The sequence below is a fragment of the Saccopteryx bilineata genome, chromosome 4, assembly GCF_036850765.1.
Source record: "Saccopteryx bilineata isolate mSacBil1 chromosome 4, mSacBil1_pri_phased_curated, whole genome shotgun sequence".
Lineage (NCBI taxonomy): Eukaryota > Metazoa > Chordata > Mammalia > Chiroptera > Emballonuridae > Saccopteryx > Saccopteryx bilineata.
This window is the reverse complement of record NC_089493.1, coordinates 299,333,838-299,404,175: the sequence shown is the minus strand read 5'-3', so window position 1 is coordinate 299,404,175 and position 70,338 is coordinate 299,333,838. Positions and strand designations below refer to the sequence as shown.

The following is a 70,338-nucleotide window of genomic DNA, read 5'->3' as shown; positions in this document are numbered from 1 at the left end:
TGGCGTGCAGGAGTCCCGGGTTCAATTCCCGGCCAGGGCACACAGGAGAAGCGCCCATCTGCTTCTCCATCACCCCCTCCCCCTCTCCTTCCTCTCTGTCTCTCTCTTCCCCTCCCGCAGCCGAGGCTCCATTGGAGCAAAGTTGGCCCGGGCGCTGACGATGGCTCCATGGCCTCTGCCCCAGGCGCTAGAGTGGCTCTGGTTCCAACAGAGCGACGCCCCAGATGGGCGGAGCATCGCCCCCTGGTGGGCGTGCCAGGTGGATCCCGGTCGGGCACATGCGGGAGTCTGTCTGACTGCCTCCCCGTTTCCAACTTCAGAAAAATACAAAAAAAAATCAAGAATTGAAAACCAGTGTTCAAGGACACCCTTGTGCACGCATATTCGAGGAAACACCGCTCAGAACAGCCAAACCGCGGAAACAACCCAAGTGTCCACAGCTACAAAGCCCCGTGCCACCTCGTTGACTGACGAGGTTTCTGTCTTCTCTCCCATTCTAGGTCTGGAGGCAGCGTTGTTTACAGACACAAGAGGGGGAGAAGGAGAATTTGGGTCTTTTTCCCTCTGTCTCTGACTTCTTTTCCCGGAGAACTCCTGCTTTCTCAGGGGGGAATCTTCGTCTTTTTTTTTTTTCTCTGAGGTCCGTCGACTGATTGGACAGGGCCCACCCACAGGGCCCACCCACCCCATGGAGGACAATCTGCTTAAAATCCAAGTCGGCCCGCGTCCGTGCCCATCTCAGTTAAATACGACTTCACATCGGCCTCTGAACGGGCGTCTGACCGAAGAACGTGTCCGCCAGCCACGGTGAGACAGAAGACAGCACCGTGTCACCGGATACCCCCCAGGAAAACGTGCTCAGAGCTGAGGACGGGGGTTCTCTACTGTTTCCTTCCCGGTTGCCGGGCCCCCCGGTTAGACAAGCGGTGGCCAACATCTCACGGCATCCGGGTGCCCGTGTGGGGAACGGCCGCAAAGCCCCTGCAGCGGTGGGAAATGAACAATTCTCCCTCTGATATTACAAAGATCACACACCCGCCCTCCAGCGATGCCCGCAACAGACCCACACGTCCCAACAGCGGCTTCAGACACGTCACACACACGCACGGCTCAACGGGCGTCTCAAGCACCCGCCTCGGCTGGGGACCACAGATCAGGCGGAGGGCACGATGCTCACGGCCCTCGTGAGCAGCCATCTCCATCAATTACTTTATTTCTGTTCTTGGAAGCTTTTCGCATTGCCCATGACAATGTCAGCTGCTCCAAGGGGCCCCGTTCACGAGTGTGGTGGGTGCGTATGGGCGGCGATGGGGGGGATAGAGGGGGAAGAGGGGAGACACAGTGGATGTTTCCCCGCCCGCCCCTACGCCGGCAAGCTGATGCTGCTCACGCGCGAAGGAAGTCGTAAAAGCAACGCCTGCCTCCTTCCCCGGCGCTCACCATATTCTGATGCTGACACGTTGGTGGCGGGTCCTGACGGATGGCCACCCTGTCAGCACGGTGACAGCCCTGTCACTCACAGCTGACGTCACACCCCCCTCCCGCGGCGGCTTCTCGGGCTGGGCCACGGCCGCCTCCGGTTCCGGCTGCGGAACCACGTGGACAGAGGTCCCCCCCACGCCGCGCCTCTGCCTTCTCCCTGTTGGTTCCTCCTGCTGACATCTCTTCCGATCGCTTCGCGGGGTTTGCCATAAAATTCTGGGCCGCCGGCTCGTCTCACATCTGATTTTGGGGTACGTGGAGGTGACAGAGGGGTGAAGCGGACAGGTTCCCAAGGGGACGTCCGTGTGGCCGGAAGAGCACCATCCTCCCGAGAGAGAGAGCTCACCTCCTCGCCCCACGTGACCTCTCCCCCCACATAGCCCAGTGTCTAGGCCAGGGGTCCCCAAACTTTTTACACAGGGGGCCAGTTCACTGTCCCTCAGACCGTTGGAGGGCCGGACTATAAAAAAAAACTATGAACAAATCCCTATGCACACTGCACAGATCTTATTTTAAAGTAAAAAAACAAAAAGGGAACAATTACAATATTTAAAATAAAGAACAAGTAAATTTAAATCAACAAACTGACCAATATTTCAATGGGAACTATGCTCCTCTCACTGACCACCAATGAAAGAGGTGCCCCTTCCAGAAGTGCGGCAGGGGGCCGGATAAATGGCCTTAGGGGGCCGCATGTTGCCCGTGGGCTGTAGTTTGGGGACCCCTGGTCTAGGCTGTACCTTTACTGCGATAGTTAACCAAGAAGGCACCAGGCTGTGCACACACGGAAGGCTCCCTCTCCAGCTTCCAGCCCCTCCCCTCATGCTCCTGGCCCCCAGCTTGTCTGTGCTCATCCATTCACTCGTCTGACAGGCTGGCACGGAGCGTCCGACAGCGGGAGTCACTTACTGATTAATTCATTTATTCACTCACTCACCAGTCCCCTCGTCGGGCAGCGGCTGAGGGTCCGATGGACACAGACGCTCTCGGAGGCCAGGGGAGTCAGTTTCACTGTCCTCTGTGACCACTGGTGTCCCCACCCCAGTTTCTTCTGAGCGACGGGCTCTCCCCCGGAAAGTGAGGAGGGCTGTTGGAGTCTCAAGGCCCCTATCAAAGAGGTCGTTGCAGAAGAGCCACCCCAGACGGCCTCCACGCTGGACAGTGGCGCCTGCCTGCATCCTTGTCACACACACACACTTCTGTACGGTGTCTCCCGTGCTGCTGGTCAGCCCGAGGGTGCACGCGGGCCTGCAATACCCTGCGTCCCCGTGACTTCCACCTGCTGGCCACCACGCGGGGGGAAGACGGAGGTGGGCATTTTGAATCATCACCATCACCTTCCTTGTCCACCTCCCGGGTCGTGGTGTCCGGACATACAGCCACAGCTGCCCTGCTCCCGGACAACACTCCACCCCGTTAGCAAGTGTGGAAGAAGCCGTTCTTCTGCGTTCACAGGTACGTGGGTCACAAGGACAGGGCTTGTCATCATTGCAGGACGGGGAGACTCATGTCTCTCTTTCTCTTTCTGCGTCTCTATAGCTGCTGGTGCTGCATGCGGTCTCAGGGGGCTCCGCCCGACCGCGGAGCCACTCGGGGACCCAGGACCTGCCGCACAATTTTCCGCTGGGGAGAGCGTGTGGAGAAGGCTTTGCCTTAGAGCGTGTCCATACAACGGACGTCTGTGTCTGCCCCTCTGTCTCTGACCCTCCGTAAATCAGTGACACGGAGTTCGAGTCCTGGTGCCCAGGACTCAGACTGGCGCCCCCGGCCGGACCGAAAGTGCGTCGCACGACCTGGCCCCATCTCGTCCTCAGGCACAAGGAGGAGGTGGATTTCGGCAAAACGACCCTCGCCTCTGCCACGGGACCAAACGGCCCCGACCGCTGAACCCCCGCCGCCTTCGGAAAAAGAAGAAAGCACGTTACTTCTATCACACGCAGGCTGGCGGGCCAAGTGGCAATGATCAGCTTGATCTTCATCAACAGCCGTCTGCAGAGGAGACACGTGCCCTCCCCGTGTCCCCCGGGGGGCCAGCCGGGCCGCGGAGCGCACGCACCGCACCTCCGTCTTCATCAAACGCCGCCCTGGTAAAGGCAAGCTGGCATCGTCGGGCGCCAGGTCCACAGGAAGATTAATGAGATCTTGACCCTCCGTAAATCAGCGACACGGAGTTCGAGGCCGCGAGCGCCGGCCTCCCTGTTATGAGCCGTCGTTTCTAATCAGCGCGAGCAAGGGTCCCCCGCGGCCTGTGCGCGCGCCCCCCCACCGCTGCCTGCGCGCGCGCCCCCCGCTGCCTGTGCGCGCGTGCCCGTGGCCTGTGCGCGCGGACCCCACGCGCGCGCCCTGCTCCCGGAGGATCCGTCAGGCCCTCGGCCAAGGTGTCGTCCGTGCAGGACCGCATGTCCTCGCCAGGGGTGGGCTCAGAGTGGGCGGTGGGGGGCGCTGAGCAAGGTGCGTGAAAATGGAGTGAGCCGCAGAGCCGGAGGGAAAGGCGTCTTGCGTCCCGTGGCTCAGGTGAGGGCTGGGGATCCTAGGAGACGGGGGGGGGGGGGGGGGGGGGTCCCCACCTGTGACGTCATACAGACAGTTTCTCCGCGGTGGGAACAAACGTACCCCCCCCCGGACCCCAGGTGTCCACAGCGAGGAACACGGAGCTGAGCGCTCGGGAACAGGAGACAACATGCCTGGGAGCTCAGTCTCTCTGCCCGGTTTCCTCATTCCTTTTTTTAACATTAAAAAAAAATTCCAACAGGGCAAGTGTGGGTCTTATAAAAGGCGCGCTAAGAAGAACAAATCCCCCATAAATGTTTGTTAACTCAGCCGGCGGGATTTACTGCTCCCCAGAATCGCCGAGTTATTGCGCCTTTTTAAAAGGCCCCGGGGCTCCCTTTAGCGGGGCTGGGGCTGGGGGCGAGCCACGCGTCACGACGGGCCGCGTTCGGGGGTCTGAGGCTCCGCCGGCAGGCGTCCGCCCCATGCGCACGCACTAGGACGGGCTGGGACCCCGTGACGGCGTCCCCGGCTGTGTTGGATGCGTTTAAAGTGTTTTAAGCCTGACCTGTGGTGGCGCAGTGGATAAAGCGTCGACCTGGAAATGCTGAGGTCGCCGGTTCGAAACCCTGGGCTTGCCTGGTCAAGGCACATATGGGAGTTGATGCTTCCAGCTCCTTCCCCTGTCTCTCTCTCTTCTCTCTCTCTGTCTCTCTAAAATGAATAAATAAAATAAAAATTAAAAATAAATAAAAATTTTAAAAAATAAATATATAAATAAAGTGTTTTAAAAACGTTTGAAGCGGCCCCCCCTCCTCCCCATCCCTGTCGCTTCCCAATGATGGCACAGAGGACGTAAAAATATGTGTTTATTCCACAACGGCTCTCACCACGCACATCGTACACAGTTCCAGCGACGGGTCAACCAGCGAAGTGAGAAGAAGGGGACCCCTTCCATCTTGTCTTCAGCCTGTCCGTCCGGCACCCCCGAAAGGGTGGTCAGCCCCTCATGAACCGTGAGGAGATTCAACATCGCACGCAGTGTGCCCCCCGTCGTGGGCGACGCATCCACTCGGAGGGCAGTGCCATATCGGTCCCCTTCTCCAAGGACGGCGAATCGTAGAACTCACTCCCTGAGGGGTACGTTGCGGTTCTGGACCGAGGAGACCCGTTCTGAACCGGGACCTGGGACCCGTCACAGCCGCCCCTGGGGACGTGAGTGTCAGGGGCGGGGCAGGCAATGTCCAGCGAAAGCGTGGGGGGCTCCGGAAGCCGACACTCTGAGATGCCACCGCAGGGCTGGCCACCAGCCGGGGTCCCCACAGCTCTGCAGGCAACAGCGACTCAGCCCCATCCTGAACCAGGAGGCCACGGGGTCCCCCCAAAACCACACGACGTGCATCTCAGAAAAGGTCAGGGTTCGCCGCCGTGACGCTGGGAGCTGGGTCCCGAAGGCGCCCTCGCCCGAAGCGACCCCCAGACACAAAGAGCGCCCACACTCTCATTCTGCTGCGCCCCCTCCCCCCGCCCGTGCCCCGTGCGGATTTACAATCACCGGAGGAAGCCGCGTGTACACACTTTGTAAATCAGCGGCCGGCCGGCTGCCCGGGCGACAACGCCTTCCCAAACGCCGCGGGCATTAATCAAATCCAGGGACAAGCACAACCCCAGTTGGGGAAGAATTTACAACCTATGGAAACGACGATAACAAGAACGTGACCGGGGTCCCTTAGCTTTCCGGTCTGGGGGTCCCCCCCCCGGGGGGGTCCGCAGTCCCAGCAAAGCATCACACCCGCCGAGGGCCGTTCTGGATCCGGTGGGGGCCACGCGGAGAGAATGAGGGTGGGGGGTTTCTACTCCGAGACCAAGTGTCCCCCTCTCTCTGGGACCGTTGGGGATGAGGCCACCGCACAGCAGCCCGGGGACTCACAGCGAGAAGAAGACACTGGCGCTAAACCGGGAACAGGGTTGTCACCGACACGGAGTCTGCGGTCACCCTGACCTTGGACCTCCAGACCCCACAACGAGGGGTGGGGGGAGGTCAGTGCGTGCTCCGTGAGCCTTCAGTTCATGTGGGTGCCGCTCACTCTGGGGGCTTCCGGGGCGGCTGGTACCTCTCCGGCTTTGCAAAGTGTGACCTGGGCCGTGCCGGTGGCCATGCTGAAGCCAGGGTTGTGCACAGTCACACTCACACTCACACACACACACACACACACACGCGCGCGCGCGCACCTTAAGAGGAAGCAGGAAATATTACCCGCAAACAATGCCGTCCCTGTTAAGGAGTAATGGCCCGGTGAGGGCGCTGGGCAGCGCAACCCTGCTCCCCCTAATGCAGACGGACAGCTGGGGTCCCCCCACACGGCCACCCCGCTCTGTCCACCCCCCAGCAGAGGGCACACGGCCGGTTCAATCAGCCGCGCGAAGTGTTGATCACGTTGGAGTCCCAGGGGTCCCCAAACTTTTTACACAGGGAGCCAGTTCACTGTCCCTCAGACCATTGGAGGGCTGCCAAATACAGTGGTCCTCTCACTGACCACCAATGAAAGAGGTGCCCCTTCCAGAAGTGCAGTGGGAGCCGGATAAATGGCCTCCGGGGGCCGCATTGCGGCCCGCGGGCCGTAGTTTGGGGACGCCTGCTTGGACGGCGCGGTCGGCCCCCAGATGCTGGGTTCACGGCTGCGGGGGTGCTGGGCCCCGGGCTAACATGCCCGCCTTCCCCCTCTGCACACAGCGGTGTGTGCCCCCCCCGCCCTGTGGGCCACCCCGGCCAGCGAGCATGAACCCCACATCTCTGAGAGTCACCCGATGGAGGCTCATGCACGTGGCCGGCCGGTCTGCCCACGGGGACCGTGTTGGCCTTGGAAGGCACCCAGAAACGGCCGAGGCAGAAGGTGCGGGTCCGAGAATGGGGGGGCTCACGGTTCTCGGGCGACTCCGACGTCGGAGCCGGGCACCCTGAGGGGTTCCGGCTGCCCCCAGCTTCACGCTTCCCGTCCTCCCTGGGCGTGTCTGTGTGGGTGTCCACCTGCCTCCCACACCTGTGAGTGTCCACCTGCCTCCCACACCTGTGGGTGTCCACCTGCCTCCCACACCTGTGAGTGTCCACCTGCCTCCCACAACCCCGGCCACCGAAGTCCCCTCCTTGTCCACCTGCACCTGAGCCCGGCTTCCCTGGGGGGAGCTGGTTTGTGGGGTGCTCCGGGTAGAGAAGCCCCTGCCCGCTCTGCTGGTGGGACCAGTGTGTGTGTGCCAGGGGACGGGCAGAGCGGCTTCTGTTAACCCACGTGTCCCTGAGTGCCGCTGTGCTGGCCACCCGTCCAGGGCACCGAGTCACACGCTCACTGAGCCCGTTGTCCCGGCGAAGGGCCGACGGCTCCGTCCAGGGCCGGGAAACCGAACAGGGTCCCAAGGACGCCAGCCCCCAGATCGGTCAGCTCGTGTGTGTTCTTCCGGGATCGTGCCCCTTCTCACGCCTCCCTCCATTCCGCCCCGCCCAAGTCTTTGATTGAAGAATGGCCGGGGCGTCTGCAAAGCCCGAGATGTTCACAAAACCTGTGGCCACCTCACAGCAGCACGTGGACGGTCACCCTGACCTTGGATCTACAGACCCCACAACGGGGGTTGGGGGGAGGTCAGTGCGTGCTCCCTGAGCCCCCGGTTCACGTGGGTGCCGCTGGGAATACCACGAGTCTGTCCTCGTGAGAGACCCTCGGAAGGCTGGCTCAGGACGGGGGGCACAGCTCAAGCCCCGCGTCCAAGCGTGCGAACGTGACCGCTGGGAGCCCTCCCCGCCCCGCCTGTCCCTGGATGAGTGACGATCCCATTAACCGCCTTGAACCCGGACCTCTGTCCCCAGGAAGACGACCCCCTCACACACACACACACACACACACACACACACACACACCGCCCCGCCCCGCAAGACGGATGGGTCCCCGTGACGCTGACACTATGAAGACGATTCATTCTGCGGGCGAGGGGTCAGCGTCACTAAACGCCGGCTAATTGGCTATCGCGGGACCGGAAGGGCAGGCAGCCCGGCCCGGTTATTACAGTATTGATTTCCGGTGACCCCCTGGGCTCCCCGGAGCGACGGTCAGACAAGGCTGGGCGTCTGTGTGTGGAGGGGGGGTCACAGAGGGATGTTCACACGGGTCTCCGATACAACGAGCCCCCGACACCGGGAAGCCAGCCAGCCTCTCTTCCCTCCTACGATGACGACGTGCGTTTGGGACCCGGCCCTGGTTGGCGGGCGGCGTACAAACCCCGGGAGTCACGGAGAGAGCCGTCCACCGGTCCTGGTGACCGCCCTGGGAATGTCCACACTGTGCTGCGTCCACGTGCTTCTGGGGCTGCCGCGGCCCAAACGCAGCCCAGATGGACAAATACCCCCTTTTCTTTCTGAATCACACACACACACACACACACACACACAAAGAGATTGTTCAAGAAAATAGACACAGGCATCGTCTTGGGTCAACGAAAATGTTTCGGACCTGGACAGACAGGCTGTGGACAAGACCATGATGGTGCTGAGATTCCGCCTTATTTTATTTTATTTTATTTTATTTTTTGTTTGTTTGTTTGTTTCCGTGGACGGACCCTCTGTCCTGTCATGTGACTGAATTCATTTATTCGTTTGTATTTTATTCTTTTCTCTTCTTCCCGGAAGCTGTCGGATGGATCTTCGTATGTCGACAGGTCTGTGGGCTTTGTTTTCTTTTGTTTGATCATGGGAGAGTTTTTTTTTCCCCATTTATACATGGAACCATAATATGTTCTCCTGAACTTTCCCCTTTAAAATGGTGGAGGTCAGGCTGTATGGATTTCACCACAATAAAATAGAAAGCATAAGAATATACGTGTGCAGGCCCTGGCCGGTTGGCTCAGCGGTAGAGCGTCGGCCTGGCGTGCGGGGGACCCGGGTTCGATTCCCGGCCAAGGCACATAGGAGAGGCGCCCATCTGCTTCTCCACCCCCACCTCCCCCTTCCTCTCTGTCTCTCTCTTCCCCTCCCGCAGCCGAGGCTCCATTGGAGCAAAGATGGCCCGGGCGCTGGGGATGGCTCCTTGGCCTCTGCCCCAGGCGCTAGAGTGGCTCTGGTCGCGATAGAGCGACGCCCCGGAGGGGCAGAGCATCGCCCCTGGTGGGCGTGCTGGGTGGATCCCGGTCGGGCGCATGAGGGAGTCTGTCTGACTGTCTCTCCCGTTTCCAGCTTCAGAAAAATACAAAAAAAAAGAATATACGTACGCACAAACGCTCCACACATGCCGTCCCCCCCAAAAAAAACATATACCATCAGAGCTCGCTGAATCAGTTCCTGGGGAGCCCTGTGTCCAGCTGTCTGTCTGTCTCTGTCTCTCCCTCCGCCCACACCTCCTCCTGGAAGCCACCCTGGGTTCATGTCTGAAGCAGCCCTTTGTTCCGGCCCCACGTGGCAGGACGTGTCGTCCGGATGACGGGGAACGGCGGGGAGGGGACACGGAGATTTACATGTCCCCCGGGGGGAGGTTTCTGCAGACCCCCGTAAACCTCGCCGGCCGCTTTGATCTCCCCCACGATGGTGGCCTCCTGTTACTCAGAACCGTGGCCGTCGCGCCTGCCGCAGGAAGAGGCCCCCCTCGAGCCCTCCGGCGGTCCCCCCCCCAACCCCACCCTGTGTCGTCCGCGGGACCCTGGCCGGCTGGGCGCGGGGTCCACTCACTCCCACTCTGCCCTCCGTCTGCACGGGCTGAACCTCCGTGCCCGGGTTGATCTCGAAATCCCACTTGCTCGAACCATGAGGCGGAAACACTGAGAGGGAAGAACTTGAGGACCACCCTGTGTCCCTCGTTATCTGTTCATTGTGGGGGGAGCCCCAGCGCGCTCGTTCCAGGATGGGCAGGGTGGGCAGCTCCCCACAGGACCGGCCCCAACAGTTTGCTTTGTGTTCAGACGGCGGGGGGGGGGGAAACTTCAAAGCGGCCGTTGTAATTGTGGGCCGCTGTTTGCTCCCCTCCTCATCCCCTCCAATAACTGATATTTAATGAATTTTTATTAGAAAGGCATGAGGAGGCTTACGAAGTCCCCCCCGCCCCCTCCCCCACAAGCAGGAGGGGGTGTGTTTTCCCTGGCGTGGGTGGGAGGCGGTGTTCTGTAAGCCCGCCCGGTTCAGCGGGGAGTCAGAGGTCCGGGAGCACAGGGCGGGGACAGGAGGGGAGACGGGGAAACGGGCCACTTTGAAGTGAAGCCCCTTCCTCACCCTTCCTCTCAGGCGTCCGCGTCTGGGGACGGCGGGCGGGGGCTGGGGGGGCCAGCCCTTGTTTTTCTTTCCCTTTGCCCCAAGAGGTCACGAGACCGAGGGGGGGAGGTGAAGCCCGGGTTATAAAGCCCCCAGGAGAGGAGGACACCACGCAGGTGGCAGGAATGACCCATCGATCGATCGATCGGGAAGCCATCCCGAGCACTGCCCCAGGGCGGGCGGCAGGGGTGCCCCATTCCCGCTGCAAATATAAGCCAGGCCCATTGACGCTGCCCCCCGACACACACACAGGCCTCTCCCGCCCGGACCCCCACGGACATCCAGTTCGTGAGTGTCTCTGCCTCTCGGGTCAAACGCTGCCTTTGGTCAGAGACTCAGTTCCGTCTGCTCCGGACGCAGGTCGACTGCACCTGCCTCACGCCAGTGAGGGTGCACGACCCCCCAGGGGTCCCCCAGGGAGGTGTGACCCGTCCCACTTACGTCCATTCCTGCCGATTCCTTCCGTCTCCCCGCAACGTGGCTCGGACTTGAGCAGACGGAGTTGATCACTGATGGGCTACCTGTCTCCCCTGGGGCCAGACTTCCTAAGGGGCTGGGCATAAGGCGGACACCCCCTAAGTCAGGGGTCCCCAAACTACGGCCCGCAGGCCGCATGCGGCCCCCTGAGGCCATTTATCCGGCCCCCGCCGCACTTCCGGAAGGGGCACCTCTTTCATTGGTGGTCAGTGAGAGGAGCATAGTTCCCATTGAAATACTGGTCAGTTTGTTGATTTAAATTTACTTATTCTTTATTTTCAATATTGTATTTGTTCCCATTTTGGTTTTTTTACTTTAAAATAAGATATGTGCAGTGTGCATAGGGATTTGTTCATAGTTTTTTTTATAGTCCGGCCCTCCAACGGTCTGAGGGACAGTGAACTGGCCCCCTGTGTAAAAAGTTTAGGGACCCCTGCCCTAAGTGTTTTGTTTTGTTTTACTTTGGGGGGAGTCTTTTTCTTTATTCATTTGAGAGAGAGAGAGAAAGGGGGGAGGATCAGGAAGCATCAACTCCCACATGTGCCTTGACCAGACAAGTGCAAGGTTTCGAACCGGCGACCTCAGCATTTCCAGGTCGACGCTTTATCCACTGCGCCACCGCAGGTCAGGCCTAAGTGTTTGTTGAATGAACGACTAACGTCGTCCTGTGTGATCCTCCGGTCATCACGACGTGGACCAGCAGGAGAACCCTCAAATCTCCTTGTCCAGCTGCAGCCACGGGGCAGTGATCTTCCCGCGGGGACACGAGAGAGCTCCTTGTTCACACTCTCACCACAGGCGGCATGCCCTGATGTTGTCCGGGACCCCACTGGGCTCACAGAGAAGCATCGGCCGTTGGACTTTGGCCAGGGGTGGGGGGCAGGTGTCCACAGGCACCGACGAGGAATGCGGAGTGAAGAATGGAACCACCCCACAACATGCTGGTACGTAACGGTGAGTTTTATTGTCTCTTCATGGTCCCCCTCATTCCTTACGTCTGGCGGGTTCCCCTGGACACTCCCGCTGTGCTGGCAGCGAGCAACCCTCACGTGGGCTTGTATTTGGTCACAGCCGTGGACCCTAGAACCAGGCAAATGCGTCATGCCCGGTGGGCACCCTTTGAAATCGAGAGCAGTGACTTACAACACAGACCCTGTGCAGTGAAGATTCCGTCCGCCCAGAAGAACCTGGCTGTCGTCCCATTTCGGTTCCAAAGGACGGGCACCGGGACCTGTGACGTCAGCAGGCAGGAGAAGTCGAACATCCATGCCCAAAGAGATGGAGAAACTTCTCCCTCCCTCCGCTTCTCTGCTCAGGTCAGACCCTCGACTGATGCGACGCGGCCCACCACGCTGGGAAGGGCGACCTGCTGCTTCACTCCGTCCTCCGATCCGAGCGCTGACCTCTTCCCGAGACGCCGTCACAGACGCACACCTGGTCTGTGGGCCTCACGGAGCCCCGGCCACAGGGCCGCGTGCGATGAGCCACCAGGACCGCCCCAGCGATGAAAAGGAGTGAGGTATAGATACGGGAAACCATGTGTCTTGGACCTCGAAGGAAGTGGGCTGAGGGGTAAGAGCAGCTCCCCAGAGGCTGTGGACAGGAGGATCCCATCTGTGGGACATTCTTAAAATGACTAAATTGTAGGAATGGGGACACATGTGTGGCTTCCCGGGGGGGGGGATATAAGATGGGGGTGCTGGTGGAACAGCATTTATCCCTGTGGGGCTGCAGACCCGTGTGCACAGGGGATAAATAGTGTAGAATAAACACACACACGCGCGCGCATCCACAACCTGGTTCTAATAACACCCTTCAGTTCTGCAACACGGATGGACGCAGAGATGAGGTGGGAAGGGCAGGGGGCACGGAGATTCGGGGAGGCCGGAGGAAATCAAAAGAGTGACAAGAGCCAGCTGTGGAGGCCCCACCATGGCCACCTTGGCCGCGGGGGGTCCGGGACGGTGGACGTGCAGACTACCGCGCCTCCCATCGGGGGGCGGGGAAGCCAGGCCCGCTCTGGACCGGACCGGACCGTGCGCACGGGGAATCCCAGGATCACGGACCCGTGCACAAAACCACGGCTTCAGAGACACTTCTGACCGCTTCTGCATCCCATCCTGCGAGACACAGAGGCCTGTTCCAATGGCGGGGGTGGGGGTGGGGTTCCCCGTGGCTCCTCCTGCCTGGGTCACCTCCACGGAGCCCGCCCGTGGTCACGATAATTGCCCCACAGGAGTGCCGTCGGCGATGGGGCCGGTTTTGCAGAGATGAGGACGGACAGAGCCCGTGAGGACCCCATTCTCCCCGTTCCCGCAGACGGCGCGCGCGCGCGCGCACGGCACGGTGTGTTCTCGGGAGAAAGACCGGATGGGACTCAGCGAAGACAAATAAACAGCAGATTTACTCGGGAGACGCGGTCTGCGCCAGCCCCCCCACCACCACCACCACCCCCGCAGCCCTGAGATCCTGAGTGATGCTGGAAGGCGGGACCTCACACGCTCCCCGTGCACCAGGCGTGGGAAACCATGAGGTCTCGCCCCTGCGCGCGCGCGCTGCTCCAATGGCTCATCACTCGCGGCCAGAAGACCAGAACCAAACCAACAGCGAGCTGGACGGGGCTGCTACCGTGCATCTAAGGGGAAACAGATGTGAGGCGATGCTTCCACGAGCTCCGAGCGTCTTGGTAACAGGGCTGGCAACAGCGGCGGGGTAGGTGGGTGGGGGGGCTGTGTCTGGGGGTCAGGAGGCGGGGGCGGGGGCGGAGGGGACGGCCCCCCATCACTTACTACTGAAATGCGTGTTCCTTCCTGGTCATGTCCGCTGCAGGTCTGAAAGGAAGGTGCCCGACCAGGGGTGTATTTTTTTTTGGGGGGGGGGGTGTCCCAGGGAACGGCAGCTGTCTGAGACGCCTGCTAGGAATAGTCCCTTCCTTTTCACCCCGAGAGCCAGCGCTCCAGTCCGTAGGGAAGGACCAGAAACACCCAAACACTCCCCAAACGTCCACGGGAGACGTTTCAGGCCACGCACACGCGGGCTTCCGCGTGAGCACGGACACGCTTTTGGACGCGTCCTACCTCGGCCCGAGCGGCTGGCCACAGTCCAGCGTCTTATGAAAGGGAGATGAAGTGAACAAAACCGTTCCATTTGCAATGAGAAGAATACGCAACCCTGGGCGGACGGCTCGGATGGTTCAAGGGTTGTCCCAAAGCACAGGGGTTGCCGGTTCAATCCCGGGTCAGAGCACAAATCGGGGGCAGGTCGATGTTCCTGTCACTCTCTCTCCCTTCCTTTCTCTCTAAAATCAATGCAATAGATACTTTTTAAAAAGAATAACGTGCTAAAAAAGTATGAAGTACTGAGGGGGTAAATTTAAGAAAAGACGCGTGAGATTTGAACACAGAACACTACAGACGGCTGTGAAAGGAAAGGGTAAAATGACCTAAATAATTGGGGGAGGACCATCTGTGGTCATCTGTGGAAACACAGTGATCTGAAGGTTAAAAATATTCCTGGCCGGTTAGCTCAGTGGTAGAGCGTCGGCCTGGCGTGCAGGAGTCCCGGGTTCGATTCCCGGCCAGGGCACACAGGAGAGGCGCCCATCTGCTTCTCCACCCCTCCCCCTCTCCTTCCTCTCTGTCTCTCTCTTCCCCTCCCTCAGCCAAGGCTCCATTGGAGCAAAGTTGGCCCGGGCGCTGGGGATGGCCCTGTGGCCTCTGCCTCAGGCACTAGAGTGGCTCTGGTTGCAACAGAGCGACGCCCCAGATGGGCAGAGCATCGCCCCCTGGTGGGCGTGCCAAGTGGATCCCTGTCGGGCGCATGCGGGAGTCTGTCTGACTGCCTCCCCGTTTCCAGCTTCAGGAAAATAAATAAATAAAATATTCCCGAGAATGATCTAAAGATTTAATTCCAGCTCAATGAAACTTTTTCTCGCCGAAACGGACGGGCTGATGCCAAGATGGTATAAAATCCCAAGGAACTGAGAGCAGCCGAAAACAGTCAAAAGAGAGAGAGAGAGAGAGAGAGAGAGAGAGAGGTCAGGGAACGCATGCTTTCTGACCGCAACAGTTGGTGCCAAGCACAGTAAAGCAGGACTGCCCAGTTGGGGCACATGACATATAGAGACACAAATAAACTAGAAATGAGTGGTCAATGCTAACCCCACATATTCATGGTCGACTGACCACAGGCAACGATGTCAGAACAACGGCTCATCCACGGGAAAACATAAGGTCAGACGCCCACCTTACGTAAAACTCAAAAATCAACGCAAAACCAACCCAGGACAAGAAGAGGAAGAGTTACTACCGTGAGAAGGAAACACAGGTGGGTGTCTTCTTGGGTTGGAGCAGTGATGATGGGCAATCTTTTGAGAGAGGTTTGTCAAAATTCGCCAAAAAAAAACGAGCATAACTCGGGTGGTGTGTCACTTCGAGAAAAAAAACAACAACCATAATTTCACGATATTTATAGTTTAAATAACAAAAATGTATAATTGTAATGTGTAACTGTATTTAAGAAACCAAAAACTAATTATTTAACTTATCTGCTTAGTGACTTCTTTGTTCATTTGTGTCAGTTTCTTTTGTTGGTTTTGATATTATTTAACTTGTGTGGGATGCCGTAAACTAAGATAAGTGAGGGGGAGGGGGAATTCTTTAACTAACCTGCCTATTAGTGACTTTTTTGTTGCTGAATTTCATTGGCTAAATCTTCAATTGAAGGTTGATATTTTGTACACTTCAAGCCCAAGCAAGCACTACTAACTTCATCTGTCAATTTGTTTCTTTTGTGTGTTTTGATATTATTTAACGCTGAGAATAAGGTCTCACAAAAGTACGTAGAGGTGCTAAAAGTGTCTGGTAATCTGTTCCAGGCATTCCAAATTTCCTGTTCGTAGTGGCACTCCTCTTGATTCTCCAAGCGGCACCTTTCCAGATTCACAAGCTTTGACCTCAAGTCGACAGACACCTGAGCCCAGATGTTGTCTTGAAATTCTGCAAGTTGCATCTTATGTAAATTAAGATGGCGGCCACTATTTCTAATGACGGGAAACAGCACCCATAGCACAGGCCCTCGCCTCTCCCAGCCTCCCCCTCACTTATCTCAGTCATGATGGTCAATTAGAAATCCACGACACCCCAGAACAGGAGATCGGATGATGGTTGCTGTGGTTATGTGGTTGCTGGTAATGGCGATCACAGGGCCCCCAGAGATGCGTCCCCCACGGCATTCTGCTGCTCCCTGCTCCGCCGGCCAGAAGTGAGGTCAAAGATCCCCTAACGGCCTAACCGGAAGTCCCAGAACTAGACGCTCTGTGCCGGAGTTCTGTTGTTTTGGCCTACAGACCTCACATGACAGCAAATATTTTATCTTTAGCTACTGCACCTGGCCGTGCAGAAGCCGAGGATGAAACATCCTTCTCGGCATGTGGCTCCATTCTTCTCTGGTATGCGGCCGCATGTCATCGAAAATGGCTATGTGTGTCAGTGCCGACACGCGTGTCATAGGTTCGCCATCACGGGGTTAGAGGATAGTTTTTTAGCTCCAACTCCAAAAACATAAGCAATCAGAGAGGAAGTAGGTCAGTTGGGATTTCACCTAAAGCAACCTACTGTGATTCAAAGGATACAGGTGGGGAAAAAACAAACAAACCCTGGAGTGGAAAATATTTGCCAATCACATGTCTGATATGGGTCTTGGATCCACACTATGTAAAGAGCAACAACAATTCAACAATAAAAGGTGAATAACCCAATTAAAACTGGGTGTCGGCATAGAAGATAAACAGGTATATGAACACATGGTCAGAACTGTAATGCAATAGAGAAACCCCAGTGAGAGGCCACTTCCCACCACTAGCTTGGACATAATAAAAAAATAAACAATAGCAAGAATTCTTAAAGATAGAAGTGGTGTAGGGGTCCCTGGACGTCCCAGACGTGGGCTTGGGACAGCGTGAAATGCTGCCGTCCCTTTGAAGAACAATCCAGCTACTTCCTGAAAACATTCACCATAAAGTTACCAGAGTACCCAGAAATACTCCCCCCCCCCGAGTATAGACAGAAAAGAATTAAGACCGTATGTCCACACAAAAACTCTCACGTGAAAGCATTATTCATAATGACCAAAGAGTGGAACAATGTAAAAAAATGTCCACGGGCGGATGAATAGGTAAACGGAATTTAGTCTGTCCACGTGGCGAAATATTACTCAGCCATGAAAAGGTATGAAGTTCTGACATTCCACAATAGAGACAAAACGTGAAAACACTACGCTAAGTAAAAGAAGTCCCTACTTCCCCCCCCCAAAAAAATGTTTTATTTTGTACAATTCGTTTTCTATTAAATTCGCAGAATAAGAAAATCTCTAGAGATGAAAATTGCATTAGTGGGTTGGGCGGTTGAGAAGCGATTGCTCAGTGGGTATAGAGCTGTCATTTTTTAGACAAAAAGAGTCTAGACTTTAATATGCGACCCTGATGTTTGCATAAGAGGGTGAGCATACTCAAAACCACGGTATCGTTTACTTTAAAGAGATGAATTTGAAGGTGTGTGAATTAGGGTGCAATACAGAAATGCAAAAAAAAACAAAAAAGATTGCAAAGAACTTTTACGACGGGGTCATATTCCGTCGTGTAAAGGGAACATGGTTTTTTTTATCCACTCGTCTGCTGATGGGCGCTTGGGTTACCTACGTCCATAAAAGAGGCAGGACGTCTCAGCATCTGCAGCAACGTGGATGGACGCGGACAGCGCTATGCTGAGGGACGTGAGCCACTCACAGATGGACAAACACCGTCTGACCTCGCTCCTCTGTGGCATCTAGTGAGCACAAAGGGTTAACAGGCAGAACAGAGAGACTCCTAGACACAGAGAACCGACTAATGGGTGTCAGAGGGGAGGGAGTTGGGGGGCCCTGGGTGACAAAGGTGAGGAGACCAGTGTGGGGACCGCAGGAAAGAAAAGGGCGGAGGAGATACATGAGGTTTAAAGGGGGCACAGACGGTGACGCAGGAGGGAGGCGTGACTCGGGGTGCTGGGCACACAGGACAATGTACAGATGACATTTTATACAATTGGACACTTGAACCCTGTATGGTTTCATTAGCCAATGTGACCTCTAAAAATTCCATAAAAATAAAGAACGGAGAAATACAGTGTGTCCGTAAAGTCATGGTGCGCTTTTGAGCGGTCACAGGAAAGCAACAGAAGACGATAGAAATGTGAAATCTGCACCAAATCAAAGGAAAACCCTCCCAGTTTCATTCCTATTCAGTGCAGTTCGATGTGGGCTCACGCACAGATTTTTTAGGGCTCCTTAGGTAGCTATCCCGTGTAGCCTCTACAGACTCGTCACTGACTGATGGCTACCAGAACGGGGCTTCTCCACCAAACTGCCGGTTTCCTTCAACTGCTTATCCCACCGAGTCATGTTATTCCCATGTGGTGGCGCTTCCTTATAAACGCGCCGATATTCACGTTGCACTTTGGTCACGGATTCGAATTGAGCGAGCCACAGAACACACTGAACTTTCCTCTGTACCGTCCACATCTCGACTGGCACGGCCGTGGGCTGCTCCGCTGTGTACACGGTGTGACGTCATCCTCTGCACATGTGCACATGCTGCCACATCATCCTGCAGAAACTGGGAGGGTTCTCCTTTTATTTGGTGCAGATTTCACATTTCTATCATCTTCTGTTGCTTTCCTGTGACCGGTCAAAAGTGCACCGTGACTTTACGGACACACTGTAGTCACAGGATGCAAAAAGCCCGGTGTAGACAACATCGTCAATCATGTTGTAGTGACCGCGTGTCCGTGCCCGGTGGGTCCTGGAAATATCTGGGGGGCGGGAGAGGGAGGGAGGCTTTGTCACTTGGACGATTGTCTCACCCCCTTTGCTGGACACCTGAAACTACGATAACGCAGAATAACATTGCATGCCAAGTGGAATTGGAAAAGAAATCTTTTTTTAAAAAAAGAAACAGCAAGGAAGTCTGGAGAGACTCGTGAGATCATTAGCACCCTGCTCTCGGCGAGCGCTCCGATATCGCCAGAGAGCAGCTCTCCTGTTTCCCCGGCCCCCGTATCCAGAAACAAGATACACCCCGAAAGCCACCAGGCGAGGCGCAGCCCGCGGACAGATGGTGTTTCCGCGCCCACCCAGACAGACGCCCCCCACCCCCCACCCCGGGCAGCAGCCCCGCATTCGTCCATCTCTGGACCCGGTCTGACGTTGAGAAGAGACATGTGGTGTGTGTCACTCGCCCGCCGACCCAGCCGGGAGCCCCAGACACAAACGGTGCCCCGTCCCCACCCCACCCCACCCCCCAGAGGGAGGAATGGAACTCTGAGTTCTGAAAACGAAATGGTTCTCCGTGGAAATACGAGGGTTGGGGACACAGCTGGGCGCCCCTGTTGTCAGCGGAGGTGGCCTGCCTCTCGGGGGGACGCTCCGCGGCCCTGTCCCCTCCCGAGCGAGCGAGCAGGGACATTCCTCGTCAAAGGGTTAGGCGGTCGAATATTTCTGTCACTCCAACCCTTTTCTGTGAGGCCTGTCTCTCAGCCTCACGCGGCAGATTACAGCTCAGGAACGTGTGACTTGTCACAGGAAGAGGCCGCAGCTGTCGCCAGAACCTTCGTGACCAGCATTATATGCACGCACCTGGGGCGGGGGACATCCCATACGAGGCAGGGGCTAAAATGTGAATAATATTCCTTCACGATGTCCAGGTCCTGACCCCTGGAATCTGGGGACAGAACCTTGTTTGGAAACAGGGTCTGTGCAGCAGACGGGATGAAGGGAAGGGGGTCTGAAAGGAGTCACCCTGGGTCAGGGGGGACCCTGCAGGCATCCAGTGACAGGGACCTTAGAAGAGACGGAGGAGGAGACACAGACACAGAGGAAAAGCCACGTGGGGACAGAAGCAGAGACGGGAGGGAGGCGGCCACCAGCCCGGGGACGCCTGGAGCCCCAGGAGCTGGGAGAGGCAGGGGGACCCTCCCTGGAGCCCCTGGAGGGAGCACGGGACCCCTGGACCTCACATGTCTGGTCTGCAGAACGGAGAGAGGACAGATGCCTGTGGTCTTAAGCCCCTTGAGTTTTGGTCACTTGCTGTGGCCTCCCCAAGAAAACCCTGACGATGTCCCAGCGCGAAGGAGGCCCGGGTCTCCTCCCAGCCCCCCGGTCGGCCCTCCACCTCACGCCAGACGTGGTCCCCGCGTCCACATCTGGGAAGAGAAGGAATTCCGAATGCCAGGGAGGACCTCGAGGCGGAGGGCGGGCCCGGTGACCCACGGGATGTCTCCACGCCCGGTGAAACGGTCTTGCTACTGACGGCATTCCGAGAGTGAAGCGGCTGCTACGTCCGTGGAAGGACTCGGAGTGCACGATCCATCGGCATCGACAGGGACCTCAAGAGTTTTATCTGCAGGACCTCGGAGCTGCCCGGAGAAGCTGCCGGAAGAAAAGGCTGCAGCCTTCCATCAGACACGAATGCTCCCGGAATGCGGTTCCATGCACACATGAGATGGCTGCAGCCACACAGTGGCCAGCTGCCCCCACGGTCCTTCCATCCCGGCCGCAGCGAGGGACACAGGGACGCCGCCTCCCAGGCCCCCAAACCTCTGAGCCGGACGTCACCTCAGAACGCTTCTCTCGTGTCCCCTTTTCGGGGACAGAAACGACAAGGTCCGCTTCGCTCAGGCGATGACCCCAACGGTCAGAGATCTGCTGGAATGTGGAACACCCGGACAGGAATGCCCCGGGGCCATCCAAGCAGCCGCACGCACCCGGCAGGGGGTAGTGGGGGGATGTTGGAAATCTCTCGTTCCTGCGAGAAAAATTCTATTCGTTTCAGACGCCGGGTGGGCGAGGGCTTCCTGTAAAACCGGGCGCGTGCCTGGGAGGTCGTGGGGGTGGGGGCCGGAGACACAGAGACACACGCGTGTGTGCGGTCCTACCCCCCCTCCGCCACAGCAAGTGATGAAGTGGCGGTAACCGTGCACGGAGCCGCACGCAGGGCGCTGGTCACGTTGGGGCCAAGCACGCGCTCAACCCTCAGACGATATCATTCCCCCCCCCTCAAAAAAAAGGAGAGAGAGAGAGAGAAACAGCAAGCTCTGCGGGTCACCAGGTCCCCACCGCGACCTCGGGCACGCAGCCCTCACGATCCCGCCCTCCTCGTCTGTCTGTCTGCCTCAACGCGTCTCTGTCGACGCTGGGTGGTCCGTGTGAGGTGTGGGGAGGGGGCGGGGGTCCTGCTCGGATACCTGCGCAGGGAGGACCACCTGGGCTGGCGGAAACTTCCCTGGTAATTGGTGCGGTCGATCCCGGTCAGGCCAGGAATGTCCAATCGGCCCACTTTACTAGGTCAAATAAATCAGCCCCGAAAGCATGCGGTCATACCCTATTTAACATCCCGAGCACAAGGCGTAATTGGAACGGGTTAAATTTTCCTATGCCGGGTGTGTGCGTGTGCGTGTGCGTGTGTGTGTGTGTGTGTGTGTGCACGCAGGATATGTTATTTTACTTGTTCCCCAACAACCGTTCGTTCACCCTTTTTCATGTCTGAGTGTGTTAGATTTACGAGGCGAGGGGGAGGGGATTATGGGTCACGGGATGAGGACGTTGGTGGCATCTTTGCCCTTGTACGGTCCGTGGTTAGCACGCACGCCCTCCGCGGTTGTCGTGAGAAAAACACAGTGCACGTAGTAGGTTTTCAATCTGTCCTTTTGGGAAAACACACACACACACACACACACACACACTGTTTTGGGAAGGAATCGGCGTGGATGTTAAAATAAATGTGTCCTTCTTGGTCTCACAGGGACAAGCCTTGCCCTCCCTAAAAAGCACCTCCTGCCTTTGGTGACGTGTCCTGACCCCGAAGCTGTGGGAAGACAGGGAGGCTCCATGCTGGGCCCGCTGGCCCCATCTCCCCGGGGGTCACACACTCGCCCTGGCGGGTTAAGGACCTCTGAGCCTCAGTGCGGCGCTCGGGTGTCCTTGCTTCCACCCCCGGGCGGGAGGCTCACTACCTACCATCACACGTGTGCTCACGTCGATCGTGAGTGCACGGCATTGCTTCTCGGTGGCCCCGGCGTCCGCAGTGCCAAATACCTTGGTGGTGTGTTCTTATGAATTTCGCCAGCACATCACCGTGACTGAAACGGCCGGTGTTCCTTTACGGCTGACTTCCTAGGGCAGTCGGGAGACCTGAGGTGGTTTTTATTTTATAGGAAGAGTGGAGATAACCCCCCTCCTCTACACACACACACACACACACACACGCCACCTCACCTGGGGACGTGTCTCTCTCAAACCTGTTCCCAGAGGAACAAAGGTTCCCGGGCACGTTTGCTGTGAGGGTTTCCCCGTCCCACAGGGGACTCTGCCCAGATCTTATCCCAGAATGCCAGCGAGGCCAGGGGAAGCTGGGACACATGAGAACTGCCGTCTGCCTCTCCGTGGGGTTTTCGGGGAACCACCTTCACAAGGACGTTAAGGGGAAAAGCCTCTCACGTTTGGTCAATGGGGGAAAAGGAGAAAGAAAGAAGGAAAGAAAGAAAGAAAGAAAGGAAAAGAAAAGAAACACTCTGTGCTAACTTGCAAACGAAAGGCATTAGTCACTATTATTATTTTTAGCATGTGTGGACTTGGGTACGTGAACAGCATCGTGACCTTCTCTGGCTCGGACTCGCCCGTGAACACAGAGATGCGTGTAGGATAGAGAAGGAGTCCATTTTCCGGCTCCTACCGCCCACAGCTGGGGGGCCCTGGGCTCGGGGAGCACGTCCTGTTTAGTCCCCGCACACCGCGCACCCCCTCCCTGCATGTGAGGGACAGACAGGCAGGCAGGAGGACCCCGGACACAGAGGGCCATGTTGGCCGGCCGAGGCGACACGCTTCCCCATTCAACCCGGGGGATGGGAACCCGCAGCTAAAAGTATTTCAAAAGAACAGAAACAAGCAAACAAACAAACAAAAGACTATCTTGGGGTCCAAGGAAACATTGTAGCCCGATGTGAGAAAGAATGAGTCCAAGGAAACATTGTAGCCCCGTGTGAGAAAGAATGAGTCCAAGGAAACATTGTAGCCCCGTGTGAGAAAGAATGAGTCCAAGGAAACATTGTAGCCCCGTGTGAGAAAGAATGAGTCCAAGGAAACATTGTAGCCCAGTGTGAGAAAGAATGAGTCCAAGGAAACATTGTAGCCCCGTGTGAGAAAGAATGAGTCCAAGGAAACATTGTAGCCCCGTGTGAGAAAGAATGAGTCCAAGGAAACATTGTAGCCCCGTGTGAGAAAAAATGAGTCCAAGGAAACATTGTAGCCCCGTGTGAGAAAGAATGAGTCCAAGGAAACATTGTAGCCCCGTGTGAGAAAGAATGAGTCCAAGGAAACATTGTAGCCCCGTGTGAGAAAGAATGAGTCCAAGGAAACATTGTAGCCCCATGTGAGAAAGAATGAGGAAGAAAGTCAGGCTGAGAGAGGAGAGGGACCCTCTGGTCCGAGCGCGGCCCAGGGGCAGCCGAGCAGACACGGGGCTGGTGAGAAAGGGATTCCAGCTGGGACTTGGCAGAGACGGACGGTTTCCAAGGCGAAGGCCGGTTGAAACAGTGTTAAACAATTTGAAACATTTAGGGTTACTTCAACCATAAAATCACGTCACTGCTTACATCCCCACGGGGACCACCAAGGAAGCCCGCAGGGACCACAGTGCCCGCCTTGCTCAGGGACAGGGTTGTCCGTAGGCCGCGGGTGGACATGGCGCTGACAGCTGCCCGTTGCCCCCCCAGGGCTGCTCGTGGGAGGGGGACCTTGGAGGGCATCCCCTGGATTCAGTGATCCCAGCCCCTTCCACACCCAGGTGACAAGTATCGGTTTCCTGTGTCCCGGGGGGCGTGCTGAAGTGACCCCAGAGACACAGTCCTGTCCCCAAAGTGGCAGAGGAGGGTCCAGGACTAGGAGAGCCAGGAAGGTGACCCCAGCCACAGGGCAGCAGCTCCAGAGGCCACCCTGACAAAAGAAAGGGCTCCTCACCCTCACCCCCTCCGCGAGGACGCGTCCCCTCTGTGATGTATCCGTCCCCCTGGTCTCTCTGCCCCTGCCCGCCGACATGTGGTTTTGATCGAGGCTGTGGCCACTCCAGGCCCTTCCCACCCTGGGACACGAAACGCACATGCCAGAAATATTCTCCGTTTTTAAAAGCTGAATTTTTTTCTTCCATTTATTCTTTTTTCTCCTTCCTCCTCCTCCTCCTCCTCCTCCTCTTCTTCTTCTTCTTCTTCTTCTTTCAAAATAACTCTAGCATCATTGCAATGCCATTGTGGAGAATTCAAACTGTCCAAAAATAAATAAAAATGAGAGAGAGAGAGAGAGAGAGAGAGAAAATGAAACAAAATTTTGAAAAAAAAAAAAAAAACAAAGAAAAAACTGAAAGCACACCGTTTCGGCTTCTGCTCTCCGATGTCCCCAAACCTCGGACTTTATTCACAAGGGGACATCTGTGTTTCTGTCCCCATGCAGAAAGGGGCATTCTGCAAGTCACAAATGTCCGAGTCCCCCCAGAGCCCCGGGAGGGGACTCCAGGCCACGCTCCAAGCCCTCACACAACATACCGCTTTCCTTTGGGGACAGACTCCCGGTTTTTGTGTTTTTTTTTTTCTTCAACCCGCTCTCCTCGGGAGAGAGAGGTGAGAATTTGCTTGTGTGTGTGTGTGTTATTTTTTAACACTTGACTACAAATATTTATAAGTTTATTTATATCTGCGTCTCACAAGGTGTACATTCATACGCTACGGCGTGTCGGGGACCCGGGGCGCACGGACAACCCCCCTCTCCCCTCCACAATAGCAGACGGATGCGGGTTTTAGGGCCATGGGTTTGGGGTGGGTAAAGGGAGAGAAGGTGTTATTTCTGTCCGTCTGAGTGACTCCTGAACACGTCCATAGGTCCAGACCCCCCCCTCCCTTTTCTTTGCAGAACCCCAACACGGCCGCCCGGTCGTAAATCACTCTCGCTGGTCATAAACTTGGGGAAGGGGGGGCGGAGAGGGAGGGGGTTTTTTTAAAAAGCAACAGGCTTAAGAAATATAAAAATAAATGCAAGACAGTGTCAAATTTACACTCAACATAATTAAAATAGCACATATTTATGAACTTTTTCAACCCGAAGAAAAAAAAAAGAATTTATAATAATAAATAAAACACCCAGAGCCCCCCCCCACCCGCAATACGGAGAGGCTGGGACCTGGGCACCCCCCCCCCCAGGGTGAGGGACCCTCAGGGGGGCTGGGTGCAACGGAAACCGACCGCTTTGCAATAAATAGTGCGTTCCGTACGCTTAAAGAAACGGCGCCGTCTCTAAATTCCTTCCCCCGGCTTTCTCGTTAAATATCCAAATCTCCATAAAAAAAAACCATTTATGAACCATATTGGGGTTCTCACGTTATCTCGAAGGAGAGGAAAAAACAAAAACAAAAACAAAAATCAAAACCAAAACAAAAAAAAGACAGCATTAACCCTCAGCTGATTTTTCATACGTTCAGGCACCAGTTTCCATTTCTGTTCTGTCTCCGTTTCCGAACCACTCGCCCACAGAGAAGTCCCCCCCTCCCCGGGTCTCCTCCCCCATCCACGGCCCCAGCCTCCCCCACCCCCAGCTTCGGACAAAAAAAAAAAACAAGAAAAAGTGCCTCAAAAAACATGTGTTTCTGTAGTCAGTTGAGCATCTCCATGTCCCAGAGGGGAAAATAAAAAAAAAATTTTTTTTTTTAAAGAGAAAAAGGAGTCCGGAGTCCCCTGGTCCTGGCGAAGGCTTCCCATGACAGCTCAGGATGGGAGCGGATGAAAGTGGGGTGTCCCTCAGGGCCGAGCTCAGACAGGGTCCCCCACACACACACCGTGTGGAGCTGGCCTCCTGTTTTAAACACCCAGATGCCCTCACGCTTCCCGGACGAGGACACCGATGTGTCCACGGCTGACCCCGGGCCACACAGAGTCAGGCCCTGAGGCACCTGACCATCAGAGGACAGCGTGGTCCCCTCCACAAGGCCTGGCCTGCGGAGTCGTGGCCACACGGAGCCACGGGGCTTCTCCAAACGGCGGGACCTTCCCGGACATGGGGCGCTCCGTGCCCGACTCACAAACGGCCAGACCGAGGCAGGGAAAGGTAGGGATGAGAGGGTTTGGGGTTCCCCACCCTGAGGGACCCTTTGGCCAAGGCTTCAGAAAAGAGAAACCAGGTCAGGGGCTTAATGGCTCGTGAGGCACGCCAGGGCGTCTGACCGCACACCAGCTCCCACACCGAGGGGCCCATGTGTGACAATCTCCCCAGTGTGTCCTCCGGTGACAACGTCCGCACCCGGCCTGCCCGCTCACCACCACGCTCACTTCTGGACGGAACACGAACAGGGTGGAGAAAGCTCATTCGAAGCAGAAAGCGTCCGTGACAACCAGATTCGGCCTGACCAACTTTGGGACACTGGGGATACGAAGGTGACCGTGACATTCTGGGACCGAGACCCCACGACCCCAGCACCCAGCCCTCTCCTCTCAGCCTCGTAGCGAGGACGGGGGGGGGGGGAGGAGAAGAGAATCAGGTGGTCACAAGGGACCACAACCACAGCACTCACATTCGTCCCGAAATTCCTGGGAGAGACGGGAGTCACCTGGAGTCAACTCCGTGGACACAAGCAAAACCAGCCAGGCTCCAACGCCCTGCCTCTCACACTGCGCACGGGGTTCGCTCTGTTCTGGGAGGGTGGGGGGGTCCAGACCACTGGCTCGCTTTCTACGTTCAACAAAACAAAACAACAACTACAAAAATCAAGGACAACGTGGGCCCGTCCGTCCGGCAGGCCCTGGGTCCAGCGGGGAAGCTCTAATTTTGAAATTTCACCTTCTGCTGAAAGCAGGCCGTGTGGGTGTCTGTTCACGTTGGCACGAGTTCTCTTTGGGGACTGGGGGGGGTGGCGATATAAGGTTACATTTAGATTAAAAAAAAAAAAAGATCATAAACCTTTTTTGGAAAAAAAAATGAAATCACGGATGGACACGACCTCCAACTTCTTCAAGCCGAGCGTTAAATTTTAGGATAAATGCAGCTACTTGTAAAGGATTCAAAAATGCAGTATTTTTTTTTTTCCTTTTTGGCATGAAAAGCAACGTTCCAGCTTACACAGAGGACCTATTTTTTTTTTCTTTTTTTTTTTTTTTTTTTTATTCACAGCTGTCTAAAGAGCAGGACTCCACGTTTCGATACTATGAACGTCCGGGGACGGAGAACGCTGCAAGAACTGATTTAGAAATACTGGTTCCACTGTCCTCCTCCTCCTCCTCACTCGGTCATGTTAAAGCTTTTTCTAGAATTTCAAATCGCCCACCCCACCCCACCGCCCCACCCCCCCAAAAAAAAGAAAAAGGAAAAGGAAGGAAAAGGAATTGTGATTTGTCTACCAACTTTCAGATGATACAAATGAGAGATGCCCATCTGTGCGTCCGCTCAGAGGCAAGGTACAAAGTGCCTTCCCTGATGCAGAAGGGTTTTCTTTCCCTTTTATTTTTTCTTTCTTTTTTTTTTCTTGCAGAAACATACCCACGTCAGGGGTAAGGTAAGGAGAGAAAACCGCTACTCTGTGACATGTGGGAAGCACTTGACCCAATGCCGGCAGGACAGCCAGCAAGCAAGGACAGAGCGTGGACAGCATGGTCCAGCGGGCCAGGCCCGGGTGACCAGGGCAAACAACGCCACGTGTGTCCCCCCCCCCAAGCAGACGAGCCCCCAGCACAGCCTGGCACCCCGCAGACCCCCTCACCACCATCCCCCCTGCCAAACACATCCCCCAAAACTCAAGCGCCTAAACTGAGGACCCTGACCCGTGTGGTGACCTTACATGTTGACCTTCCCTTTCCGCCTCGGCCGCTGTTTGGCGGTCAGGGAAAGGGAGAACAGAGAGAGAGGAAAAAATAAAAATAAAATAAAATAAAAGAGAGGAGGAAGGAAAAGCTGAAACTGCCTACTTCTAACAAAACCATGTAGAGCATAAAACTCACCACCCGGAGGACCTCTCCGCGCCCTTCCCGTCCCAAAAACAGCTCAGCCGCGGGCATCACACCTCGGCACATGCCCACCACGTGCCACACACTTTCACTTGCACCAGCCCCCGAGCATACCCCGGTCACCCCCTGGCCGAGGACATGGCCACGCAGGCCAGGCCCCCCACAGGCCGGGGTGACAAGGCCTTCAGCAGTCCGAAGGTGACCGGTCCAGACTGCTCGGGGACTTTCCTCTTAAAATCTATGGTATTTACAATATTGCACTTCACAGCCTGTCACTGCCTGTCACCAAAGTTCATCCTGCCTTGCCTTCCTCCCGTGTGTCTCTGCGGTCACAGCCCGCATGTCCCCCCTGCAAGTCCCCCGGCCTCTGAATTCGGTCACACACGGACAATGTCCGTTCGGGATCAAAGACTGGAAAAGGTGTCAAGGCGTCTGTCTCTTCTAGGGCACGAGGAATCCTCAACACAGGCGCCTTGGGGACCCCTCTAACCTGAACAGCAAGGCCAGGCTCACAACTCAGGTCCCCAGCACGGGTCGCAGCTTGGCAAGGTTCAAGTTCTTCCTGCCCTCGACCCCCCCCCCGGCGAGGTCACCAGATGTCGTGTTTTTTGTTTGTTTGTTTTTGTTGTTGTTGTTGCTATTGCTGCCTTTGGGGGTCTGGGGTGGGCGGTGCGCGCGACCCTCTGCCATGAAATCCACACGGTTTCCCGCAGCTCCTCGGCGAAAGCAAGCGTGTGGCCGTGGGGAAACACACAGTTGGAGAGCTAAGGTGGCACCTTCGGCGGACGCCAGCCCCAGGCTTGTGTGGAATAGACTAGGATCTTCGCAAGGCGTGGAGGAGGCCGCATGCACGGGGTGGAGACGCCGGCAGAAGAAGGGAAGCGGAGCCCCGAGTTCCACATAAGCGCAGGGTGTCCCAGGACGCCCGCCCGGGGCAGCCGTGGTGCAGGGCTGGGCTGGGTCGCCTCGCCGTCACCTGCTGTCTCTCCTGCACCATCTCGGCGAGGGTCTGGCAGGGTCATGCGTTCCCGGGAGGCCCCCTCCCCAAGCCAAACGTGGACCTCAAGCTGCTCGGGAGCGAGGAGGAGGCCGCTGTGCCAGATCCCGCGCCTTCGCTCCGGGGCGGCGTCCGTGTGGCCGTGAGGGGCGCGGAGGGGTCGAGTGCAGGACGCAGCGCGGGCAGGGTGGCGGTGGCGGGGCCGGGGGCCGGGGGCGGGTAGGCGCGCGCGCGCGCGCGGCCTCGCGGCGGGTCAGAGCCCCAAGGCCTCGGCGTGTTTGCGCGCCTTCAGCCGCAGGTCGGCGATGCTGGAGTTCTTACTATTGCTCTTGGCCGCGGCGGCCACGACCGCGGCGGCGGACGCCGACTCGGCCAGCGAGGCGATGGGCAGGCCGAAGGGCGGCGGCGGGAACATCAGGTAGGGCGCGTGCGCCGCGAGGTGCGGGTGCAGGTGCGGGTGGGCGTGCGCCACGCCTTCGAGCTGCAGCTGAGCCTGGACCTGCGTGGAGGGGGGAGGAGGGGGAAAGCCGGCACCGTTAGGACGCGCTGTGGAGGGGACCCTCTCGCCCCGATGGACACAGAGGGCGGCTTCTCCTCGGCAGCGGGAGCCATCCCCTCTGTCCCCACCCCGGGGCCACCCTCCGCTGCGCTGTCCTCTGTCACCGCTCGGCTCTCTCAGCGATGCCCACCCTCAAGTCCTTTGGCACGTTGGGGTGTCTACCGCCGGCACCCCCTTCCTTAGCTGAGTCCTAGACTTGAGCGGCACAACCCTTCTCAGGGACCTCCCTCTGAAGCACTGTGGCTGCGCTCCTCAGGGACTCGAGGCTGAGCCCACGCCTAGGAGAAGCCAGGGTGAAGTAGGGGGGTATGGGGGGGTTAAAGCCCGATCTCTGTGCCTCCCAGCTCCCCAGGACGGTGACCCTGGACGCCCTTCCTGCTTTGGGCACGTTCAGTCTGAGAACACGTAGTTCATCCCGCTGCCTCTGTCTCCTGGCCGTCTGGGTACCTGTCCTCCCCGACCGGACCGACACACACACACGCGTCCTAGCGCTAGCCGACCAGCCAAGGCCCAGGTCAGACCCACCAGACCGACCTCTGACCCTGCGCAAACACCGGTCCAGATAGAAACCCAGGCCTGCCCTTTGGGGCAAAAACAGCTGTTGGTGGTGGCCTCGCTCTGCTCTGCCCGGGGCACCCCTGCTCCACCTGCGCGTACACTGCTACCCCCACCTTGGGGGGACCCTATTCTCAAACCAACCCATTTTACGCCCCCCCCAAAAAAAGGTGGGCGGGGCCCTCTCGCCATAGAGACAGGAGCAGTTCCCCTGGGCTCTGCCAGAACTGGGCGTGGCCCTTTGGGCACCTGGGCTTGAAGGGTGTCTTGCAACCCTGTGGCTGCCCCACGTCCACGCAAGGCCCCCTGCGCTCTGGGCCCCTCCCATCTGGGCCAGAGGCCACCAACTTCGACGATGGGGTTGAGGACGGAGACACCTCTAGCGAGGCCCAGCACGTGAGCGGGGGAGGGGCAGGGTTTGGGCGTGGACACCGCCCTCCTCACACCCGAGTGCCGGCACGCCCCGCCCCGCCCCGCCCCGCCCCCAGACTCAGAGCCGGTGAGCGCGCGGGTGGCTTCCGCGTAGGTGGGATTTTTTTTTTTTTTCCCCTCCGATTTTGGTAACACTGTGTCTGAGTTTATGACCTGGCCCTCCCGAAGGTGACTCTTGGAGTTTTACAGCGTAATTTTAATGCGTGCCAACGGCTCTATAAATGCTCTCTTGTAAAAAAAAAAAAAAAAAAAAAGCGGTCTCTTTTCTTCCGCGGGGGCGGGAGGAGGCGGGGGGGGGAGATGGCGGGGGGGGGGGAATGGCGGGGGCCCCTGCGAGGTTCCGCGGGAAGAGAAACGCGCTACCTGTTGGAAAGGCATCCGCAGAGCCCCCATGTTCACGTAGGGCGCCACCCTGCAGGCGTCCAGGTGGCTGGCGGTGCCCAGGATAACGCCTGCAAAGAAACAGGAGGCATGAGCGCCGCGCTCCCCCTCCCGGGACCTCCACGCCCCTCGGCCCGCGCCCCCTGCCCCCCCCCCCCGGCTCTGCCTTGCCCCCACCCCCCGGGCTCCTCACGCACCTTTATGCATCTGGTTCTCCTGTTTCCGGCATTTGGCTCTCCGATTCTGGAACCACACCTGGGACGGAGCAGAGAGAGAGACACACACACACGCAGCCTGGTGAGCCAGGCGCGACCTGGAGGCCAACGGCGTCTCTCCCACTGACCCCAGAAGGGAGACCGCCGCTCAGGCCCGCGCGCGCGCGCACGAGACGTCTAAGGGGCAGCCCCGAAGAAGGTCCCCACCCGGAACGCTGCCTCTGACATCCACCTCATCCACCGCCACCCTTCCCACACGCACGCACGCACGCCTAATGGGCTCCCTAGAGCTGAGGGGTTTTGTTTTTTTCAAGCTCAGTTCTGGGCACTCCCCCACCCACTGAGACTGGTGCTGGGATGGTGAGTGATTAGACCACCTGCCGTCCTTCCGTGTGGGCCTCGCCCCTCCACCCGGGCACTCGCTGGGGAGAAGCCCACCTCATACTTTAGAGCGAGAGCCCCCCAGGAAGGAGGTGCACGGGTGGATTACAGCTCAGCACCCTCCCCCACAGCCGAGCTCAGAACGTCCTGACCCCAGAAAGTCCCACGTCCTCCGTGTCCTCCCCTAATGCTTCCTAGTTAATTTTACAGAGTCCTGAACGCCCGGGGGGGGGGTCCCCGTCCCCCAAACGCAGGCTTTGCTCTAAAGACATCTGATTCTGGGGGTGCCCACCCAGCGTTTGAGCGGGAAAGGGCGGTGGGACCTTGGTCTCTAGCCCCTGCTGGGTTCACAGGTCTGAGGTCAACATTAGGGTGCAAAGGCACCCCTTTCCCCAACGGCCCTCTCTCAGCCCTTTTCACATTGCTCCCCCCACCCCCACCTCCACCACCTCCCTGCTTCTCCAACCCTGGTCGTTCAACACCGGGACCCCTGGGCCTCGGGGAGGAAATATGGACACCCCCCCCCCAACGAAGTTCCTCATCACTTAATTCTTTTTTTCTCACTGGCTTCCCCTTTTCACTGACCCTATGGCCACGATGGCGGTCGTTGACCACGCCAGACACTTGGCACAAAGTAACTTCCCCCTTCGCCCACGCTGCCCGTGTGGCTCCAGGCCACGCGCTGAGAACACAGTGAGCGCTTCCACGTGCGCACCCTGCGCAGGGAAGCTCCCGGCAGTCTGAGAACCCTGAACTTTTTTCCGTCTGTCCCAGACGCTTCACAGCACTGCCTCCGGGGGCTGAGCCACCTCCTCCCCGCACACTCCGGGTCCGAACTGCCCTTTCCAGAACGTTCGAAAGCTCACCCCGCCAGGCTGCCTGCGGCAGGGAGGCCAAAATACTTGTCTGCTGAAAAGTACTTCCCAAAAAGACCCCCGCACCAACCTACAAGTGGAAATTTGCATATTTTTAACCCCTTTTCCAAACCCAGCGATTGATCGCAGGCCTCCTGCCCCGAGGTCGGACCCCACTCAGGGGAGCCTGGAACCTTTTGGACCGGGAGAGACTCGGGGCGCGCACCCTGTGCGTCCTCGGGGAGAGCCAAGCCCAGATGTCCCACCCCCACCCCTTACCACAACCTGGAAGCCTATTTTTCAAAAACAGAATCTTAATTAAATCTGGAAAGCCAAGTTCCCTTTCCCCTTCAAAGAGGGGAAAGAGAGAGAAAGAAGTAAAAAAAATAATAATAATAATAATAATATAAAATAAAATAAATACAAGAACAACAAAAACATTTATGAGGAATAAGTGATGAATTAGCCGCTGCATTAAGCGGTTATAAATCAGTCTTGGGGTGACGCGCGATCAATTCCAATTAGTCGTGAATATGCTAAGGCAAACCTCAGTACACTGGTTTAGACACTTATTTCTTCATTAGGAACCTAGTCTCCGGTTCGCCTCGCGAACGCCCTAATCCGGTTTTCCTTTTGATTTCCATTACAGACAGTGAATAATGACATTTAATTTAGCCCCTGCGCCATAAACCCAGAGATATTTGTTGTAATGAAATTACGGCCCTCGGTCCTCACCGCGGTCTCATAACTTTCCATTAGGACGCTGACAGCTGCGGGACGCGGGTTTCCAGGAGAGATGCACTAAAAATAAAAGGTTAATAAGCGCCGGCTTCGTATGGGGGGGGAGGAGAGGGGGGCTCAATTTATTTACGGCGAATTTCCACACGAAATTGAAACTCGACCCTTACACCACAACAACACGGGGCACGCGCTGTACCGAGAAAGATGACCACGCCATGCGTCCGGGAGACAGGGTGAAAATACACACAGTTCAAGTTCGTCCCTTTGCCCCACCTTTTTTTTAAAATTTATTTTCTTTATTTCTCCCCCCCCCCCAAAAAAAAAAAGCCCACTCCTCCTGTGCGGGCAGGGCAACCTACATGTTTTCCCCTAATTGGTTTTTTTTTTTTTTTTTAAGAACCCTTTCTGACTTGTCTTCGCTTCCACGAGACGGTCTTTCCCCATGGCCAAAGCAATGGCTTTTTTTTTCCCTTCTCGTTTATTTTTATTGTTATTTACAGTCTTGACGGTTTAATGCGCCCTGGATCTATAGCCCCACTCGCGTTTCCTTCCCGCCCCTGTCTGTCCCTGAATCTTAGGGGTCCCCTGACCACCAGCGCCGGTCCCAGAACCCGTCTCCCAGCGCGCACACGCGCGCGCGCGCGCGGGTGCAGCCTTCCAAGGTGCTCGCCAGTAATAGACTACTGAACGAAAGAGTGTGGAATTCAATTACAAGTAATTTATTTTTATAGAAACAGTACATCAACGCCTGAGAGCTATTGCCGATCCCGGGCAGAAGAGACACGGGCAGATGACATAAAAGTTGATGTCCCCTCTAGCGAAAGTTTAATCTTTTCATTAATTTATCTGGGGCAGCTCGATTCATCTTCTCAGAGCAAAGGGGAGCTGCGGACACAGATGTCCAAACGGGCTCGTCTTGGGGGAGGAGGAAGGGTCGGTGCCACCCACGCAGGAAGATTTCTGGGAACCGGTACTCAGACGAAAAGACAAAAAAAAAAAAAACACCCCGGAGGGTGTCGCGTTTCCTATTAAGTCCCCTTTCCTTCCTGCGGGCTCACTGAGAATGGATCAGACTTGGGGAGGAATGTGTGTGTGTGTCTGTCTGTCTGTCTGTCACACACACTTTTCTCAAACTGCCCGTTTTGTAAAACACGTTTGGTGGTGTCGTTTCGTACATAAAATCCGGGGGGAGGAAGTTGTGTTAGACGGTTGTGGACCCACCCTACCACCAAGTAGAAACCGGCTCCTTCAAAGCCCTTTGCTTTCCCGGCTTGTGGCAAGATTAATTCCGTTTATTTAAAACCGGTCCCCAGGGCCCCGGATTCTGACCTTTATCGCCTCTCCCTTCTCTCTCTCGCTCGCCCTCCTCGCCTGCTCTCAACTGTGAAAACGAGAAACAAACGCAGGGCCGAGCCGCCAGGACACGGCTTCCCATTCTCCTCCCTACACCCGCCGCGGGGGTCCTCAACTCGCAGGAAGAAACGGATCTTGGGTCCCCTCCCTCCATTAATAAATTAATACATTTAACTACACGTGGACTGCGCGCGCCCCGGAAAGGCTCGCCGCGGCGTCCCTCAGCGCGCACGAGGGAGCGAGCGCGCGCACGCGCCGCGGGCACCCAGGCCGCCGCAGACAGTGGCTCGCCAGATGGGCCAACACGAATTCATGCGCCCGAGCCCTCCCCCCCTAGCCTGCCCCGAGCCTTTGCGCGCCGGGGCTAATCCGGCCCCGCGTGGGCAGCAGCCGAGCTCATCAAGATGCCGGGTGTGCGAGACCCCTCCCCCAACTCCCCACCTCTCCATTCCCTGGAGTGGAGGGAGGGGAAGGCCACAGAGGAAAGGCGGAGAGGAGGAGGAGGAGAAACGAAAAGGAGGAAATGAAGGGGAAAGAGTGATTCAAATTCCTGACAAAACCTGGAGGTGCAAGACTACCGAGTCAGGCAGGGCACGTGCCCTTTGTGCGAACCGTGCGCCCCGACACGTGAGGACCGGGGGGCGTCTCGCTCGGATCGGCCTGCTTCCAGCCCGCCCCCGGGTCTCCCCCCGCGCTCCTGGAAGGGCACAGCGGCCCTAGCCCAGGGGAGGCGGGGGGGGGGGGGACACCCTACAGGTTTGCCCAGGACCGGGTGGCGAGGCCGGGCCCGCCGCCGTCCTACCTGCACGCGCGCCTCCGAGAGCCCCAGGCGCTGGCTCAGCTCCTCGCGCATGAAGGCGTCGGGGTAGTGCGTCTCGTCGAAGAGGCGCTCCAGCTCGTTCAGCTGCTCCAGCGTGAAGTTGGTGCGGCTGCGCCTCTGCTTCAGCTTCGTCTGCCCGTCCTCGTCCTCCGACTTGACGTCCTCCCGCTTCTCCTTGCACTCGTAGATTCCTGCGGGGCGGGAGACCGAGGGCGCACAGCTCTGAGGCCCCGAACCGCCGGCCCCCGCCTCCCTCGGCCCCGTAGGCCGCCCGCCCTGCCCTGCGCCCGGGAAAGATGGCCCGCGGCGGGCGCTTCGGAGTGACCCGGTGGAAACCCCAGCGTGCGCGCGCGCTGGAAGGGGCCTGCACCACCACCACCACCGGTGCGCCCGGACGCAAGGCCCGCCTCAGGCCGATAAACTCAACTCGAGGGGAAGCCACGCTTCTCTGTAACAACTCGGGCACCGGGCCGCGCGGTGTTTCTTGGCCTAATCTACAAATAGTTCCTTCAATTTCCCACTTCGTGTCTGTTGACATGTTAACATAACCCCTCTCGCTCGCTTCTCTCTCTCTCTCTCTCTCTCTCTCTCTCTCTCTCTCGGTGCAGGCCACACTAGGGTCCAGGCAGCACAGAAGGGTCGCTGCTGCACCCCCTCCGCTGCAGCGCCAGCCGAACCCGAGCCTCTCTCCGGACGCCCCCACCCCACCCCACAGAGCTGGGCGCTGGGCCCCCCACCCAGGTCTCCGTCTCAAGGCGCATCGGGGGCTCCCGGGGGGGTGAGCATGTGAGCAAAGCCCCTTCGCTTCCCGGTGTGTCTCTCGCACATTCGCACATTCGCACGCTGTCGCTGTCGGGCACGCGCCCCACCAGGGCGCCAAAAGTGGCACAAGATTTCTTACTTCCAGAAATTACGAGAGCGCCTGTGTTCGCCGGGGGGAGTGGGAGGAGGGGCGGCGGGGGGGAGGGAAGGTGGGAGCGAAGGGGGGCTCTGAGCATCCGGCAATCAACTCAGCATTTAGCAGAGTCTAACCCAGAAAGTTCTCCTTCATTCTTGGACACGCAGCTCCTCACCAACTCGAGGGACTTGAGCCTGAAAGGCGTCTCCCGGCAACCTGAGGCTCCTGGGAGCTGCACCCCCCTCGACCCCGGGCGGTTTGGTTTCCTTCCCCTTTCCTCCCCCTCATGGGGCAGCTGGGCAGAGACAAAGGGCACCTCTGTGCCCTAATTAGATGTCCCCTCGTCGTCGTCAAGGACAAGAGACTGACCTTCAGGAGTGTGTGTGCAAACATTCCCCAGGTCCCCAAAATTCTGAGACAGTTTAGAATAAGCACGGAAGCTCCCTTAGTAGACACCCAGAAACTTTAAAAAAAAAAGGGGGGGGAGAGGGGAGATGCAGGTCTCTGGGCCTGCCACCCACCCACCCACCCAGCCAGCGTCCCTGAGCTGGACCCCAGAAGGAAAGTCCTGACCCTGCCTGGGAGTCTCCCCTCAAGGGTCCTGGGTGCTGGACACTTCACCTCAACTTGCATTTTAACCGGCCTTTCACCACCCCACCACCCCCCACAAAGGCAAGCCTTTCCAAGCGCCCAACAGGAAATCCTCTCCTCCACGCTGTGCGGACAGATGTTTCCCCCTTGACGCCTGTGCACTGTGACCCTCGGGGGTCGATCCCAGCTCAGGCGCCCGCCGGCCGGCAGAGTAGTCCTTCAGAGCCAGGAGCAGGCTTTGCAAAATTTCACAGGCCACCAGCTCAGCTCAGCTCAGCGGGCTCGCTGCCCAGAGCCCACGACCCCTAGGTTTCTTCTCCAGGAGCCCAAGGGTGTCCTAACCTCCCTCCGCCAAATGCCGGCCTGGGGTCTTTAACCTCACAGGGACTGCACACCCACCCGGGTGTAGGGGACAGCTGGGAACGTGTGTCTGGTCCACCCTGTCTTCTGCTAATGCTGTCTGATTTCCCTCCCTCTTTCCGAAGGCCTCCACGGTTGCCCTTGACTCTCTTCTCCCCAAAAGCCCCCTGTCCCCCTGGCTTGGCTCCTGGGGCGCCAGAGGAGGCAGGCGGGGAGGAGGGAAGGGGTGTCCGGGCCTCTAAGCAGGGCTAGCAGAACCAGCCAGCAGCCCCAGGATGTCGGCCGCGCCGCCGGGCGCTGTGAAACCTCAGAAATTAAATGTCGGGCCTGATTACCGTTCAGCCAGCAGCCGGCCTCTCCATCAAAGCAAAACCGCCTTTGTATGGATTACAGGGCCAGGTGCGTGAGACCAGCCTCCCCCGAGGCGAAGCAGGCCGGCCATCCGGGGTTGTTGTTTTTTTATTTCTGAACCTCTGCTGGCGTCCCCCGCCTCCACCAAGGTCAAGGCCTCCAGAAGGGGTGTGTGGGTCATCCGGACAGAGCGCGTCCAGGCCGCTCGCTGCCCCAGAACTCAGTCGGGGAAGAGCGGGAGACACGGGCTCTCAGGGAGAGTCCTCCCCCCTGATCCCTCTCAACACGGCACCGAGGAAAAACGGGACTCACTCGTGGATCGAAATGGGAAGCCTCCGTATTTCCTCTTTGTCATAAAAAAATAAAAAATAAAATAATTGACAATCGTAGCAGTTGTAACAGTGTTTCCTGACAGACCTAATCCATTTTGTGCCTCTAATTTATCGCTGCCGGTTGCCCTGTTGGTACAAAGGTCCCCCTGTTGGGAACACCCCTGCCCGGCTCGGAGAAGCCTGCCTTTTCCGCCGGACCCAACAACAGGGCGACCCTCGGCGCCGCTTCCTGGAACAGCGAGGCCCAGGCCGGCTGCGCTCAGACAGCCCGGAGGAGCTGGGCCGCCGCGTGCGCGCGTGGCCACCAGCTTCCCCGGGCCCCTTCGCGGGCTAACGTCTGCGCCCTGGCCACCCCGCGGGCACAAGAGTGAATTTTAAATTTAAAAGCCCGCGTCGGTCCAGATCCAATCTCCGGGGACAAGAAGGAGAAAGTTCTCCCCCAAACGAAAAACTGCGGAGAGGCACGGGAGACAGACGAGCGAAGGGTTGCTCCGCGACCACCGACCGGCGCGTCCTCCGCGCCACGGGTTTCTAGCTCGGGAAGCCGGCGGGCGGTAACCGCGGGAGACGCGTGTGCATCTCGGCTCTGTGCGCGTGGGGCTGCGTGTAAGGTAGACTGGCGAGCAGGCAGGCGCGCACGCCGCAGCCCGACAGGCGACCTGGGTTTCCAGGCACAAACCCCACACCCCACCGAACTCCAACCCGGGAAAGTTCCCCCTGCCGTGCCCAGCTCCCGCGCCGGGAGAAGAGAGTCCGCCGCCCGCGCCGCCCGCGCCGCGCCGCGCCGCGCGGGTCCGGCCCCTGCTCATCCTGGCTCCCCCGGCCTGCCTCCTTCCCACCCGGCCTCGGCGCCGTCTGCCTGTTTTTCTTTCTCTCTTACGAAAACACTGGCGATGAGCTGCCGGAGGGGGCCTGCCTGTCCACCCGAGCCGTGGCTGGAAATCCAGAGTTTGGGGGTCGAACTGGGAGCGAACCGCGGCGCCGCCCCGGGGGCCTCCGTGCGCGCACAGGAGCGAGGAGCAGGCGAGCAGGCTCGGTGGCGAGGAGACGCGGTCCCCGGGAAAGGGGCCCCGGAGCCGGCGCCCCGGCGGCGAGCTTACCTTCCGAAGCCCTCCCCGTGCCGAATTCTTTCAGTTTGTCCTTGTCGCTGTCCACGTGGTCCTTAAACAAATGCACCGGACAGTGGCCGCTGCCGTCCGTAATGTCCTGCAGGTTGGATTCCGAGCTCCCCAACTCCCGGGCGCGCCCCAGTCCGCTCTCTAAAACTTCCCTGTACGTGATCGAATCCTTCTTCCCGCCTCCGCCGCCGCCGCCGCCGACGCCGCTGCTCTCCTTGGTTTTCTGGTCAAAAGATTTGGATACAAAAGCCGTCAGCTCCTCCATCGCTGCCCAAGGTGGGCTGCGGGGGATTCCGCGGGGCTCGGCGGGGCTGGCTTGGGGAAGCCGGGCTCTGGTCCGCACGCCTCCCGGCGCAGAGAGGACGGTCCGTGTGAGGGTAGGTCCCTCCTGCAGTTATTTATGCCTTTCAATTTGAGATCTCACTATTTATACGCGGCTACCTCCGCCCAACCCCCCGCGCGCCCTGTCTGCAGCAATTAAGCCTCGGCGGCCGGCGCACGCGGAGACGTTCTCTCTCCCCCACCTCCAGACTGGCAATTGGCTTTCTTTTCATTTCATCACTGTTGGGCGTCTGTGTGCACCTTGGTGTGGAGAGGTAAAGATCGAATTTTTTCGAAGGGAGAGGGAGAGAGAGAGAGAGAGAGAGAGAGAGCGAGCACGCGCGCGCGCGCGCGAGCGCGCGAGCGGGCGGGCGCAGGCGCCAGCGCCCAAACAGGTATCCGTATTCTATCAATGGCTGGCGGAAAGCAAACTCGAGGAGGAGTTTAGGGAGGACGAGGAGGTCCTAACCGGCCGGCCGGCCCCTGCGGCAACACGGCCCCGCGCCCGGAACGGATCTGAGCCGGATGGGTCGGCGCGCGGGCGGCCGTGCGGAGAGAGACCGAAAGGCAGCCCGGCGCCGAGAACGCGCCATCACGCACACAGGCATCGACTCCAAGTTGGAGATGCGGGCGGATGGCGGACGGGACTCGCCCGCGTGGCGGCCCGCGGAGCAAACGGGAGGAGCGGAGGCGCGCGCGCGCGCGCGCGGCGTGATTGGGGAACAGCGTCCAGGACCCTGAAAGTGCGAGAAAGGGGCCCGAGTCCGCCTGAACATGGACGCCGGAGCCTCGGCAGCTCGCAGACCTCGCTGGGGGCCGACGCCGCGGAGGCCAAGGACCGGGGCGCTGCCTGGCCGCGGGCGTGCGGAGCGAGGCGGTGGAGACGACGGCGACGCGGGGATGCCCGCGGGTCGCTGGAAGAACTAATTTGTCCACAGCGATCTTTTTTTTGGAACGCTGGCTTCAGATCCCGCTTGGCCGGACCGGCGCCGCCTTCTTTAGGACTGTTCTCTCAGCCTGGTTGTCTAGGATGTTGATTTGGGAGGGGGAAAAAATATATGTTTTTGGAGCTGTGTCGCTGTTTTTTTTTTCTGACAAGCCCTCTTCCCACACACCCCCTCTCCAATGCGCTTGGGAGGAAAACCTTTCGCTCAATTGCGATACGAAATTTATTTGACAATCCCGGAAGCCAAGCTTGTCAACCTCTTTACAAAACTCCATCTGGAAATAAAGTTGACTTTTTTTCTCCTTTTCCTTCTTGGGTTTTTTTTTTTTTTCCTGTCATAACCCCTCGCTGCCCCCCACCCCCCACTCCCACGCTGGAATTAGGACAAGACTTTGGGAGAAAGGTTGGAGGGTGGTGTTGCGGTTTTTGGAGAGCTTGATTTTTTTTTTTTTTTTTTTTTTTTTTTTTTTTTTTTGCGTTTTCTTAAGTTGAAGCGTGTGTCACCAAGAGCCAGGATCAGAGAGCCACCCTGGGCCGGTACCCAGCGTTCTGTCCACAGAGCCGACGCCGCGGGAGCTAAAGCGGTGGTCGCCTACGGGCGCGCAGGAAAGTGAGGGATTTCTTCCGGAATCCTCGCGGTCTGGTGGTCGGGTTCACGTGGGGTTCCCTAGTTTGGGGGAGGGGAGTCTTGTTGGAGAGGCGGAGGAAGAGGAGGAGCGGAAGGTGTTGAAGGAATATATCAGCGCTATTTCTTCTTCCTCGCTCGCTCCCTCCCTCCCTCCCTTCCTTCCTTCTTTCCACCTCCATTCCCCTGCTCTGCGCACACGGACCCGGGGCAGCTCTCCGCCTTGCCCCGCGTTCTGCGGGCCCCGGGAGCGCGGGGTGACTTGGAGGAGGCCGCAGCTCTTTCTCGGACTTAAAAGGCGAAAGGCGCGGAAGCCCTCGCAACTTAACAAACAGGTCTTTGTCACCGCGGCCTTCTAATCAAAGCAGAGGCGCGCGGATATCACACGGAATTACAAATAGCCCCTAATGTATTATTCAGGCCGCCGCCGCAGGTCGGCAGGGGAAACGCCTGCGGCGCGCGGAGAGGGGCGCACAGGCCGAGCAGGGGCGCGTGGCAGCCCGAGCACGGACAACCCCAGCCGAGGTGGGGGTGGGGTGGGGAGGGGCCTCCCTCCCTTGCCACCCCACGGGACTTCTCTTTGGCCCCAGTGGGGTCTGGGGAACCGGGGAGGAAACTCTTTCCCTTAACGCAATACAGCAGGATGATGATCAAGAAGCAGAGGGTGGAGAGGAAGGGGAAGCCCCAGGGACAGGGGCTTCTGGGCCGGCCGGAGTAACTTTCCGGGTTCCTCAGAAGCAGTGACATTCTGCCTCTTCTCCCTTCCTGTCACTCACCAGGCTTCCAGCCTCAGGTGTAAAGGTCGGGTCCCCAGGGACCTGGTAGTGACCCCTCTGCTCTGTAGGCTTTGCTACCCAGCCACCATCTCCAGCAAAGTTCCAGGGACACCCGCCTTGCCAGGGTTCCCAAAGGGCATGGACCCTGAGTTTCCTTCACAGGAAGGCAGCAGACATCCATCCTGACCCCCCCCCCCCGTCCATACAGGGCTGTTCCCCCCTCCATGTCGAACCCCATGCCAAACTCATGAGGGGAACCCCGCTTGAGACCAGGGTCTGGCACCTTCCTTCCGGGAAGCACCAGATGGGGTTATGGACGTTCAAGAACCTTAAGTCCCGGGAGAGAATTAAACCCCCTGCCCTTCTCGGCTGCCCTCAGTTTAATTCCCAATACTGACCAATGGTTTTGAAACAACCCACCCATCCATCTACAAACAGTCCAGCCCACCCCCACCCCCATCCCCAAAGCACCCTTTCATGACCTGGAAGAAACACCTTGCTTTTCCAAAAACCAGGGAAGTGAGATCCCCCTTTTCACAAAACCCAGCGTTCTCTTGGTACTTTTGGGGGACCCAGGAGCGTGATGTCCCCCACCACCCCGAGCCCCTTCCTCTCTCCGGCACACACAAGGCTCATGAACTTTGTCTTTTGGAAAGACAGAGATGCAGACAGCCCAACATTCGTGTTATGCTTTATATATTTTAGTCTAAGCAGAATTCTTTCTGCCACATTCTTTCCCTAAGTCAAGGCCGCGCGGGGTGGGTCCACGGCGAAAGATTCCGTTTCCACTGGGACAGCAGGCGCGAGGGAGTGGAGGACTCGGACCCTCGGAATAAGGGGCATTGTTGGAGGGCATGTGGCTGCTTTCCCGGCTCAGCTCACTCGGAGCAAGCAGGACATCTCATCCTGCCCGGTGGGAATCTGGGTGCTGGGACTTCCCCGATGCATTCAGCCAACTCTGGGAGAAGAAACAGGTTTCAGGAAAGTTGGTGGATAGAAGCAAAAAGCACGTCTGCTTCTAGAAAACACCAGCACAAAAAAAAAAAAAAAAAAAAAAAGAAAGAAAGAAAGAAAGAAAAAAGATGTCATGGGTGGGGTTGTGGGGGAAGGTGTCATACAGGGGTCTCGGTGGTCTTGAGGGTCAGGTCTTGAGGGTCAGGTCTTGAGGACTCTGCCCAAGTCCTGGACGACTGACCCTTCCTACCCGAGCGAGCGACTTGTGCTGTTGATGTTACAGCTGGGAAGAGACATGGAGACCCAAATGCAAGAGAAAGAAGTAAAAATGCCAGGGGACTTTATTCTGGGGATGAAGAGAGAGAGGGTCCTGGCTCACAGGTCATTGAGGAACAAACCTTCAGCCCGGCAGCTTGGAAGCTCCAGGTGTCTGAGCCATGGACCCCAGTGCCCACAGCATCGGCCTGTCTGAACCATTTTTGCGGGGGCAGTGAACATCCCCCCTCCCATCAGGGTCCACCCAGGCGGTCAGCACGGCCCGGTGGGAAGTTTCATGAGTACCCTCCACGTACAGACTGAGCTCACGGGCACCTGGCCCTCCCATCCTAGCTCAGTAAGGCGAGGTCACAGAGGGTGCAAGGTCAGGCTGGAGGTGCAGTACCCCCCACCCCAAGTTTCCGGCCAACAGGTGGACAGGCTCCCAGCTGGCCTCTCAGGACAGGACGGAGGCAGAGCCAGAAAGCTTGGACGAGCTGGCCCAGAGCAGCTGGGAAGGGCGAGAGAGAGCAGGCCGGCCTCTGGGGGGTTGCATGCTGCTTGCTGGCTGGAGAGTCACAGCAGGCGGGACCACCCGGAGGGGCTGCCGGTGGCCATGTGTGTCTCCTCTCCCTTCTCTCCCCCCCCCCCTCAAACAGGTCAGAAGATGTCTTAGCTCTTGTATTCACCCCGGGACCCCCTCCTGAAAGGCATAATAGTTAAACCAAGATGCCCAGGCACTGCAGGCCAGCCCGCAGCCTGCAGGAAACCCCCCCCCCCCCCGTGTGCAGAAGCTGTGGACACAGCGCAGCCCTGCGACGTGGGACAGACCACGTCCTAAAGTGTGGCATCCTGAATGGGGAGGCGGGCAGACCCCCAGGGCCAGACTGGGATGGCGTTACCCAATGGACGAGGGGCATTTTTCGATTTTGTTACATAATCTGACTTTCTGTATGTGGATTCGGTCCATGTTAATGAATAGCCTCTCTCTCCCTCTCTCTCTCTCTCTCTCTCTCTCTCTCCCCCCCCTCTCTCTCTGTCATTTACAATGCCCAGGGAAAGGACACAATGAATATTCAAATATTTAACACTTGGTTTATTTAATTCCTAAAAAAAGTAAGGCTGACAGTTTTTACTTTGGGCCCAGTAAAACAGGAGCGAGCTGCCTTTGACCCGAATAACTAACGTTAAATCCAATTTCACGCCCTTAGCCAGCATTTGCTTCTAGACAGGGGTGAAGGGTGGTGGTGTGTGTGTGGGGGGGGAGGCGTCCCCAACCAGGTCCCCCCTTCCCACATCCTGTCAACGCAGACCCTGCCCCCAAGCAGAGCCGGCTGAAGCCCCCCAGAAAACAGAAGACACAGATCCCAGAGGAAAGCCCCTTTCCTCCGCCTGTATAATCCCAAAGAGTGTTTCTATCCATAACCGGAACTGAGGGGAAGTGTTTGTGCCTGGTTTTCGCTGACCAGTGAGCTTCTCTCCCACCACGACCACCACCCAGCCTTCCCCGCCCATTAAATATTTATCGAGGATCGATCGATCACAGGGTCAGGACCGTCCAGACGGGCTTCCCTTCCCTTCCCTTCCGCCTGCCCCCCCCCCCCCTCTAAGGCGTAAGAAAACCAGCATTTGTAGCCCGCCCCGGACATTGTTTATTGATTTACCCAAAACATCCCGGGGCCCGTGGTCTCTGTTAATCCAGCTCGCTGGTGAATGGACGAGATTGATTCTGCCCGCCACGGCGACATGTATAATATTAATAAAGGTCTCCACGGGGCAGGCGCTGAGGTCTCCGGGGTTAGCGTGGGTGGGCTGTCTGCAAACTTCCCAGGGCCCGCCCAGAAAAATGTAGGGTTATTTTTCTTTCATGCCATCTCACTTTGGCTACAAATCCCAGGATTCATGTGTGTGTGTGTGTGGGGGGGGGGGTGTTCTAAAATAGCCCTCAATGCAAAAAAAAAAAAAATGCATCATTAACAATATATTTGGGGGGGGCGAGAACACGTCACTGGCTTCCCCTGGAGTTTTTTTCTCTCTCCTTTTTTCTCCGTCCTCAGCGTGTACTTTGTAACATATGGTGGGCATTAAGCCTCTCTCTGCTCTCAGATTTAATCACAGGGCCCGAATTTTATGTTTTATTTAAGAAAAACATTATGTTTTCAGGGAGCCCAGCCCGTGGACCACGGGGACAGCTACAAGGAGGGCCGTTTGGCGGAGAGACCACCGTTCACCAAACAGCCCAGCTCGCGGCTCCCCTGCGCGGTGACGACACGACAGGAAACCCACGCAGGGAGCTGGGGTTCTGGGTGTTTGGTGTCCGAAGGGGCTGTATTGTGATTTAAGCGCACTTCTCACACGAAAGGGCCTCCGCGCCGCGGAAGACATGGAAACCCGAGTCCTTGCTTCTTCCTGCGGGCGCCCCCACCACCACCGCCGGGGTGGGCCTCCCCTTGACGCACCAGTCAGTCGCGGAGAGCTTTGGAAAGCAGCCGCGTTGCGAACCGGGCTGGAAAGTCTCTCCGATTTGAAAACGCAAGTGAAAACAAGCGCCTACAATCATCCACGCCCACAGCCGGCCAGCCAGCCAGCCAGACTTTTCTTGGGGAGACAGACAGGCTGGAAGCTTCGCCGCGGAGTCACTGGAATCCTCGTGGCGCGGACAGCTGGTCCCAGGCCTCCGGGACGCACGCGGTGCGCCCAGGGCGCGGTCCCCGGGGGCCGTGCTGTACCGACGACACCGGCGTGCTGCCTTCCGCCCCGGCTCAGGTCAGGTCAGGCTCAGGCCGGGCCGCCCCCCGGCGCCTGCGAACACTGCGCTTCTCTCTGCGCGGTCAGCGTCTGCAGACAAGGGCACCTGCGGCCCCCACACCTCCTCCACCTGCCAAAAAGTTTGCAGGGAGTCCCATCAAACTCCGATCGCCTCCCACGCACTCCAGGGAAGACGAATGCTGATTCCGGAGGGCCCAGGACAGGAGGAAACCTCCGCGCGCGCCGCAGACTGTTCCCGGTCCAACATCGACTTCCATACGCGGCGTCTTTAGAAAAAGATTCCAGAGAGGAAACGTCCACCCTCTAGAAGGCAGGACCCCAACTCCCCGTCCCCTGGAGAGGCAGGCCCAAGTTCATGTGGCAAAGGCACGTTCCAGAAAGACAGCTCATTTGGGCGCGCGGGTGTCAGGGCGCTGCCCTACCCTCAAGAATGCTTGAGGCCCAAGCTATCCACCCCAGAAACTCGGGGCCCCTGGGGTCCTTGAGCAAACTCCCTGGGCGCACCAGGATTGGAACCTGGCAGGAGGTCGGGGTCACACCTTCTCTCCCCTACCCACAGTTCACTGTCAAACCAGTGACCCGCTTTCCTGCCCTGGGCCACCCCCAAGGGACAGTTGGGTTTTATCATTCATCAGAGCCTTGGTGAGGAGGGGGCTCCTGCTGCCTCCTCAGGAGACGATCCACCTCCCCCCCCTCCCAGTAATGAGCGCCCACGCTGACTGCCCAGGGTCACTAGTGAGGGGTCAGGGGTGCCTTGCGCTCACTGACTCAGTTGTCAGGCCATCGCTGGAAGAGGGGGGGGGTGACGGCAGAGAACTGGGTGTCTGAAGGCCAGAGGGGGCGCAGGTCAGAGAAGGAGGCGCAGGGGTTTGGGAGAGTGGGGGTCTGCTAATTGGAGAACCGCGGAGGCGCAGGCCCGGGCCAGACTGCGGGGGAGGGGCCCGGGGCGAGGGGGGAGGGACGCACCGCGCTCCTGCTGCCGGCCGTTCCTGCGCGCTCAGCCTCCTGGCCTGAGGCGAAGCTTGGGGCTAGAGGGCTGAGCTCGGCCTGCTGGACACGCGCCAGGAGGCCACCTCGGCGCTCAGCACCCCCCCACACACACACACACACTCCTCTCCATCAGCGGTGACCCCGCAGGAGAGGAGGGCGCCGGGAGGGGGGAAGGGTACTCCTCCCCCCTCGCCTATTTACCTGCACCAGTGCGGACAGGGGGTGGGGGCAAGAGGGGAGGGGTCTCTGGCCTGTCCTGGGTGGGAACAGCAGCAAGGCTTGGCCACTGGGGCAGCCAGATGCACTGGGCATTTCCCCACGTGCAGGCTTGGGCGTCGGCCACTGCAGCCCCCACCCCGCTGGAGGGTCCGGGACTCAGGTTAGGGGGCGCGTCAGTCACCTGCCCGGAGGCCCCTCCCAGCCATGACAGAATGCCACGGTGTGAGAAGCTGGCCTGCCCCCCCCACCCGGTTCCCCGCGGGCAAGGGCAGCAGGATTCAACTCATTCATCCACTCACTCACTCTTTCCTTCCTTGACCCACCTCCCGCCTCAAACACAGCCCCCCCTTCCCGCGCAGATAGCCTGTGCCAACGTCCCCTGAGCTTAGTTCACAGTCCTCTTGGGCCTGTTCCCTCTTTAGCCGTCCCCCTAACATTTCAGAGGGACTGGGAGAATCTGAGCCGGACCCTCCATACCCCCCCCTCTCTCTCTCTTTCACACACACACACACACACACACACTCTCTCACACACACACTGTCTCTCTCTCTCTTACACACACACATACACACTCTCTCTCACACTCTCTCTCTCACACACACACACTCTCTCTCTCTCTCACACACACACACACACACACACACACATGCTCACACCAAGTTCAGTTCTGAAACACTGTGTCCTTCCCAGAGCTCTGGACTCTGTGCAGATTCTTAGGGGCTGGAAGTGAGGTGGGTCTCCCAGGTGGTGGTGGTGGGAGGGAGGTGATGACCTGGGTGTGTCTCTAGACCCCTGGGTCTCAGTGGCTTTTCACAGCCGAGACAGGCCGGACCTGGTCACCTGAGGGTTCCTCTCCAGCCGGCATGACTCTGGATTCTGTCTCCCTGGCATTGACGAGTCTGATCCGCACCTGTGCTGCTCAGGAGAGAAGGGGAGCGGTGAGGACACCCCCAGGGCAGCTGGACCAGCTGGTGAGAGAGGATGCGGCTCAGAGGTCACGGAAGAGCGATGTCCCTAGCAGCCCACGGCCCTCCTTCGCTCCTGTCTCCACGAGGCACTTGGACAGTCTTCCAGCCTTCCTCCTATACTTTTCTATGTGGCTCTTGTGGGTCAGAGTGACTGCTCTTACAGAGAGGAGGAGGAGGACTGGTCAGGACCTGAGGGAAGGGCTCCCAGCTGTCCACCATGCCCAGGTTGTCCTCAGGGCCGCCCACTGGACCAGCCCTTCAGAGCAACAACCCCCTTTCGGTGTTCCTGTTGTTGTCCCTGGGTGCTTGGGCAGCACTGTCACATACAGCTGTGGCCTCCCTGAAAATGTCCACACCCTCATCCTGTGGAACCCGCTTCTGTGACACCTGCCTATGCCGGGTGCTGGGTGTGCATGTGACACACTTGTGTCAGGTGCTGGGCGGGCAGGTGAGACACACAACTATGCCGGGCGCTGGGCGTGCAGAGGACAGATCGGCACCCTTCCCACTGCTGCTCACCGTTAGGCAGAAACGCAGACGAGACACAGAGACATGGATTTAAGAGTCGGACGTTAAGTCCACATGAGGACATGGCTTCCGGAAAAGGGGGTGAAGGGAGCTGACATTCTGAGCAGAAACGTGAAGCCGTGAGGGACGGGGTGGCCAGACCTACTGAGTGAGGACCGGACGTCCCAAGCAGATGAAACAGGGGCTGAGACTGGGCGTCAGCAGACGTCTGTCCTGTTAGGTAGACTGGACGGGGAATGTGGGGCCGCAGGTGGGCCACGGACACACAGCCATCCAGGGTATCTTGAGGTAAGGGGGCTGTGGGTGGCCCAGGCGTGCCCAGCCGCCATGGGGGACTTGGGGTGGGTGGGGTCTCGTTTTCACAGCCACCTTCCGGCAGCTACTTGGGCCACGTTGGACAACGGAAGACCGCCAGCCAGGATGCACGGAGCAGGGCAGTCAGGTGTGGAGCCTGCTTGGGAATTAGGCCCAACAGGACTCCCATGTCCGTCGAAAGTGAGACAGGAATCAGAGGGAAGGGTGGAGGGCTTCGGTCAGAAGCACCAACCCCAAGTGTGGCGTTTACCCAAACGGTGAGGAGCGCGGAGGGCGCAGATTTGGGGGGGGCATCAGCTCTTGCCCGAGCCGGCCGGTTCTGTTGGCGAGCCCCCCACCCCAGCTTCGTTGGCGACCCCCCCCCCGTGTTGAGCCCTGTGGTGCTGACTTGGCTGGTGGGTTGGGGTGTCAGGGCCGAGGGCAGCGAACCGGGGGTAGATCTCAGAGGCGCAGACGTGAGGACCAAAGGGCACGGGACCACGGACTGCCCCCGACCCTGGTCCCTCAGGCGACGGGGTGCGCGGACAGAGCCAGGACGCCGAAAGCCAAGGAGGGCCGGTCTGCAAGGTAGGAGAGACGACACACGAGCGGAAGGTTCTGGAGAAAAGGGTTTCGGGGAAGAAGCGGGTCTCTCTGTTCACGATGAGGGATGAGAAGGGAAGAGTATGAACAACCTGATGCTGACGAACCCAACAAGAGCAAGACTTCTTCTCGAATGAACAGCCAAAGCTCCCACGAGAGAAAATAGAAAACACGCCTAATCCTACGTATTTAACAAAGAAAGTGGAGGCATAATCAGTATTTCCATGGCCAGATCGGCTAGTGAGTTCAACCATCTAAGGAAATTTTCCATCTGAGAAAACAAACTCTCAGACATAAAAGAGGGTGAGGACCGTTTCTAACTCATTTGAGGAGGCTCTGGTATGAAAACCAAACACGTGAGAAGGAAAGAGAACTTCAGACCAGTGCCTGCCCCGAACACAGATGTGGAAATCCTTCACAAGAGATTAGACACGTGACTCTGGTATATCATGTTCACTGTGAGGGCAACACTCCATGACCCGACTCCGTTTCTCCCGGAAACTCAGGGTCTGGTTCACGTTTAAAAGTCAGTTGGGGCCCTGGCTGGTTGGCTCAGTGGTAGAGCGTCGGCCTGGCGTGCAGGAGTCCCGGGTTCGAGTCCTGGCCAGGGCACACAGGAGAAGCGCCCATCTGCTTCTCCACCCCTCCCCCTCTCCTTCCTCTCTGTCTCTCTCTTCCCCTCCCGCAGCCGAGGCTCCATTGGAGCAAAGTTGGCCCAGACGCTGAGGATGGCTCCGTGGCCTCTGCCTCAGGCGCTAGAATGACTCTGGTTGCAGCAGAGCGACATCCCAGATGGGCAGAGCATCGCCCCCTGGTGGACGTGCCAGGTGGATCCCGGTCTGGCGCATGTGAGACTCTGTCTGACTGCCTCCCCACGTTTCCAACTTCAGAAAAATACAAAAAAAAAAAAAGTCAATCGAGGTAATCACATGTTAGTAGGGAAAACTGCATGATGTCTTTTTTTTTTTTAAGTGAGAGAGGAGAGAGAGACAGACTCCCATATGCACCCTGACCAGGATCCACTGGGCAAACCCTGTCTGGGGCCAATGTTCAGACCAATGAGCCATGACTGTGGGAGAAGAAGAGAGAGAGAAGGAGGAGAGGAAGGGGAAGAGAAGCAGATGGTCACTTGTCCTATGTGCCCTGACCAGGGATCAAACCAGGGGATGTTCACACGCCAGGTCAACGCTCTATCCACTGAACCAGCAGCCAGAGCCCTGGGTGTTTTTTCATAACCATTTCCCGTTTCCTTCCGACAGCTTTTGTTTCCAGTTGAGTTGAAGCTCAGGATCTCCCACCAACCCCATCGCAGGGGCCAGACACACCACGTCGGCAGCACCGAGAACTGCGTTTTATTGACCGAGGGAGAGTCTAGGTCGAGTCTGTTTGTCCATCGCGGCAGTCAGCTGTTCTTGCCGTCTGTCTAGATGCCCGTCTCTAAAAGAGAGAACAAGAGGGGTCATAGGTGCTGGAGCATCTAGTTACGTCTTCAGCGTTCACAGTTTAGACATCAGCACACCAGATGGATGGATGGATGGATGGATGGATGACGGATGGATGGATGGATGGATGGATGATGGACAGATGGATGGATGATGGATGGATGGATGGATGGATGGATGGATGATGGATGGATGAATGGATGGATGGATGATGGATGGATGGATGGATGGATGATGAATGGATTGATGATGGATGGATGATGGATGGATGATGGATGGATGATGGATGAATGGATGGATGGATGATGGATGGATGGATGGATGGATGATGGATGAATGATGGATGGATGGATGATGAATGGATGGATGGATGATGGATGGATGGATGGATGATGGATGGATGGATGGATGGATGAATGGATGATGGATGGATGATGGATGGATGGATGGATGGATGAATGGATGATGGACGGATGGATGGACAGATGATGGGATGGATGGATGATAGATGGATGGATGATGGGTGGATGGATGATAGATGGATTGATGATGGATGGATGAATGGAGGGATGATGGACAGATGGATAAATAGATGATATAGAGAGATAGATGACACCAGGTGATAGATACAGTAGCTGGTAGATATGAGAAATAGTCTCTCACACAAGCACTTTTAGCTTTGGGCATTGAACCATCTCTGCTATGGGAGGTCCTGTACTCTATCGGGTGCTGAGAAGCCTGTCTGGTCTCCCCCCACTCCCAGGCACCAAGAGCTCCACCCCCAACAGTGACCACAGTCAACGTCCCAGACATCCCGTCACATGCCCTGGCCGGGAGGGGGGGCAACATCTCCCGTGGGGATCACCAGGCGTCCCACGCCCACCGGACAACACCACATGCTCATTGTTATTCATATGCTCTCTCGCAGGGCTGACGCCATCTCGAGTTTACCAATCCCCCCCCCTCTGTCTCCAGATGCTCCTTGGATGGATGGATGGGTGGATGATGGATGGATTGATGATGGATGGATGATGGATGGATGGATGGATGGATGGATGGATGGATGGATGATGGACGGATGGATGGATGGATGAATGGATGAATGGATGGATCCATCCTCCCCCACCTCTCAATGCCTCTGAATGGCCCCAGCGGAGTGCCTCAGGGTGCGAACACCTCCTCACGTCACAGGAGAGAGACGGGGAGCTCCTGCCAGGACTGAAGTGCCTCCGGGGGGAGGCCGCACATATCAGGAGGTGTCCCCCTCTGTCCCCCGTCTTCCCTGGCTCCCAGAAGGCTTTGCTGCAGGACCGAGGGAGACGCCATGCAGATAGAAACGACGGGACAGGGAACGGAGAAAGGGCCTCAACGTGCGTCTGTCTGTTAAAAGGTGCAACTTTCTGTCCCTTGAAAACAGCCCTGTGTCCCCCCCCAAATGCCCTTGGACCCTAGAGCACGCGTGGCTGAGTCTTGCCCCCTGTGCATCCGTCCCCTGGGACAGGCACGGAGTCCCCGAGGACAAACGGCCGCTGGGAACGGACGGACGGATTCCACACCCAGAAGCAGAGGACGCCGGCTTCCCACTGCCTCCCCACGCTCCCCCTCCCCCCAAAAAACTTCCCAAACAACCGGTGTGTGAGGAGTCTATTTTTGTTTGCATATGAGACACTCCGGGAGAAACTGCCACAGGCGGAAAAGTCAGGCTCCGGGCTGCGTGCCGCGTGAATGACAACACAGGCAACCGCTGGTCTCCTGCAGACGGGTAATTGCTCTAATTTCTCTTCCCCTTCATTTCCCGAGCCTCTTCTTTCAGCAGAGGCGGCCCACGAATGCTGGGCAGGGTTCCCCAGTAACATCCAAAAGTGACAGTTGTGGCTGAAGGAAACCGGGGGTGTCTTGGTGACATTACTGTCCCCTCCTCCCCCCCCCCGCCACCTCCACCTCGGTGGGATCATTCGAGGCGGCAATGAAGGACTCGTCCTCGGCCATCAATCAAACTCCCCTCCATCACCCGCTCTGTCTTGCTCTTTCTGACGCCCGAGCTCAGAGAGAGAACGCCACGTCCACTGTTTTTCCCCCCGAAACCCTCAGCGAGTGGCGATGACCTCCCAGAGTGGCCGCCTCCCGGGACCCGGGCCAGACAGCAGGCGGGACGTCGGGTCGGCTCCGGCCCAGGGAGCTGTCCCTCAGGGGGCTCTGCAGGAGGGACCCTCTCCCCCGAGCCCTGAGCCAGACCATCAAACAGCCTGGCATTTCCGGGCCTGACCCTGTAGACATATTAGCGTAGGAGCTTTGGGCATTCCAGCCTGTGTCCACGTGTAAAAGGGACACGTCCCACCTTTATAGACCGAGACACGGTCTTTGTTACACCCTACGCCTGCACCTGTGAGTGTAGGAACCTCTCCACGCCAACGAGGAAAAAGTCAAACAGAACTGCAACATGTCAGGTGCCTGTCTGCACAGGGAGGTGGGCTTCTGTCCCCCGGGGAAGGGGGGGTGGCCCCGGAGGTCACAGACACAAGGGCGCTGCGTGTCCTTCTCCCACACGGACGGTGGCTGCATGCCACCAAGAATGCCATCAGAAACAAACAATCAGACAGCACTGCACCTTTGCTTAAGGGCTCTTAAAGATGGACTCAAACTGCAACAAAGTAGATTTTCATCCACGCGGACATGTTGTTAGAAATGCCTCCACAGCTGCTCTTGACGCGGTCAGAGGGGGAAAGGGGGTTGATATGTAGAGAACCGGACTCCTCGATGTGACCCCACGGCCCTCGCAGAAGCACCCACAATGCCTTGGGGTGCACGGGTCGGTCCCACAGTGGCTTTTGGGGGGGACCTCTTTGGGCACAGCTGTGAGCGTCCCCTCCTCAGGGTCGGTGAGTCACTTGGGCATCCGGACAAGTCCCAGAGACTCCGGGGTGCTACGTGCTGACTTATTTGCCAGCGTGACTTTCTCTCATAAGTGCGTGCTGTTCACTAACTGGTTCTGGGCTCCCTGGGGTGGGTGGGTGGGGGCATGCAAGGAGCGTCCAGGTCGTGGGTATAAAGAGGGAACCCTCTTGCGGCCCTGGCCAGTTGGCTCAGTGGTAGAGCGTCGGCCTGGCATGAGGAAGTCCCGGGTTCGATTCCCGGCCAGGGCACACAGGAGAAGTGCCCATCTGCTTCTCCACCCCTCCTCCTCTCCTTCCTCTCTGTCTCTCTCTTCCCCTCCTGCAGCCGGGGCTCCATTGGAGCAAAGATGGCCCGGGCGCTGGGGATGGCTCCTTGGCCTCTGCCCCAGGCCCTAGAGTGGCTCTGGTCGCAATAGAGCAACGCCCTGGAGGGGCAGAGCATCGCCCCCTGGTGGGCAGAGCGTCGCCCCTGGTGGGCGTGCCGGGTGGATCCCGGTCGGGCGTATGTGGGAGTCTGTCTGACTGTCTCTCCCCGTTTCCAGCTTCAGAAAAATACAAAAAAAAAAAAAAAGAGGGAACCCTCTGGACTGGGCATTTTATCCACTACGTAGGCGACAGCACCGTGCGCCCCTGTCAGTGTCCGGCTGACCTCGCCAGGGTGCCACGGTCCTCTGGGTGCATCTGGCCACCCAGCCCCTGGCATAGAGCCCCCAGCAGGTCCCACAAAGGTCACCTGCAAACACGCAAAGGTCCGAGGCTCGAGGACGAGAGGCCGCGTGGACCCAGACGGCACTTTCAGGCATGGTCAGAACCGGGCCCCTCCCGTGTAGAGGTCAGCGCGGCCAGACACACGGCCTCTCAGCCCGTTCGGTCTCCCCGGCCGGCCGAAAACCTCTTGGGGAAAGTCACTGTGTACATTTTTCTTCTCTCCCCCTCGGTTACGAGTCCCGGTTCCTCCGGGCGCCCGCCGGGAACATCTGTGCAGCCTGAGCGCCCGTCGGCGCGGGGCTGAGTTCACAGGCTCCCTCGGGTGACACCCCCCTAAACATTTCCAGGGGTGACGACGGCTGGAAAGGGGAAGAGACAGGGCATGAATGGAAGTGCCGCCTCCGACGAGCGCCCTGTTCCCCCAGGTGTCTGGCGCCATTCTACCTGACAGTCGGGGAATTTAAACTAATGATCCCCGGGAAAAGCCGTGCGCGACGTTATTCAAATAAGCAGGGAAATCTATGCTGACCTTCAGCCAATACCCATTTACCCAAATTAAAGGGAAGGAGGCATCAGAGACTGCGGAAGCGGGTGACAGGCTGGGAGGCTGGGGACGCACCTGGGATCCCTTCGGGGGGAGTGAGGGGTGGGGGTGGGGGAGACGGTACCTGGGGAGAGAGGTGTGGTGCGGGAGAGACGGGCGCCCCAGTCCTTGGCTAGTCTGGGGGGTTCTTTACTGGGACGCTGGACAATGTGTGTCAGCACGGTGACAGTGTCTTTTCTGCCTGACACGGGAGCCACCTTTCTGTATTTTTTTTAAATTTTTTATTTATTCATTTTTAGAGAGGAGAGAGAGAGGTAGAGAGAAGGGGGGAGGAGCTGGAAGCATCAACTCCCATATGTGCCTTGACCAGGCAGGCCCAGGGTTTTGAACCGGCGACCTCAGCATTTCCAGGTCGACGCTTTATCCACTGCGCCACCACAGGTCAGGCGTTGTTTTTTTTTTTTTTTTTTTTTTTTTTTCTGAAGCTGGAAACAGGGAGGCAGACAGACAGACTCCCGCATGCACCCCACGGGGATCCACCCGGCACGCCCACCAGGGGGTGATGCTCTGCCCATCTGGGGCGTCGCTCTGTTGTGACCAGAGCCACTCTAGCGCCTGAGGCAGAGGCCACAGAGCCATCCCCAGCGCCCGGGCCATCTTTGCTCCAATGGAGCCTCGGCTGCGGGAGGGGAAGAGAGAGACAGAGAGGAAGGAGAGGGGGAGGGGTGGAGAAGCAGATGGGCGCTTCTCCTGTGTGCCCTGGCCGGGAATCGAACCCGGGACTCCTGCACGCCAGGCCGACGCTCTACCGCTGAGCCAACCGGCCAGGGCCGGGAGCCACCTTTCTGAAACGTTGCCGTCGCCTTTGGGTGAGAAGGCAGGCGGGGACCCGGCTGGCAGGGTTAGGACAGCTTTGCGGGACCCTCGTGCTCATGGGACACAACGGTGGGGCTCCTTCCTAAGCCGTGAGGCCGCTGGCTGCCCAGCAGGACAAAGAGCCAGGCTCAGGGACAAGCCATGGGCAAGATGCTCAGGCGTCTCACAGGACGGACCGCACCGGGAGAGAAGTCCATGCGGACGTGGGGACAGGGGTCTGGATGATGTGTCTACACAGTGTGGATGCCCCCCACCCTCCCACCCCGCCCTTCGGAACCTGGGAAGAACCCGCCCTGCTCACCTTGATCTTGGACATCTGGTCCCGGAACAGTGAGGTGGTGGTCCGTGTCTACGTCGCCCAGGGGAGGGTCCCCAGCGACCGAGCACAGAAGTTGGGGTTCACCCGGTGCAAGGCGCTATCTCGGGGAGCTTGGGCTGTGGTCAAGGTGTCCTCATGGGTTGGCCCTGCTGACTGCTCTCTTTCCGCCTTGCTCACGGTCACCTTCTCCCTGCGTCTTCACAGGTCATCGAGAGAGAGAGAGAGAGAGAGAGAGAGAGGGAGAGAGAGAGAGAGAGAGAGAGAGAAAGGGAGAGAGACAGAGAGAGGGAGAGAGACAGAGAGAGACAAAGAGAGAGGGAGAGAGAGAGAGAGCGAGAAAGAGGGAGAGAGAGAGGGAGAGAGAGAAAGAGGGAGAGAGAGGGGGAGAGAGAGAGAGCGAGAAAGAGGGAGAGAGAGAGGGAGAGAGAGGGAGAGAGAGAGAAAGAGGGAGAGAGAGACAGAGAGAGAGGGAGAGAAAGAGAGAGAGAGGGAGAGAAAGAGGAAGAGAGAGAGGGAGAGAGAGAGAGAAAGAGGGAGAGAGAGAGAGACAGAGAGAGACAGAGAGAGAGAGGGAGAGAAAGAGGGAGAGAGAGAGACAGAGAGACAGAGAGAGAGGGAGAGAGAGAGAGGGAGAGAAAGAGGGAGAGAGAGACAGAGAGACAGAGAGAGAGAGGGAGAGAGAGAGAGAGGGAGAGAGAGAGAGAGAAGGAGAGAGAGAGGGAGAGAGACAGAGAGAGAGAGGGAGACAGAGAGAGAGAGGGAGACAGAGAGAGAGAGAGAGGGAGAGAGACAGAGAGCGAGAAAGAGGGAGAGAGAGAAAGAGGGAGAGAGAGGGGGAGAGAGAGAGAGAGCGAGAAAGAGGGAGAGAGAGAGGGAGAGAGAGGGAGAGAGAGGGAGAGAAAGAGGGAGAGAGAGAGGGAGAGAGAGAAAGAGGGAGAGAGAGAGAGACAGAGAGAGACAGAGAGAGAGAGGGAGAGAAAGAGGGAGAGAGAGAGACAGAGAGAGAGGGAGAGAGAGAGGGAGAGAGAGAGAGAGAGAGAGCGCTTTGGTCTCTTCTTCCCGTAAGGACACTGACCCCATCCTGGGACCACACCCTGACGACCTCCTCTGAGCCTCAATCTCTCCCCAGGGTCCCAGCTACACAGACCCCCGTCTCGGGGAGGGCAGAGCTTCAGACATGGGGAGCCTTCTGCGTGGGTGTCGTCACCCCCGTTAAATGAGGCCGGTATGGCACACAGGGGTCCCACCCCACACGGCCAACCCCCATTTTCCAGAGGAAAACTAGGAAGAAGTCATCACTGTGCCACAGTGACCTCCACGTCAGCCTCGGGGAACAGGAGGTTCACTGTGTTCAGGCTCCAGTAACAAGAGACCCCAGACATTTGTGTCCCCCAGTCCTGGGGGCTGGAGTCTGAGACCCCCGGTGCGGGCAGGGCTGGGTCCCCCTGAAGCCTCTCTCCTGGGCGTGCAGACAGCCGTCTCCTCCCCAGGTCCTCACACGGCCGTCCCTCTGTGTGTGTCTGTGTCTCCTCCCCGGGTCCTCACACAGCCGTCCCTCTGTGTGTGTCTGTGTCTCCTCCCCGGGTCCTCACACGGCCGTCCCTCTGTGTGTGTCTGCGTCTCCTCCCCAGGTCCTCACACAGCCGTCCCTCTGTGTGTGTCTGCGTCTCCTCCCCGGGTCCTCACACGTCCGTCCCTCTGTGTGTGTCTGCGTCTCCTCCCCGGGTCCTCACACGGCCGTCCCTCTGTGTGTGTCTGCGTCTCCTCTCCGGATCCTCACACGGCCGTCCCTCTGTGTGTGTCTGCGTCTCCTCCCCGGGTCCTCATACGGCCGTCCCTCTGTGTGTGTCTGCGTCTCCTCTCCGGATCCTCACACGTCCGTCCCTCTGTGTGTGTCTGTGTCTCCTCCCCGGGTCCTCACACGGCCGTCCCTCTGTGTGTGTCTGTGTCTCCTCCCCGGGTCCTCACACAGCCGTCCCTCTGTGTGTGTCTGTGTCTCCTCCCCGGGTCCTCACACGGCCGTCCCTCTGTGTGTGTCTGTGTCCTCACCTCCTCTTCTCATAAAGACCTCCGTTCTGTGGGGTCAGGACCTCTCTAGTGACCTCATGTTACTCTTTGTAGCCCCGTCTCCTAACACAGCCCCACTCTGAGGTCCTGGGGATCAGGGCTTCTACATGAGAATTGCAAGACACAGTTCAGCCTATGACATACAGCCTCATCAACCATAATTAAGGGGGACAGGTCTCTGGACAGTGGAGTGGAGTGGTGCAAACCATTGTCAGATTATTGTGGGTGTGTGTTTGTACTTATTACCCTGCTTTAAACTCCTCTGAACAGTTGCAGATTTTGTGTGTGCTTCCGGATGCCGGAAGCAACCTTCCCACTGCCATCTCAACGCCCTTCCCTGGATGCAAAGCCGCGTTCAGGGAACTGGAGTTTGGACACCGCAGCTGAAGGAGACCAGTGGTGACCGGGGAAGCCCCTCTGTGTTCTCGGAGGGCAGGGTTTCCCCGGACGGGTGCCACGGACTCTGGGCTGCACCTTCCCTCCAGCACTGTAAAGACATATTTAGTTAAGGACCATCGCCCAGTGAGAACTCAGTGGCAGCTGAACTGTCCGAGAATGACCAACGACCTCGGTTCCCCACGATGCATCCTACGCTCAGATTGTTTGAATTTTACCTTTTGCTCACGGCTGACATTCCATATTGCATTCGTTCCGTCTCAGGCTCGCAGCCCGGCCGTCGGGGGTTTGTGTAATTTAAGAAGTGTTTCCCCTGTAAGTTGAGGACCACCTGGCCCCACCCAAGGTCATGACTGACGTCCTGTGACTGTTGTATAACCACCCGTCCCATCCATGCTTCTCACTTCCTTGACCTCAGTCACCGGGACCTTCAGCCTCCTCTCTTGTGCTGACCCTCTGTTCTCTGTGTCTATGAGTCTGTTTCTGTTTGATTTGTTTATGGATTTTTGTCTCTTCGATTCCACGTGTCAGTGAGATCGTACGTTCCGTGTCTTTCTCTGACTTACTTATGTCTCTTGATACAAGGCTCTGCGGGTCCATCCGTGCTGTCACAAAGGGTAAGTAAGATTGCCTTTTCTTTTTCATGGCTGCGTAGTATTCCATTGTATAAATGGCCCATGGCTTTTTTTTTTTTACCCACTCATCTACTTATAGACACTTGGGGTGTGTTCCTGATCTTGGTTATTGTAAATAATGCTGCAATGAACATAGGGTAGTGTGTGTGTTCTTTCAAATCAGTGTTTCACGATTCTTAGAATATATTCCCAGAAGTGGGATTGCTGGGTCATAAAGCAACTCCATTTTTAATTTCTTTTCTTTTTTTATATATATATTTTTTTAATTTTTATTTATTTATTCATTTTAGAGAGGAGAGACAGAGAGAGAGAGAAGGGGGAGGAGCTGGAAGCATCAACTCCCATATGTGCCTTGACCAGGCAAGCCCAGGGTTTTGAACCGGCGACCTCAGCATTTCCAGGTTGACGCTCTATCCACGGTGCCACCACAGGTCAGGCCCACTTTTAATCTCTTGAAGGAAATCCACGCCGCTTTCCACGGTGCCTGGCAGCAAACGGAAGAAGGCGTCCACCGATGATACGTCAGATCAGGGGTTAAAATTCCAACGTGTACAACGGTCAGAATTCTGAAATGCAAACTGTCGTCTCCCGTTCTGCGTTTTGTCCCGAATCTCCCGCTTTCTTCATTTGATCCGAACCGGGAGGGTTTTTTTTTTCCCCCCCTTAAGCCTGTTTTTTGCACACGCACAAACCTGCGTCTCCCGGACTCTGAACACGGTCAGCCACCGGCCACCGGGCATGCGGACTCAAACCTTCACTCACCTTGAAAACGGGGTGTGTGTGTGTGTGGGGGGGTTCTAGTTTAAACAGCTTTATGAGTCTTCCCGACACAGCCGCGGCAATGGCTCTCGGGTACAACAGCTGTATTCTCTGTCCTGCGTCACTCAGCTTCCAGACAGAGAGATTCCGCAACAGAAAAACTGAAAAAAAATAAAAATTAGAAGGCAGCTTTAGGATTCGTCCTCAGCGTCCGGAGTGGAGTCCTTCAGGTTGTGGGCCACTGGACGTTATCACTGGGGTTTATTTTATTTTTTTTTAAGATTTTATTTATTCATTATAGAGAGGAGAGAGAGAAAGAGAGAGAGAGAAGGGGGGAGGAGCAGAAAGCATCAACTCCCATATGTGCTTTGACCAGGCAAGCCCAGGGTTTTGAACCGGTGACCTCAGCGTTTCCAGGTTGACACTTTATCCACTGTGCCACCACAGGTCAGGCCATCACTGGGATTTAAAATGAAGCCCACAATGGCAAAACCTGGGTGTGATTCCCCCCGTCACCCCCCGTGAGTCAGAATTTCTGACAGTGGTTACGGTTTCACACCACGAAATGGTCTTTATTGAACACGGTCTGGGGTTGGTTGGTTCGGGGAAGTTAAAACCCGGGGACTCCCCTGCTTACCAACACACGCGCCCAGCAAAGCCACGGAAGAGCTCTGAAAACCACGGGGGCCCCGTGGACTGTCACCATCCCGCCCCCCGGGGCGCCCCGCACGGAATGGGACAGATGTGAGGGTGATGGGGACTCGCCGGGCGTGACGGCCGCTCCGATGTCCCGGTCACTTGTGTCTGTGCCTCTCGCCTCCTCGTCGGAAAAGGGTGGCGATCTACTGAGACTTACTCCTCCTGTTCCGTGGTTTCTCCGTCTGTCCCTTTGATGTTGGTTTTCACGCAGCCTCGTCGACCATGATTAAGGGGGGACAGGTCTGTGGACAGTGGAGTGTAGTGGTGCAAACCATTGTCAGAGTTGATGTCAGAACTGGTGCATCACCCCCCCCCCAAAAAAAAGTCACCGCGTGTCCCCACAGGTCACCTCTCTTCCCCCCCCCCGTCCCCGCCCACGCCCCGTCCAGCCCTGTGATCACCCCCCCAATGCGGTCTCGTGAGCCTTTCATAGGAAGGGGGGTCTTAGACATGGGGTCCCCTCTCCCCCCGTGTGATTTGGAGAAAGGAACACAGAGGTATTGCCAGCACCCGGTGCCACACACACACACACACAATCAAATGTGGCCCTATTCTATCATCTCCAACAAAGCTCTACCCATCAATTAAAACGGCAGGATTTCAGGAATGTGACTTACCCTCTGCCCTGGAGGGTAATTGAAACAGGTCTGTGTCAGATTCGCACCAGATTTCCAAAGTCCAGGGGCAGGGCGCCCGCCGCCTCCAGCGTTTCGGGTTTTAATGGCCCTGTTCCAAAGCCTCCCGGCCCCCTCATTTCATTATTTAACTCTCCCCACGCCTCCCCCGTGCGGGCGGCACCACTTCCAGATGCGTGTGCACACACACATACACACATACACACACACACACACACACACAGCCTCCTCCCTCCTCACGGCCACCTCCGTGCCAGGAAACCCTTGGAAACCAATTGCTTTGTGTTCGTCCCCGACGCAGAAAATGACTACAGCGTTTTCCTGTGATTTGGGGGGATTCTTCCTGACCCGTCTCCTCGGGGGACTTGCAGATGAGTTTACCGTTCCGATGAAATCTCCACCAGCCGTAATTCCCGGGGACTCTCGGGGCCCAAGGAGACCGATTAGCCGGGTTTTCTCCGCGGCGCGCGGGCAGAGTCCAAATGGGCTTTGAGAGTCGGGGCAGGTGAGGGAGAGAAAGATGTGTGATTGGGAGTGATTTTTTCACCCCCAAAAAATAAAAAAGTTTCTGCAGGAAGCTCCAGTAGTTTCTCTTCAGAAGAAAATCAAGCCAGTTCGTACAGGATCCGGGCTCTCGGATTCTGAGGGGAGACAAGTCAGCCACGGCCCATCTCAGGAAAACCGTCATTATCGCTCCGTCCACGGCAAAAAGGCGCTTCCCTCCCGATGTAGTCCACGCAGCCTTCTGCGCTCACGGAGACTAGCAACCATGGGGCCGCCCGCCTCTCTCGGGGACGCAGGAGAGAGATTTCTCCCAATTCCTACCGTTTGTCTTCAGCCCCGAGGACCAGCACTGCTGTGAGGCAAGGAGTCTCCAAAACACAAACAGATATAAACAATAAAGGGCCCCACATCTTAGAACAAAATCAATAAAACCTACCCGGAAGAGCCCCGGATTCTCCAAGCAAGACACACATAGTCCGTGGGGAGGAATAGCCCATCCCAACACCCACCTGCCCAGAAGGATTGTATTTATGTTCCAAGGAGTCTTCTCGCCTTTCTACAAAATCGCTGCACCTTTCTAAAATGACGCCGTGTTTTTGGTTGGGGGCGGGGAGTGTTTTTCTGAAACATCATTTCAACAAACGTGCATTCTTCCCTTTGACGACACGGCGTCATTTAATTAAACGTCACCCCCCACACACAGACACACACTTTTTTCTTTTATTATCTTACTTTCCAGCTGGTCACTGTCCTGGCCCGAGCAGTGAACACAGCTTGCTTGACTCCGCTGGCCTTTTTAAAATAGGATCTTAGCAGTGGACTCGGCGTCTCAAAGGACACGGGGTCCCATTTTCCGATGCTCAGTGGCTCGCACCGGTTTCTCTTCCCAGAGAAATCAGGCCGGTTCGTGTTTCCACCGGCGTGCAGCCTTGAGTTCTAGCCGCCGAGCACCGTCCAACGTGAAGTGCCCGGCCTCAGGGCCTTTGCACAGCTTCTGCGGGACCCGTCACGTTTCCCCGCCGTGTGCGTTAGCTGATCCGGCTTTTGCATAAAAAGTCGCTTTGAGACGGTGACCCGTAGGGGCCACGGCAGACCCGCCCGGAGTCGGGGACTAAGGCGGTGGTGCTCCTAGCTTGGTTCTCCGAGGAGAACGAGCCGTGGGTATTTCTGAAGTTTAAAAGCCCGGTCCCACACCAGGGATGTCAAACAGCATCAATACTGTTGTGAGAACCGTGTGCACTGAGAGTCCCATGGGGGGGGCACTGTGCAAAGTCTCTGGTTGTCTGTCTGACCGTGAGGCTGTCCATACCGAAGCCAATACAAAAGAATACTGAATGTTGCCCGTAATTTAAAAATAATAAAAACACACACACACACAGAGAAATAAAAGCCCGATCAGCCATGCAGACAAGGTGGTCAGAGCCATCGTGTGGCAGCTTGGGGGCGCAGGGCACAGTTCCCCTGGGAGAGAGATGACCGTTCAGACCAAAGGACTGAGGGCTCTAACTAACCACGTTGATGGGGAGCCACACAGGTGGCCACGCAGGACTACACAGGACCTCTTCTCTGCACCAGAACGCTCTATGCTTTTTAGCAGAAGGTTCTCTGCTAAAAAAAAAAAAAAAAAAAATTAATAATAATAAATTAAATTCAATTTTAAAAATACAAGTACATCTACTTTTCAGAGGGAAGGCTGCAGTAGCTACCTCTGATGAGGGGATACGACGGCGACCGGGTAGCTAGAGAGCAGCTATCGCAAGAAGAAAACGAGAGGTTATTCCGACTCGGGACGAACCCCACGCTGGTGAGACTCGCCTCCAGGTCAGGTCTCCAGGTGATTCATGGCGTGAGATAGACTTTCCCCAACTTGGCCGCTTAGCAGCGTAAATGCTCCAAAAAATATATATACACTGCAGGAGTAAATGAAGGACTTCCTTTCTGGTTTTAACCGAGTCGTTGGCTTTTTTCTTATTGGTTTGTGGGTGTTCTTTATATATGATGACCCTGAGGCCGCTGCCTTTTACACGATGATACTGTTTGTTCTCTGTGTGTGGCTTTCTCTCCAACTTTGTTTATTATATTTATTTTATTTTTTTTGTGACAGAGACAGAGGGGCAGACAGAAAAAGGGACAGATGAGGAGAGACAGACAGGAAGGGAGAGAGATGAGAAACATCAATTCTTCGTTGTCGCACCTTTAGTTGTTCATTGATTGATTCCTCATATGTGCCTTGACCAGGGGGCTACAGCAGACCAAGTAACCCCTTGCTCAAGCCAGCAACGTTGGGGTCAAGCTGGTGAGCTTTGCTCAAACCAGATGAGCCCGCGCTCAAGCCGGCGACCTCGGGGTCTCGAACCTGGGTCCTTCCGCATCCCAGTCTGACGCTCTATCCACTGCGCCACCGCCCGGTCAGGCTTTAACTTTGTTTGTGGCGCGGCGTGTTCTCACACCTTTAACCGCTTTGGGTTAGTCGCAGCTGAATTCTTTCTGGTCGGTTAGCAAGGGTTTTTCTGCTCTAAGATGATAAAGACATCATTTGCTGCGTCCTCGTAATGATGCGGGCTTGTCTCTATTTCGCTTTTTACTGCGCGTGAAGGTTTTGCGTGTGGCTTGAACTATTGGCCTCGTTTTTTAACTTAATGCCCTTGAAACAATTGCATAGATAAACTATCACGTGTATTGAAGAGTCCCGATCCGGCCTCACCTCACTCACTCCGCCAAGCCACGTTTGCTGAACACGGACTACCTTCCCACACGGGTCTTTTTTGTTTGTTTTTTTTCCCCCTGAATTCTCTGTTCTATGCTTCCGATTTGTCCTCAGGATGGACTCATGGGTCTGAGATGCCCGCCTCACACCCAGAGCTTTCTCCGAGTGCTCACTGACATCACCAAACGTATCCCTACCTCGGTACTAATTCTCCCGGTCGTCAAGAGCCGTTCAGCTCCCGTCTCCCCTTTCTTACGCTGCGGAGGAGAACTATTTCAATTTTCTAAAAACGTGCAGTGCCTAGTGTTTGTGAGGATGACGGTGGGCAGGGGGGTGGGGGCAGAGGGGGGGTCACGTTATTCCTTCAGTACAAAAGCATCAGCCTCTGGTAACGAATCCGTGCACCCCAGTGCGAGGAACCCGGCTGCCAAGCGTGAAGTCCTGTTCATCACGCGCCTCCCGGCCCTCAAATCATTGCCATCCGTGGGGTTTGGGCAGCTGTCTCTCTGCTGACCCCCTTTTGCAATGACACACGGCCATTTGCAGAGGAGTGATCATTGTCAAACATCTCTCCAGCCCCTGGACAGAGGTGGAGGCAACCGTCAGGACCCGAGTCCAAGTGGCTCGGAAGGGAAAAGGGAAAAAAAAAAAAAATCAAGGCTCAAAATGACCTGTCACCGGTGTCACTAATGAATTCCACATCCATGTCAGGCCGGGCATTCTTCCCCCGGCGAGCACAGTCTTGAGGAAAGACAGGGGCCGTCAGTGATCGGACGGGGCTATTCCTGGTTCCCTGACGCTGACCCGGACTCGTCTTTGTCCCATTTTGCGGCTGGGAGGAAGGATGAGCGGGCGGGGGCGGCAGGCAGGGACATGGAAGACGGAAGTCCCCAGGTCGGTGACCCTGTGAGGGGCAAGCCCCGCCCTGCCCTGCCCTGGTGCCATTTGGGACTCCTCGGAGAAGGAAACTGAGCCCTCTCGTCCCCGATCCTGCCTGCACGCCCCCCAGTTCGGAAGCTTGCCCGGCCTGCAGGCTCAGTGTCACATATCTGCGTGCACACCAACAGCTCACAGAGGGGCAAGCCCCTGAAAAAAAGAAAGGAGGAAAAAGAAAGAAAGAAGGAAAGAAAGAAAGAAAGAAAGAAAGAAAGAAAGAAAGAAAGAAAGAAAGAAAGAAAGAAAGAAAGAAAGAAAGAATAAAAAACACACACACACACAACTTCATTGAAATCATCGTCAAACTATTTTTCCTAGTCTCCCTACGGCTGTGGGGCACGTTGCCATGGAAACCGGTTGCCTGGCGCGCTTCCTTCCCCGCCAGAGGTCTCGGATGGACCGTCCCCGGCTGTGTACGGGCAGAGGCCCCGCGTACATAATGCCTCGCACATCAGCCGCGTCTCCTGAAATGTGTCAGGAAACATTATCGGAGGGGAAGGCCGGCGGTCGACGAGCCCCATAAATTTATAGATAATCAGGCCCTTAGCGGCTGCCAGCGGACGGGACAGGTGGAGGGGCCCTGATTAGGGGTCAGCGACCTTTGGCGGGGGGAGGGAGGCAGCCGGAGAGTCCCCAGGCCACCGCCGGGAATGCCGGAGCAATCCGGCTCTGACCCCTTCGTTTGCTGTTTGGCTTTAACGTGATCACCACCCTCCCCGCCCCCCCCCCCAACGGATTGCATTGTGTCAGTTGCATATCCATTCTTGGGCGTTCTTGTGACTAAGCGTGTCGCCACGTGTCCTGTCCTCCGCTCACTGAACATGCTCCCTCCCTCCGTGCCCCCGGCCCGCGGTGTGTCGGAATCTAGGAAGGCGTGTAGGGTACAAGGAGCACGGCCTGTCCTCGGAGGATAACGGACGGGTTACCCTTGCAAAGGGCGGCTGGCGGTGAGATATTTACAGAGAAACAGAAAGAATCCCTTTCAAAGGACCCTCCCCCCCCCCCCCCCCCCCCCCCGCGAGAAGGAGGTCATACAGTAACCCGCGCGGGGACGTCCGGAAGGAAGTTATTCCTCGCATGTTCGTTTCTGCTTGTATTCCCACTGAACCGGTCCTTCGTGTTATTAACACACAAAGCCACACGTGTTGTTAAGATATTCTCTGTCGACTGACCGGGCGGTGGCACAGTGGATAGGGCGTCGGACTGGGATGCGGAGGACCCAGGTTCGAGACCCCGAGGTCGCCAGCTTGAGCGAGGGCTCATCTGGTTTGAGCAAAAAGCTCACCAGCTTGGACCCAAGGTCGCTGGCTCGAGCAAGGGGTTACTCGGTCTGCTGAAGGCCCGCGGTCAAGGCACATATGAGAAAGCAATCAATGAACAATTAAGGTGTTGCAACGTGCAAAGAAAAACTAATGATTGTAGCTTCTCATCTCTCCGTTTCCTGTCTGTCTGTCTCTGTCTATCCCTCTCTCTGACTCTCTCTCTCTCTGTCTCTGTAAAAAAATATATATATATTCTCTGTCGAGAAAAGTGTCTCCGGGGACAGGAGTCCCCCGTCCCCACAAAAGAGCCGTCGTGGGGCCAGGAAACATTCCGAGCGGACCTTGACGTGTCTGAGGGGACCCGCACCAGCCAGCGGGGCTAGTCACGAGCCATTTGGGTTCTGCCAGAACCATGCCGGTGATAGAATCATTAGGAAGCGGGGTAGACAACAGGCTTGGAAATACACTGCCAAGGTTCTCTGAAATAATCTGTAAACTCACAGAGATTTGAAGTGCAATGAATGGTTTGAAGGTAGAAAAACTTATTCTGAAGGTCGTTGGCCGTCAGCACGGAGGCGTGGCCAGGGCGCCCAGCCAGGGGAAAACGGATGACGTGTCTAGACCCCTGAATAGTAAGAGTCCATCTAAGTGTCGTAAGAAACAGTGTAGCCATAGTAAGGTGCAATCTAAGTGTAGTAAGATACAGCACAGGTATAACAAGATACAATAGAAACATAATAAGATATAATATAAATACAGTAGAATACAATATAAATGTAGTCAGATAGACTACACTAAAAGATGGTATCAATGTAGCAAGATATAAATACAGTAAAATATAAATGGGATGAGATGAGATACAAATGTAGTAAGACGTTATAAAATGTAACGCAACGTCAGGTACAGGATAGAAGGTATGATTTCGATGAGAGCACTACGGTAAGGGTTCAAATTAAGAGAACTTGGCCCAAATATCTGATCAGAGTCAGTAATTTTTATACGATGAAATGAATATTTCTCGCCCCCAACAAGATGCAGCATTTCATAACTGGCCGTGGCTAGGAATTTAAGGGGAAAAAGCCTAGACCGCTCTCTCGGTTCTGACCCCCAAAATAATTCCAGACGGAGCAAGAATTAAACATAAAAGGTGAACCAGCGTCAGGACCACGGGGAAACAAACAAAGGAACATTTTTCTAATCTTTGAGGTGGGAAATGCCGTTCAAAAGACAACACCAAATCCAGAAGGTGTGCGGGGACTTACTGGTTCAGTTAGCTACATTAAAAAATTAATCCTTCTGTATATATGTTAAAAAAGAAAACCGCTCATAACAGAATGGAAACTTCATGTCGCAAAACAATGTATAAGTCACACAAATACAGCGTTGATTTTTCTGAAGGCACAAAGACTTTCTGCGTGGCAAGAGAGAGAGAAAAAAAACACAGGAGGAAAGCGGCAGTTGTAAGAAACAGAATCACACACAGGTTTTGTTCAGACCGTGACAGGGATGGTCAAGGTGGCCGTCAGAGGCAGAAAATGCAATTTGGAGAAGAAATCCCAAGCTCTGCAGACCGCCGGGGAAAAAGACGGCCGAGAGCCCGGTGGGACCCCGGGGGAGCTTGACCTCCGGCAGGCTGCTGCTCGCAGCGGAAATTGGCACGGCCTCCCCAGAGGCCCGTCTGTCAGGACTCAGAACGCAAGTGCCATCTGATCCCGTGATGCCCCTGCTCTTACCCCCGCAGGGCCACCCGTACACTCAAAGGGGGCGCACCGGGGATGATGCGGAAAAAGCTGGAGATAGCTTTATATCCCTCTGTGGAGGGTCGATCTCGACTTTGTGGCTGGCGGGTGGCGTGGAATACTACGCAGCCATCAAAAAAAAAAAAGGACGGTGTGCAAAGGCAACAGTCATTCGAACAACTCCTCTGAGCTTCGATTCGCCCATCAGGGAAGATGTACGCAGCAACCAGGAGCCCACGAGGGTCAGAAGAGGTGGGAACATTTTTCTAATCTTTGAATCCACTCGTCCTGTTTGCCTTTTCGCTTTGGGGGGAATGAGTGATCAATGAGGCACCAGGGCAGTGCCTGTGAACTCCGGAAGCAGTGACGAGGGAAGCAGAGAGCCGGCAAGTACGTGTCCCCCGACAGGAACGCCTGTTCTGACAAGACACACGTTGTCCCTCTGGGCTCCGGGTCGGGTCTGGGAAGTCCCCTGCCGTTAACGTCAGGAGGATGCGGTTTCAAAGGTGAGAGGGGAGGTGTGAGGCTGTGCGCCCACCTGGACGCGTGTGCTGGGGAGAGTGTGCTGAGTGACCACAAGCCAGGGGTGAGGACCACACAGATTTATCCTCTAATCATCCTGACATGCAGGGGTCCCAGGGCCATGCTCCCTCCAAGGGCTCCAGGGAGGGTCCCTCCTGCCTCTCCCAGCTCCTGGGGCTCCAGGCGTCCCCGGGCTGGTGGCCGCCTCCCTCCCGTCTCTGCCTCCGTCCGTCCCCACGTGGCTCCTCCTCTGTGTCTGTGTCTCCTCCTCCGTCTCTTCTAAGGTCCCTGTCACTGGGTGCCTGCAGGTTCCCCCCCTGACCCAGGGTGACTCCTCTCACACGCTTCACCTCATCCCGTCTGTAAGGACTTATTTCCAAGTAAGCTGCATTCGGTACGTATATGGGGTTAGGACGTGGACATAGCTTTTCCTCTGCGGAGGGGACATGGGTCAGCTGTCCTCGTGTGGAAGAGAGCACTGAACTTCCACGAACGTAACGTTGTAGGAAATGCTCCGCCCATGACAGGGGACGCATGTCCCCAGGATGACCCGTAATGCGGGGTCATGATGTAACCAGGGGAGCCGCCCACTCAGGGTGCTCTTGGGGGGGGGGGGCCGGACTAGGGTGCTCAGAGGACGTGTCCCGTAAATCTAAAACGGTTCGAGAAGATAAACTATCCTTTTCTCTTCAAAGCCACCGTGGGAAGTGCAAGGGGGGTGGCCAGGACTGGACGTGTCCCAGCCCCCCCGGAAGCTGCCGACCCCTGACACTCCGTGTCAGCCGGGATTCTCACGCTCGGCTGTGACATTTCAACACTCCAGAGGACCCCTCAGACCGGACATTGGTTTCCTGTCAGGGAATGTCCTTCGTCAATATTTTTGCCCACAAAGGGCAAAAATTCAGCTTGTGCTTTGGATAAAAAAAAGAGAGCTGGCCCTGGCCGGTTGGCTCAGTGGTAGAGCGTCGGCCTGGCATGCAGGGGTCCCGGGTTCGATTCCCGGCCAGGGCACACAGGAGAAGCGCCCATCTGCATCTCCACCCCTCCCCCTCTCCTTCCTCTCTGTCTCTCTCTTCCCCTCCCGCAGCCGAGGCTCCATTGGAGCAAGGATGGCCTGGGCGCTGGGGATGGCTCCTTGGCCTCTGCCCCAGGCGCTAGAGTGGCTCTGGTCGCGACAGAGTGTCGCCCCTGGTGGGCGTGCCGGGTGGATCCCGGTCGGGCGCATGCGGGAGTCTGTCTGACTGTCTATCCCCGTTTCCAGCTTCGGAAAAATACCAAAAAAAAAAAAAAAGAGAGAGAGAGAGAGAGAGAGCTGACAAACTCCTGCCGACCGTGGGCTTGTTGGATAATTTTGCTGCACACGGCCAGGGCCTTGGCCCCATTCTGCCCCGATTTCGGCCTGTTCCGAAGGAGGTGTACCTTCCTCGGAGAGGCATGGATCTTATTAAGCACAGTTTAAAAAAAAAAGAAAAAGAAAAAAAGGAAGGAAGAGAAAGCATCGGGTTCGCGATGTAGTCTTCGTGTCAGAGAGAACGGTATCTGGGACAGCGCCGTCTGCAAAACGCACAAATCAGCATCCCCAAAACAGGGTCACGTCCCGAGCCGGCCGCCGGGGGGGACAAATCGAAATGGACAGTGTCCACCTCTGCAGAGCAGACGCCCGCCCCAATTAGGGGCCCCGGGAGCCCTGATGGCAGGAGACAGGGGACCCTG

The 70,338-nt window shown here is 57.1% G+C and overlaps 1 protein-coding gene across 1 annotated transcript; it reads right to left on the bottom strand.

Moving 5' to 3' along the window:
* Positions 1-29,045: 29,045 nt before the first annotated feature.
* On the bottom strand, positions 29,046-39,016 carry SHOX (SHOX homeobox). Its single transcript, XM_066272083.1, has 5 exons — positions 38,716-39,016; positions 35,066-35,274; positions 30,917-30,974; positions 30,702-30,790; positions 29,046-29,291 (listed from the first exon to the last, which is right to left on the bottom strand). Exons 1-5 carry the CDS (start codon positions 38,996-38,998, stop codon positions 29,046-29,048), a joined length of 885 nt encoding a protein of 294 aa, XP_066128180.1. The 5' UTR covers positions 38,999-39,016.
* Between the last annotated feature and the right edge of the window lie 31,322 nt (positions 39,017-70,338).

Coding starts and splice junctions, on each gene's coding strand:
- SHOX (XM_066272083.1), bottom strand. CDS start 38,998: ATGGAGGAGCTGACGGCTTTTGTATCCAAATCTTTTGACCAGAAAACC. Junction 35,275..38,715: donor CACGGGGAGGGCTTCGGAAG/GTAAGCTCGCCG, acceptor CCCGCCCCGCAG/GAATCTACGAGTGCAAGGAG. Junction 30,975..35,065: donor TCTCGGAGGCGCGCGTGCAG/GTAGGACGGCGG, acceptor GCTCCGTCCCAG/GTGTGGTTCCAGAATCGGAG.